We start from the raw sequence: 59723 nt of genomic DNA, 5'->3' as shown, positions 1-59723 counted from the left end.
AAAAGAAGAAGATGTAACTAATTGTTAACACTATGAAATTGTGTAAAATTCTGATAATTTTTCCATCCAAATTAAGCCCAATTCACATTAGGTTTTGTCTCTACCTCTCTCCTTAACAACCGTACTTCACCGGTTCACGCATTTCTTCCCTTTTCCACTTTTGATTTAAACAAAAATCACACTTCTTTCCAAGAAAAGTCATTTTAACATTCAAAAAACAATAGTAGCTGCTCAAAATCTTCCTTATTTCAAGATACTATTTTTTAAAAATCGAAAAATCCGACAAATCTGACATTTGCAACAAACTATATTCGATTAGGGAAGTTCAAAATCAAATTACTAAATAAAACACGTTTTCGTTCATTCCAAAAAAAGTGCTCAAATTATGTAATATTTTAAGCAAAATGTACAACTAGTTAAAGAAAAAAACTATGTTAATGGACTATTTTATCCCATAACAAATAGGCAGGCATGTTGACGTCTTGCCTGATTCACCTAGTAAACTTCCTTGTTATCAGAAAAATATAATCACTCTAAAATACCTGAAAATATATTATTATTATATATTTTATTTTTAAAAAAATCAAATAAATCGATAAAATAAAAAATACGAACAAGTTTAGAAATACTTTCGACTTAAGTCTATCCACTTGACCTGAGAAATTTGACAAGCTTATACAATTTTATCATTATGATAAGAGTTAAGTGTCAATAACACATCTAAATTATCATTTTTAGTTTCATACTTAAATCATTGGCAGTGTTAGAAATATACACCTACACTATCATTTATTAATTTGAGAAACACACATCAACGCTGATTGGATCAAATGTGTGTATACATATGCACACATACGCAGGCGCATCTTGCCCAATTTTCCCCCCATGTGCCCTTTTTTAATACCGATACCTTCTTTTTTTTTAATTATTGAGTTAAGTGTCAAAAACACATCATAGCTATCCAATTTTTTTTTTTTTGAGTTTCATTCCTAAACTATGAGAGTGTGAGAAACACATATATAAACTATCACTCTTTAGTTTGAGAAACACACCTCAATGCTGAAATTATTTTTCACGTGACAGTCCATGTGACAATTTTTTATTTATAAAAAAAGAGAGTATACACACCATCACACATTATGAAGTGTATTTCTCAAACTTATGAACATAATTTTAGGTGCATTTCTCACACTCCAAATAATTTACCTATGTAACTAAAATAAAAAGAAAATATTTTAAAAGTGTTTTTTATACTTCACTCTTATAATAACAGAAAATATATTACTCAAAAGTAGGGGTGACAATTGACCGTGTTGGATCAAATTTGGACGAGTCATAATGTGTTAAGACAACAATCGGATCAAGACCCAACCCAACCCAAATTTGCTTGGGTCAAAATGGGTTAGATAATGTGTTACATTACGGGTCAAGACCCAACCCAACTTTTACGAAGCTTAATTGTTTTATTTGTTCTTTTAAATTATTTTAGTACCTAATAAAAAAAAAATTCTTTATTATGGCTATACACACATATCAAATTGAAAAAAAGAATTTAAAATATTTTGACAAGATTTTTCATCAGCCAATTCGAGTTACATATCAACCTAATTTTTAATGAATTGAGCTAATGAATCAACAAGTTATTAGCCTGTCTAATCGTAAACGGATTGAAAAAGTTGAACCAGTTAAGTTTAATTTTGCCACCCCGCTCAAAAGTCAAAACGAAGAGCTACGTAAGCTAAAACAGATTAGGTAAGAAATACGACAAGGATTATAAGCATCATCTATGATGATCATTTTTTGTCCTAAAAATTGATGTATCACAACTTACCAATGAAATTACTTGCGTAGATCTTTGTTAATCTAGTCACTAATCTCTTGCTTGTCACAACCATAGCCAAGTGTTTATATTAAAAAACTTATAATAATGTACTCCCTGCTGTCAATTGAAATTGACAGTTTTCATCATTAGGAAGGGAAGGTGATTAACGAGTTTACGCTTAATGAAAGTCTTAATCTTAATTATTCAGATCTCAGTCATTAAGTATGTTTGTTTTCAATGTTTCAAATTTTAATTATTCAGATCTTAATCGTTAAATGTATTTGTTTTCTAATTTTGTAATCAAGTCTGAGTGATTAAGGTCTATAACCAAGCCTTTATCATAGGATCTGTACGCCCATATCACTCCTCCCTTAATTAGATTTTTTTGAATTAGAAAATTCATGTTAGAAGTTTCACTCCGTAAATAAATCAAGATCTCAATAAAAGTAATATTGAGAAAAAAATTATGCAAATTTGAAAATACAGCTGGATTGCATCTAACATTGGAATCTTTCATTCTTTCTGAATCAAATTATTGTGTACTAATGAACCTGTTATACAGCCTAAATTATTGTCTCTATTAAGGGGGATGCAATAAATAAATAATTAAGTTAGCTACATATGTTCTAAATTAATACAACAATTTGGTAAAATATGACATTAAAAATTAAAAAAGAGTAAAAACATGATGTCACTTTGAACTAGATTAAATTTGCCACAACTCTCTCATCTAATCATTCAAAATAAATAATAGGACCCAATTCATTAATCTATAATAAATTAGTGGTTATGGTTAATGCAATGTTAATACGAGTACTACTTCTAAAAATTACTGATATATAAAATATAGTCAAGTAGTTTTTAAAATTTAGTTTAGAGGAACTGTTTCTGAAAATGATTCAAAGATTAAAATCATGAATGTAAATTGTTTCAAACATTTATATCTTTACAAAATCAGAACATTATTCAAACACTTTTTTTTAACCTGTTTTTTTTTTTTTTTTAAATTATTAAAAAAAACTCTGTCAAGTAAGTAGGTATCACAATAAAAAAAAAGTATTGTCATATGGTGTTTGTACAAAATTAATGAGTGCAATACACATATCACTTGAGCAGAAGGACTCAGAAACTAGATAGAGTCGAGGGATTGATTCAAATCCATTCGAATCTCCTTTAGTCTCTCTGTTATTTATTTTTGTTATATTTTAAATACATTTAATGAAAATTCTGAATTCGACACTATTAAAATAAAATATATTTTACTTTTGATACATGATTCTTGAAATTATATGGTTTTGATTCCATGCAAATAATAGTAGATGTAAAATTAAGTTTTTATGTTACAAATACTTACAATAACTAAATGCTATAGACCACCTAAAAATATGGTTGCAAGGGATGAAGCTATTAGGTCTCAGATTTGAGCCCTAACTATGAGATTTTTTTTTAGGTATGGCTTCCTCGTATGAGCCATATGTGGTGTGACTCTGGAATAATCAAACTCCCATACAAATACAAGATAGCGAGTTGAAAACAAAATTAGATATTAATATAATTATTATTTTTATCAGAGATAAAAAATAAAAAATTGGAAAGCAGCCAGGTAGTTGTACTGGTACACAAAATATTTTTTTGGAAAAAAAATAAAAGATCCAACCAAATTTTATTTTTTGTTAACAATTGAATTTTGGAATTTACATATCATTTGCAGATAATAGCAGTTGTGAGAAGATCAGCAGCAGCAAAAAGGTTCAATCGTGAAGAAGAAGAAGAAGAAGAAGGGTGGATCTATTAACAACTTGTTAATGGACACACCCTGCTTCTCATCTTAAGCATAAATCAAAAGGTATTATCAATTTTCAATTAGTTTGGATAATGAATTTTTGCCACACAATTTTTTCTTTTTTCTTTAACGTCGTTGTCATGGAATTGTACGTATTTGAATAATATAATACCAATAATTGCATTGCAACGTTTCGACCATATATTAAGAAGACGAAAACCATTGATTGTTACCCTAATCAATTTCATCTGTGGACTGTGGTGGTGTGCTCTCTTCGTCTTTACTATTTTCCTAATTGAATACTGATTTTTTATTCATTTTTTTAAAGCTTCAGGCTCATATATTGAACAATTTCTGTTCTGGGTTTTTAATTTTTTGTTCGATTTCTAAGTTTTTTAGTTAATATTCATATAGTTTTTGGTAGGTTTTAAGTTTTGAGTAGTTAAAAGTGTGTAGATCAAGTTGATTCTGTTTTGGTTAATGCTTAGTTATGTCTAGTGCTAATTGCTTTATTGATTTCTCCATGAAAAATGAAAAAAATAAGCTGATCTGTATCAATATCATTGATGGTAATTGGTATGGGTGTCATGTTTGTTTGGGAATCGAACTCTTACTAACAAAGTGAAAATTCAGGTAGCCAACTGAGCTACTAAGATTCCCCATCAGAAGAAAAGAATTGTTTTTTGTTCCTTAGTATATTGTTTTATTTTGGGAAAATGAACTAGTTTGGTATTCTTGGAGCTTCTGTTTACTTCCTTGTGAAAGTAGTTTGAAGTATCTTATATCAGTATTGTTGTGAATTAGAATTTTATAATATTCACTGATAGTACTGTTTAAATTAACCAAGCTAGTTTGAGACTGAATATATTATTGCTGTCGACTATAATAATAATGGCTGATATTTGGTATTTGTCATGTGCAGATATTTTCTAAAGAAACCAATAAGTGAAAGCTTGTGTGTATCAAGTCGGTGAAGTTCTGAATCCTCGATCGCTGAGTTTCTGAATTCAAATATGACGATTGGAAGCCTAAAACAAGCAAAAGAGAAGAAATCACGAAAAAACAAACAAGCAGTGATTGATGAGCAATCACCATTGTTGCCTACTAAGCATAAGGAAGATGCTGGATTTGATGAGTTCGATGGGGCTTCCTTTAGTGGGGCTGTATTTAATTTATCAACCACAATTGTTGGTGCAGGAATCATGGCCTTGCCTGCGACTATGAAGTCGTTAGGTCTTATTCCTGGGATTGCTATGATCATCTTCATGGCTTTTCTGACAGAATCTTCAATTGAATTGTTGATTAGATTTAGCAGGACTTCTAAATCTGCTTCTTATGGAGGTCTTATGGGAGACACCTTTGGAAAGTATGGGAAGATGTTGCTCCAAATATGTATACTTGTAAACAACATAGGTGTTCTTGTTGTATACATGATTATAATTGGTAGGTGTAGATAAATAGCTGAACAGGACTTACATTTATTTATCAACTTTCATACTCTATTTAAGGCTGTTTCTTTCACCTTTTAATCCATAATAGTTATAGTAATCACTCTTCATATTGTCCACTTAAAGGTGATGTGCTCTCTGGAACAAAGTCAAGCGGAGTTCACCATGCTGGTGTCCTGGAAGGCTGGTTTGGGACTCACTGGTGGAATAGTCGGTTCTTTATTCTTCTTGTGACCACTCTTGGCATATTTGCACCATTGGCTTCCTTGAAGCGTATAGGTGAGTTCTTTCCAGATGTATCGTAGGTTCTCGAAAGTACATTTAAATTTCCAAATCCTTACCTTTAGTGCTATTTTTATTACTCGAATCTGAGAATTAATTAGTCAATTGGTTATGTATGCCTAGTTTCTGTTTGGTGAGTTCAATAGAATTCTATTTCTGGCTCCTTATAAACACAAGCCCAGATTAGCACTCACTCTTACATGTGGCTTGATTCCTGCTCTTTTTCAAGAAATATGAAGACAAAAATAAGGGTAGAATTCAGTTTTCAGTTCTTTAAATCAACTGAAGAAGTTTTTGCCAAGCATTAAGCTTCAAGGTGTGTAATGTGAGCTTGCAATGACATGCTTCAATAATCATCTCTTTGCAATAGAATACGACCACATGAGATATTTTTGACATTGACCTCTGAGTTGATGTGCAGGTTCCTATATTCTTTTATTTAGCAATCCATCAGTAGTCTTATTATCAATAGATTGTCTTCCTGAATTTAATGATGCAGTGTAGCAAGTCTAAGCTCCTTATTTTGCTTTGCAGATTCATTGAGATTTACGTCTGCATTATCAGTCGCCTTGGCTGTTGTATTCCTGGTTGTGACTGTGGGAATTACCATATTCAAGCTATTGAATGGAACCATTCTTATGCCCAGATTGTTTCCTGATGTGTATGATATAACATCATTCCTTAAGCTCTTTACAGTGGTTCCTGTACTCGTTACTGCATATATATGCCACTATAATGGTATGTAAACCAGTATCCCAACTATATTTTTATACATATGTTGCCATCGTATGCTTCTTTGAAAGAAAAGCTATAAAAAGTTTTCTGCCAAATTAGAAAAAAGTTAACATGAGGCATTTCTATCATAATATCTTCATTAGTTGCCTCTGGTAAATCTTAACTTCATGCTTTGCCATAGTCCTTGGAGTTTCTAACAGAAGTATTGCTCAAATGTAAGTGCAGATAGGATTTACTGTATTGAAAGTTCTATTATTGCTAGCTTCTGGTTATTTGGTGCATCATTTTATTCCTTGATGATCAAAGGCTCTCGTCAATGATGTTTAATCTTTCAAGTTTAATAAAATCCCTGCATTAATGTGATTTCCCTATTTGTTTTCTTTTAGTCTATCCTAATATTTGTATTTGTCAGTTAATCAAATTACATGCATTCTTGAAAAATTAGTATTAACTTAAACAATCCTACTGTGTGCTATTTTGGTCTTAATCTACATTCATTCAACCAACTAGTCCACTTTATATATTATCCACGCATCTCTGATTGACTTCAATGTAATATTTTGTCCCACTTCTCTTTCTTGATCGAAATGCTAGTCTGATTGGAAGATTTTATAGCTAAAGGAGAGTTAATTCTTCATCTTACAATTAGAAATGCAACATTAAGAATTGCTCGTTTTCTGAAAGTGAAAGTTTTGCAGTTCATTCCATAGAAAATGAACTCGAAGACAGCACACAGATCAGAGCAGTGGTGAAAAGCTCTCTTGCTCTTTGCTCAAGTGTGTATGTGTTGACGAGCCTGTTTGGTTTTCTCCTCTTTGGTGATGCAACCCTTGATGACGTGCTTGCCAACTTCGATACCAATCTTGGAATTCCATTAGGCTCCTTGCTCAATGATGTCGTTCGTGTCAGCTATGCTGCCCACCTAATGCTTGTCTTTCCCATCGTCTTTTATCCATTGAGGCTTAATTTGGATGGTCTTCTCTTTCCTTCTGCAAGGCCTTTGACTTGTGACAATTTGAGATTTGCTTCGATCAGCAGTGGGCTCATAGCCATCATCTTTCTGGGTGCAAATTTCATCCCAAGCATCTGGGATGCTTTTCAATTCACTGGGGCAACTGCTGCTGTTTGCATTGGGTTCATATTTCCTGCTTCTGTTACTCTCAGGTAAAAACATTTTTGTTAGATAGTTTATTCCAGGATGTTAGCTTGTTCTGATATTTTTCTTATCCAAAACCTCGGATCCAAATCTTGCATAGAGATCTTGCTAACTCCTCAGCCAGACTGAAAGATAAAATGGGAACATTAGGATGCTCCATCAGGAGCAAATCTAAGTTCCACATATTGGAGTTAGACATTTAATAGAGTTTGTGGAATGGAAATAGAAGAACAGCTTCATTGTTTCCTTGATGTCCTTGCAAATTTTTATTGTGACATATTTACAGTCATCCTCTGACAGTGTGACTGATAAAAATAGATTAATGTTGTTTACTAGTGCATTTGATGAACTTGTAATTTTAGGTTGTAACATGCTTATTTGTCATCCTGCGATGGAAGCCATTAAGTCTGGAGCTAGTTGTTCCTGCTTAAATGCACCTTTCTCTCCCTTTTGAAATGGTAAATTGAAACTAATAACATATGCATCCAACTTCTGTATTGGAGGGAGTTGGCCCGGAAACAACAGATATCTGCTAAGTTTAGTGTTTAGAAAGTTCCTGCTTACATATGTCTTCTTGAGGAGTAAAGAAGTCACGTCTGGAAAAATGTATGCTAGTAGAACAGTCTTTAGTCCTTCATTTTTTCAATCCATTGAGAGAACCAGAATTGGGCAACTTATGTACAGGTTTCTGTGAACATAGAAGCTAAAGAATATAACATGCAAAAAGTGTTTCTGTTTCCTATCCTTTTCTTTTCTCAATGTTGCCTGCCAAGCCCTTGAATTGTGTCTTAAACGAGGCTAAGGAGTTCTTGGTATTGTAATTTTGAGGTTTGCTTTGGTTGGTACTGCTGATGATCAAGTAAGTTCACTTATAATTCGATGTTCAAATATTTTAACTGTCAAAATTTCAAGATCTACTAGGATCATGTAAACTTGTCAATTTACTTTTGCCATAGATCTTCTCCTTCTCCTTCTCCTTCCCAGCATGCATAGTGTCAACCAGTTACTGATATAGTTGCTGTCTTTCATGTTCCAGAGATCGATATGGCATAGCAACAAAGAAGGACAAGATCTTGTGTATATTTATGATTGTCATTGCTGTGTTTTCAAACGTGGTGGCCATATATAGTGATGCCTATTCCTTGATTAAAAAGAATTCATCACCAAGTGAGTGATTTTCTCATTTCGCCTGCTAGCAATAAGTGAGATGGAACCATCAGATGCACTCCCGGGGAAGATAGACAGACTGAAGATGGGATCATTATGGTGTGCAGGAGATGGTGTTTTTCCTTAAATTTCCCGGTTCGCGATTTAATAAGTTTATATATATATATAAACTATATATTAAAACTTGAGTAGCTTTGCTCAAGATGTATCAAATCCTATCATTCATGTGCTATCAAGTTATCGTTTGTATTACAAAAATGATGTCTGTTTAACGGAATGAGAGAACAGACAGTACGATATGGCTGAGACCTGAGTTGTATAAAAGTATTTGTTGTTTCCTTTTCATGTATTGATATATGAAATGTTGATGGAGTGTTTAGTTATCTGTTAGAGGTATGTATGCTGGTCAGATAAAAATGGTAAATATAATACATTTTGATATGTTTACTAGTGAAAGCTTAAAATTATCCAACATTTTTGGAAAGTTGGAGTAATGAACTAAATTCAAACAAATTTAGATATAAAAACCACAAGTTTAAATTATTTTATGTGGTTAAGAAATTTAAAAGATATGTCAGATTTTATGTGGTTATATTATTATCTATATAATTGAAATTTGACTATTTGAAAATATATCGTTATTAAATCCTGCATAAGTGAATCATGTTTGGTAGTTAATTAGGAAGTAAATTGTTCACGAATAAAATTAATATTATTGTGTTTAATTTGTTATTTAGAAATCCGCATAATATATGTATAATGAGAGAATTTATGTACTAGTTTATACAAATAGAAGATGAAATAACTAATACAAGTATAACAAATATCTACATAAAATAATAAATAAGTTCCCTAGTAACTAATCTCTACATTATTAAATACATACATAACTCTTATCAGCTATCAAACGACTCCTTATATATAAAAATAAAAAAAACTTCTTATACATCCAATAAAATTAACCTACATTAATACATTTAATTTGATAATCTAAAGAATAACATGATATATTTCATGTTAAATTGGATTAATATTGGAAAAATGCTTCTCTTCTCACTTCTCCCTAGCCTGTTTGTATATACCTATGTGAGTTTTTGACCAAAATAATCCTTAAACTATACCTGAAACTTAAACTACATCCTTAAAATGTCATTCTTAGCTGAAAACATCCTTTTAATATTTAAAGTGAACAATTTTCATCATTCTACTTGAATTTATCATAAAACAAATTCCACAAAAATCAAGTCATCCCTTCATATTTATTATTCTGAGATACGCCAAAATATTATCGTGAACTTTTTCGATAATTGAATTTAACATTATGCAAAATCTTTTAATTTGACAGTTTTTTTTTCATTTATGTTTCATGTGATTTAATATTAAAAATATTATTAGGTGAAATATGTTCCTTCTCAATTGAATATGCTAGAAGCGGCATTTGTTGGAGACTTTCGCTTCTAATAATGTAGAATGAAACTCAAATGCGAGACATAATCAATATTTTGATCACTTTAGTATCAAATTGCCCATCTAAATACAGTTTGACTTTGAAAAAGGTAAAGATAATCTCCAGCTTCTTTCCGTTAGTAAATGAGAAAATAGTAGATCATGTATCCTTACACCTTCCAAACATTTTTGTTTCAGTAAGCAGCGTGTCTAAGATTTTTAATATTTTTTTTCAGGAGCTTCTTATAGCAGATAATGAAATTATGCTGGAAAACTTTTGTTGATAGTCACGTAAACTATTCATGTTTTTGTAGGATCCCTTAGTTTTTTGACGATACCTAACAAAAGGATGAAATTGTTAACTTTCAATTACTTAAAGGATGTTTCTTGCCATAAAAGATATATTAAGGATGTAATTTAAATTTGGGGTATAGTTTAAGAATATACTCATATCTAGGGGTGTTCACGGTTTGGATAAAAATCGATCCAAACCAAAAAATCGAACCAAACCGATAAAATAAAATCGATTTTATTTGGATTTGGTTTGGTTTGGTTTTAGATTTTTGAAAATCGATAGTATTTGGTTTGGTTATGGTTTTATTCTAAATAAATCAAAGAAATAACCGAATCGAACCGAACCGATGAATTATATACATATTTAATATATTATTTTTATAAACAATTTTATAGATCTTATACATATTTTCATTAAAATTTCTTTATAATTTACTTATTGAAAGCAAAAATGTCCAAGATGAAACATTTATCTTAGTAATTTCACGTATATGAGTGTCTATGACAATTCTTTGTGGGATTGAAAATGTTATTGTCTGTTCTGTCTAGGCCAATATAGTGAATTTTAAAGTTTTAATGATAGTAAATTTAGTGATCGAAAGTTCTGTAATTTAAATCATTCTAACTATTTTTCGTTTTGAATGGATTGTTGTCACTTTTTTCACATTTTGAATGAATTGTTTCTTTTATTTTTTTGTATGGTTAATAACCGAATAACCAAACCAAACCGAAATCGATAACCACCAAACCGATAAATGTATATTATATTTGGTTTGATTTGGTTTTGATAATTTTAAAACCGATTAATGGTTTGATTTTGGTTTTGATCAATAACCGATCCAAATCAACCCGTGAACACCCCTACTCATACCTATGTTAATAAGGGAAAAAAACTCAAATATATAATTAAATTATGAAAAATAGCTTATTTATGTCATTTGTTAGAAGTTTGGTCTATTTATATCATTTTAGTAAGAATCAAATTTTCGAGGGATGAGATAATCAAAGTTTGATGCATATTTGAGTATTTTTCCTATTAATAATAACTCGGCACTTGTCCGTTTGTTCACCGGCGATCATTGATTCTGCGGTGACTGGCTCATTCTCCCTATCTAGAAGGCGGCTCTCCATTTCGTATTTGTCTCTTTCCGGTCCTCGACAAGGTATCTATACTACTTTAAGCTTTCTATCGGTTCTCTCGATTTGTTAAGAGTTTAGTCTTTCAGCAAACGGGGAAGAGTTACCTCAAATTGAATCCATTGAAGATTATTTATCAGCCCTAGTTTTGTGAAATTATTAGAGTAGTTATTAGAATTAGGGATTGCAAATGATTGATAATATCCTTAGGAGTTTAATTATATGTAAATTTTGAGATATTTGGTGAAGATTAGAATTGGTTTTGGTCGGGATTTCATATGGTTGTGTTTGGTATAGAGGACAATATTTTCTGGAAAATGCTTACCTATTTTCTCTTGTTTGGTTGCCATAAAATTTTGGTGAAAATATTTTTTTAGAAAACTAAAATTGGTGGAAAATGACTTACTCCGGACTAAAAACAGTCTGGGTGTGTTTGGTATGGTGGAAAATGTGAGTGATACTAATTCATCAAGAAATGAAAATGGTAGTTAAGTAAAAGGAGATTTAGGAAGAAACATGTCAATAGATGGAGATGAGGAAACAAAAGAAACTAATGTAGATGATGTTGTGAAGTTGTTGCAGACTTATACCAGATGAACAATTGCTTAATAAAGCTAAATCAACTTCTCCGACGGAAGGGGAGGGAAAATCGAAGTCTCGTGCTTGAGGGGTGTTTATTGTTGCTTATATAGGGACTGTTAGCAATTTTCTCTAGTTGGTAAAATACACTTAAAATAGTCTGTTTTTTGTAATTCATGAAAACTAGATATGGGTTCAACAGTTGACCTGTAATCATGTACATAGATTACTGAAATTATCATTGTGAGTTGTGATGATTCGTTGCAGAATCTGATTTAAAGAATATATTACAAGTAATAATTGTATTGATTTTAAATAGGAAAATCCCCTGTATACAAGTGGTATAGCAAAAGTAGAAACTCTACTATTGTATCCTGTCATCTGTACTATCTGGGACCTCATGGTTTCACAAGAAATTATTCTCTCTACTAGTTGGATAAACTAATATTTGTGTTTGACTCTAGTCTCTATGGTGTCCATGCCTGACATAGTAGATTACCAAGCAAGAAAGAGCGAGTGTCAATCTTGTGCTGTAGTTTAAGTTCTTGGGTAAATTGAAAGAAGAGGTGTTAATAACATAGGTTCTTGCGCAGTTTCATGACACAGGTTATTGCGTTGTTATCACACCCTTTATGTCATGAAACAAAAGCCTTTTGTGTACTAAATTTATACATATAGTCTAATTAATCCGTGCTATCTCCTCCATTCTTAAACCCCAAGATTTACAAATGTGCCTCTGTGTGGGTTGCCTTCTTTAATCGCTCTTATTCTTGACATATTAGTTTTTTGTATATGTAATAAAAGGTGCAAAAGTTTCCTCCCCTACTTAATTACGTGGTGGAACTAATAAAAAATCCAATAAAAGAGCTATATCATTTTCAAATTCTAAATTGCACGGCCAATTTTCCAGTATTGACAACTCTTTCTCAATCTGACATCCCAGCTATTGTTTTGCTTGTATTGAGCAATGGTGGCTTCAGGATATGATGCAAAATTTGTACAATGGTAGCAATAATTGTTCTATACATACTAATCTTGATGCGTTAGTATGAACTTTCCCAGTCTACTCTACTTATGCTCTAAATTTTGACTTTTGCAGTAATTTTTCTCAATCTAGATATTTGAATATTTTTGGTCTTGTATCGTTAGCTCTCCAGCAATAATTGAAGGCAGTTAAATGTACCCTTCATAGGGTTGTCTGCAGTTGGCTATTATTATCTTTTCCTTGTTTACCCATTCGGACATAATTGTTTTAAGTCAATCTCCACATTAAAAATTTCATTCTTTCATTTTTCCTGGAATATGAAAAGCTATTTTGTTTCTTTTATTTGTTTACAGAACTCCAATACCAAAGTTCATATCTTCTGTTTTTGGTTGGTTATAATTATAATTTTATATCTACCATCATTAACCAAGTTTTGTCACCCCTCAGGCTCTTAAACGTGAACTGCTGTGAAAGATGGAGCAGGACCACTTGGCTGAGTCGCTCAATGACCTTTTAACAAATGTTTCCACGATGATTAGAGGCGAGCTCCAGGTATAAGAAAGTTTTTGTTTCTGTATTTTTTTTACCAACAGTGCTGCTTTGTATATCGTCAATTTCCTTTTCTTTTCTTTCATTAGGGATGTGAAGAGAGGGGGCTCTCATTTACATGAGTTGATGGACTTCTGTAGACGTTAGTTTTTCTTCGTTCTCGTTTGTTGTCCCAAACCTTCGTGTCTTGCTAAATATGCAACTAGTGTTGCACTTAAATGTAGCAGGATGGACTGAATTTTCAAAGGAAATTAATCATTCTTTACATGTTCCTCACACATGTTTCTCACAGTTATCCTACTGCAAAGTTGCCATCCCCATAACAACTGAATAGTTTACCTTAGTAGTCAGCTTAGAAATAATTTGCACAGAAGAAGTGGAAGATTGCTTTTTGATGAGCCTGACAAATGTGTAATTCAGAAATGATCAGTTAATGGTGTAATTCATAGTTGTCGTTCCTACCCTTGGTATATTAGAAACTATTATTGCATAACAAGCTTATGCTGCTTTGTTCATTGTATCCCAGGAAACTAACAATGTACTTGAACTTGTGGAGAAAATGAATACAAGAGTTGCTGAAGAATATAAAGGCTTTGGAGATGTGGCTTCAGGATTGACTATCTTTGTGGAGCAATTGAAGTGTAAGAGTGGCAGCTTTGACGAGTATGTTCAACAGATTGACACAATTGAACAGCAAGTTACAGAATTTGAAGCTGTAATTTCGATGCTTGATAAGTATGTTTCACTGCTGGAATCCAAAGTGCATTCTGCTTACCAAATTCCTCCACCATGAATCAACATTTTTTCGTCTTCTTTTTGTTTCAAATGCAATACCCTAAAAGTTGTTCCTGGATTGAATCAAACTTGGTTTTTGTATGTTATCAAGCAACATCATACATATAACAAGAAAATGAATTTACCAACCGTTCTATCTCAAACAGGATAATATTTGAATGAGTTGAAGTACACATATATATTTAATTAGCTTGTTTATCTTTTTGCTGTTTATATGAATCTTTTTATTGCCTTCAACTCTTTTTCTCTGATAATGTCTTTACTCTTCTTTTACATGTAGTGTTCTCACTTCTCGTCTGCTGCAATGCTTCGTGATGTTTTATTTTCTGGGTTGGGAGAAGTAAAAACGGAAACGAGTGGATTCCCATAAGCTTTCGCCCATGAAATGGCGTGTCCAAAGAAGTAAATGAAGGGAAGTGGAACCAAAGAACATATATACTGTTAAATGTTTTCTCAAATACTTTTTGTTAACTACAAAACAATTAATCACCACAGCACTCAAAAGATAAGAGGTAACTGGAGAACGAATTTTCATAAGTGAGGTAACTGGAAAATTCGACACTCTTAAAGCAGTTGAAATTGCATAATACGGCTTATCTCATAATATCAACAAGAAATTGCCACCAGTAGCATCCTTCATTTGTTAAAGCAGTGATCATGCTAATTAGTACAAGGAAACAAAAGATGCAAAACACTCTTAGCCAGCTAATATAATATAACAGATCAATGTTTGTTTCTTGCTTTCTTTGGTGGTTCTGGATCCATGTTCTTGCTAAACTTTTCATTCATGTCCATGCTAGCTCTCGTGATATATCTCTTCGATCTGTGTTTTGCTGGTATGCTTTTCACTCTCTTTTCTGTACTTGATCTAGATTTCTCTGTCTGGTATGTGCATCTGCTATCTTGACTTTTCAAGGTTTATCTATTTGGTCCATACTTTGCGCATTTCCATTGGGAGAAACCGTCGATTTCTCAATAGCTGATATGAACTTCTTCAGATGTTTTATGTACTCGGGATAGAGCTCTAGATCACAATGGTTACCTCCTTCAACCCACAACGGGTCATATTTTTGCTTACATAGATCAAACAGCTGCTTACCATGGGAACAATCCACAACATCATCTGCGGTGCCCTAGAAATGTCAAGAAAGTCATATGGGGATGTCAGCAGGCAATTGTAGAATCAAGCGACACCATTGTAGTTCTTGATTCTAAGGAGTCAATACATCCAAACTACAGGCCTTCAATCTCTACCATTCCCTCTGGTTTTGACTCATTTCCTGAGGATAGCTAGATGATATAGAATAATGTTTTCCTGCTGTTATAGCATTTCTCTAGCTGGGTAAACGATCAATTGAAAAACGAGGGCATAGCTTCATGATTAATTACTAAAAAGAAGACTTTTATCAATGAAATCATGCAAGGAAAAGAAAATAAGATGAAGAAAGTACATTCCCAGAAAAAAGTGGTTAAGAGTAGGAGCTGACAGGGGAAGACTAGAGGAGGAGAGGCATAAGGGAGTAAATTGAATTGTTACATCCCTCGTGAGATTTATCTGGCCTCTAATTAGTTCCCCACAAAACAATCAACCGCGAAACAGAAGTGACTCATCAGTCCCTAACCAAAACTGAGAGAGTAACAAGTGAATCAATTTTGCTAATTTATCGACAGTTACTAGTCCATGACAACAGAAAAAAACACATTTAAGGTAGTATCAAGTATGATATATTTATGATGAGAATATGGATACTCACATGAATAATGAGGACCGGACATTCAACCAATGGTATCTTGTCAATGTTCTGCATTGGGAAAAGAAAGAAAATAGCTAATCACAAGAAGAAAATAAAGAAAACTAAAATTTAGTCAAATAGAACTCCACATAACTACCACAAACAGAAGCCTAACCTTAAATATGTCAAACCAGTATGTCCGCTTAACTGGATGCAAGACACGAACTCCAGAGAGTATCGGGCTGTGCAGAACCAGTCCCCTCAATCTTGATAAGCGGGATCCCATATCTACTGTTGGTCCACTACCAACAGACTGTCCATATAATATTATATCCTCCTCTTTCACCCCATATGTCTCTTCAAGACACTGATATGCAGCTTCTATATCGGCGTAAGTGTTCTGCTCACTTGGCTACAGAAAAATAAGAATACAGAGTCAAATACTTTCATCTCAAACAACTGAATTTAATCATCTACAGAAATATTCCATACCTTGCCAGTGGACTGGCCATACCCTGAATAGTCATACCTGCCAGAAAGGAGAGAAAACTCAGAAACATGAAGGTGAGTTTAACTTCCAATATGTACAGCCTTTTTGGCGTCCCTATTTACTGTATTTTCAACTGTGACATTAGGGATCAGATTTGATGTCACAACTTTTATTGCTTCACAGAAAAGTTTGCAAACTTTCCTAAACCTCGCAGCTTCTCTTCCTCCAAATTTCATTAATATATAATCTGGTACTTCGTTTAAAGGAGAGAAGGAAGAAATCAAATGGGAAGGAAAAATGAGCATCTATTAGATTTTCAAGATGAGCTCGAAATAATTCGCGAGATGGCATATGTCAAAAGTTAAATATGTCACTTTGTATAAACCACACAACAAAGCTTATGTCTCAACAAAAGAAACATACTTTTTCAACATTAATGCATATCCACCAGGTCAGATTGGAAGAAAAATACCCAAACCATTTCAAAGTTAAACAGCAACATCAACTTTGCAGAGATGGACAAATATCAATCACGAAAGTTAGAACATCAGCTATCAACTAGCCTTCTCTTCACATGTAAAGATCACAAACAAAGCGATTAAGAACAGTCGATGTCAGATTCGCACCATGGTTGTTGACACATGGTTTTGTGATACAAAAAGGTTTCCTCCAGCAAGCACAAGCTTATCCCCGAGTCCCTAGATGCACCTCATTAGGCTTAAGGTTGCTTAATTCTATTCTAAATTGACAAGCACATACATAATAGAGTCACATATTATGTAACCCACTGTCAGTAATAGAGGCTAATCCAGATTCAGGATTGATTATGTAACATACAGTCACGAACACGGACTACAGATACACTATGTCCAATAGACCCTTCCCCTTCCCCTGATATCAAAGTGCAGCCATTGCTTTTGAATTCCAGAACCACCTCTACCAGACAGCAAAAATAAAGAACAGAATGTGTCCAATTAACCCTACTATCATAACAATTGAGTTCTAATCCAACACAACCTAAATTATCAAATATTATGAATCTCAATATTACAGAGAGAAGAATACCCCATCAAATTGACCCGGAGATGGAGACTGAGTTCTGTAAACAAATCGTACATCTGCCCTAAATCAGCAGCGTTTCCATGTGAGTAAAGCACGGTCAACTTCGCGGCCGGATTCCTCACGTACATAGCAATAATCTCCGTCCCCTTCTTCGTCTCTAGCTTCAAAATGTCAACGTCTTCCCCTTGAACCACCTCTGTCATCTTAAGTTTTCCGGTCGATTCTTCCACCACCACCCCATACGACGGCGGATTAGGCGGAAAAAATGCAAACTTTGCCGCCATAGACGACGTTACAGCTCCCATCGCTCCCCCCCAAATCTGTATATATATAATTCAATAAATTACCAGAATAGCTACATGAAAATCCTGCAAATTTCTTATGCAGATGGTTGTAAGGTTTTCCGGCGAGTGATGATCATGACGGGTTGAGACGAATGGGAGCTGTACGGAGAAACTCAGATTTTTTTCTTTTTTTTTTATTTGGAGAAAATAATTTTTTTTATTTTTTAATTTGGGTGGTGGTTTAGTCTGACACGTGGCAGCTCATAGTAGATTGTAAATTTCCAAGGTCCTTCCAGGGCTTTTTTTGTACAGCTACGTACGTAGAAATAAGATGACCATTTTTTTTTTGTTAAAAAAAAGCCTAATACATAAATTGGACCCTTAACTTGGCTTTAAATCATAGTAACTTTGATCTTTAACTTTGTTACTGTACAAGTAGACACTTTAACTATCAAAAATTTAAACAAAAAACACTTGAATCCTACCTGGCAAAATGTGTGAAATACACCCAAATTAGGAACGTCAGAGGTAAAATTCGATGACCCCAACAATTAAAAAAAAACATTGAAAACACTATTAAATCCTTAATCAATTCTTATATATATATATATTTTAAATTTTTTTAATTAAATTTCACTTTTATTCTCTTTCTAATTTTTCCAACATTTTCCCCTCTTTTTTTTTTTGCATTATTTGTTGTTCATTGCAAAATGCACAAATTGCAAGTGACATTTAATTATTTTTTGTTAATGTGAAAAAAAAGTTATAATGAAGTTTTTTTTATTTTTTCCTATATCTATTGTAAGCAAGATGTGGTGAGTATACACTTGTAAAAATTGAATGCAATCTAAGTCCGAAGACTCTCAATCAATCACTCCGATCCACACTTAAGGGACTCCTTATATTTGATTTGAATATAAGGACATGAATTTCAGAAATTTAGATTAGGGTTTTTTTTTTTTTTTTGAGAAGAAAGAGGAGAAGAGCGTGGTAAATTTTTTTACCAAAAATGAATTTGTTTTCACTTTCACCTTATTCTATATTATAATTTATTTTTATTATTTTTAAAAGGGAAAAGGGTCAAAAATACCCCTCAACTTTGGTTTATTGTTTGACTATGCCCTCGCCGTTAAAATGAAGTTATTTTTACCCCTCCCGTTACTAATTTCACCAAATTTACCCCTCAATTGGATGGAAAATCCAAATCAATTAAAATTACCCAATTTCAATTAAATAACCCAATTTTTTCTCTTTTTAATCCGAACTCGACCCATTTATACCAAATTAAAACCCCAAATCAAGCTCGGCAATCACCATTCATTTTCTCCGTTTTCCGGTGAAACACCACCAAAAGAACCTCCAAACGACCACCTGAAACCACCACTCAAAACCCCCAAAAACCAGAAACGACATCAAGCAGCTCTCAAACACCACCCTCTCCACGCCAAAATTTCCAGGTAAAACCACACTTCAGCCCACCAGAACCCAGACCTCCATCACCCAAGCTAAAACAACCAGCAAATGACCACCAGACCACTAGTTCTCCGACCTCCAAACAACCAACCAACAAAACCCCGACCAAAACCCCATCGGAAAACAATTGAAGCACCGCTAACAGATCAAACCAACAACACAATCAGGCGAAAATCAAGGCTGAGGTAGAGCATATCACTCCCCTCCCCTACTGCTGATTACACTCTTTTCCCCTTTTTCCCCCCACAAACTAATTCAATAAAATAATGGGAAAAGGTGTAGTACTGTGGTGAAACTTTATCCCCAGAAAACGATAGATAATGCAATTATGAAGGAGAGAGAGAACAAGTGTTTGCTACTTGTATTTTTCTGTCTATAAACACAACGGTGCGAATGTTGGAAGAATGGAAGCAAACCAAAGGCCAAGAATGGCGGCAAAAACAAAAAAACTATAAAAAAAATCTCAAAAATAATTCTCATCTTCCTCATACACTTAAAATTTGTAGAGTAATATTTAACCCCCATTTGTTTGCATCATAATAGTAACAAAAAAAGTTTTGAAATTAAAGATGGTGAGTTTGAGGGTAAAGTGAAGAGTTTCTTAAGAGGGTTTGGTCTTATATCTCTTTTTCTGTTTTGCCTTTTTGCTAGTCATTGACAAGGAAAGCCAGTGACTTTCAAAGGGTTTTTTCTTTTTCCATTTCTGGGGATTTTGGCGTGGAGAGGGTGGTGTTTGAGAGCTGCTTGATGTCGTTTCTGGTTTTTGGGGGTTTTGAGTGGTGGTTTCAGGTGGTCGTTTGGAGGTTCTTTTGGTGGTGTTTCGCCGGAAAACGGAGAAAATGAATGGGGATTGCCGGAGCTTGATTTGGGTTTTAATTTGGTATAAATGGGTCGGGTTCGGATTAAAAAGAGAAAAAATTGGGTTATTTAATTGAAATTGGGTAATTTTAATTGATTTGGGTTTTCCATCCAATTGAGGGGTAAATTTGGTGAAATTAGTAACGGGAGGGGTAAAAATAACTTCATTTTAACGGTGAGGGCATAGTCAAACAATAAACCAAAGTTGAGGGGTATTTTTGACCCTTTTCCCTTTTTAAAATCTAGGTGTATTTATAACTGAGTGGTTTACTTATCCACGTCAGAGTATTTGTATATCACGCGTTTTGTCTGAAATATTCAAGTGTTTTTTTAAAAAAAAAATTGGATAGTTAAAGTGTCTCTTCGTGCACTATTAAAGTTAAATGTCAAAGTTATAATTTGAAACCAAATTATGGATCATATTTATGTATTGTGCCAAAAAAAAACATATGAATTTATTTACTCTAATATCCTTTCAAAATCAAAATTTAAACTCCTCACCATTTTTCATCATTTGTCTTTCTTCATGCGATACACAATAACAACATCAACAATGTACTTAATAGAATACTATGAATGAGATAAATGAGAAAAGTATGGTGTACGCAAATCTTATCATTATTTAGGGGATGATTAAAATGATTTTTAATGTATAGGTAATATTTTATTTTGGTTCTTAATATATTTTATTTGATTGAAATGATTCTTAATGTATAATAAATGTGTTCATTTTTGTCGTTAATTTTTTTCACTTGATTGAAATAGTCCTTAATGTATAACAAAAGATGTTCATTTTAGTTCTTTGTTCTAAACCTAACGGATTTTATCAAAATAAATAAATAATTAAATTTAACTATGGACCCTTCTTCATGGCTAACAAAATCCATCATTATTATCTTCTTTGTTAGCTCCAAAGAAAAGCTATGTGAAATCTAACACCATTATCTTTATTTTTATCTTGATAATTTTTTAATATTTTCTCTTGTTTAAAAAAGAAATAGATTTTACATCAGTGGAATTTAGGAAGTAGAAAATAGTAAATTTTGTTGGAGAAAAGAAAAAATGGTGTTAGTTTTTTTTGGAGTTCATTCTTTAGAGCTAACAAAGAAGACAACAATGGTGAATTTTGTTAGCCACGTAGGATCTATAGTTGAATTCAACACTTTTTTTAAAAAAATAAATCTGTTAGATTAGAGTGAAAGACCAAAATGAACACATTTTGTTATATAATAAGGACTATTTCAATCAAGTGAAATATATTAAGGACCAAAATGAACACAATTGTTATACACTAAGGTCCATTTCAATCAAGTGAAATATATTAAGAACCACGATAAAGCATTACTCATATATATATATTAAGGATCATTTTGGTCATTTTCTGGTTCTTCATGTGATAATACTGTTAGATTTACAATTTATAATCATAATTCATTTACATTATCACTATATATGTATTAATTTGTCCAAACAAGCTATTTAATCATTTTTTCATGTTAACAAATCAAAATTACAATAAATTGTTATTTGTTGATTCTTTCTTTAATATTCTTGTTTAACTGAAATTTATTGATTCACTTTACTCTTGCATAGATACACTAAACCCCATTAAAACTTCATAACGATTCTAGCACTAACTAATTAAGTACTCAGCATATACAAACCTTATTATTTTTTTTCTTCGAAAAAAACAAATTATAAATTCTCTTATCAGTCTTCCACAAGTTCCCTAATATTTTTGGGAATACAAAGAGATGTTCCATTGAAACATTTAGTAGCAATAACACTATATATTGTTTCAGTAAGATGATAACCATCCCAGAAGTAGTGTTTATCAGCGTCGCGGCACGGCACAAGTTCTGGTATGCAAGCTGATGTCCCATTTCCCCAAGTGATGCAACATGGACTTGCTGGATCCATTAAACCTACAAACACAAAAATAATAATGTTTCAAATCTCATTGATAAGGTCTTTTGGATCACCTGATAATCGTCTAATCAAATAAATGTCATGATTTTATTGACTTTAGGACTAAAGTAGATGAAGAAATGTCCTTATTAGAGGAACAAGTCATTCAAACAAAGTTAAATTAGCAGAATCAACTTTTTGACCAACTCAGTTATAAGTTGTTACAGGCTAATTATCCTATATTTCACATGAAATGAAAATTATCCACCAAAGGTTTATTAGACTAAGTTGACGAATACGGTAAAATTAATCTAAAATTAGCACTACTACACATAGTGACCTTCAATTTCGATATCTCATTTCAAATTAATTAAATTGTTGAGATGTTTCATACCCTTTAAGAAAAGAAGATTAAGATATAAATTAGGTATAATTTTCTATTTTTACCCTTATTAATTATTGTAAAATTTATGATTAAAATAACTAAACATTAATTAATAACTAATCCAATACTAATTAATGAAGCGTAAAATTGGAAAAACATTTCTAAAAGTAGTCTAAAAAATAAACAATTAATCTAATTTGAAAAATGAAAAATGTCTCAACAATTTAATTAATTTGAAACGGAGAGAGTATTGGCTAATAAACTTTTTTTTATATTTCCCACCTACATTTTAGAATCCCTACTAAATTTAAATTGTGCTTTGCATGACCATTAAAGAATGACACTTCCAACAAAATTTTCTCCAAATCTAATAAACTTCAACTTTCATTTGAAAAATGGGAGAAACATGAATTAAATGGAGGTAAATTTTTTTAAAAAGAAGTGGAAAAATGATGCCACGTGGTATGATGTGGATATGGTTAAATGATTATCGGTGAAATTAATTAACATAATTCTGTCTTGAAGTATTCGAGAGTTAATTTGACTAAGCTTAATAAGACTAGATTAATTTAATATTTTTAAATTTTGATATAATATAAAATAGAATTTGTTTCATAACAATATGATCAAAAATACTCTTCAAACATTGATCAATATTTATATAATTTGACGTTTGAAAAAAAATGTGACAAGTAATTTTAAACGAGAAAAGGAATATTACCATAAGTAGATGGATTGATGATGGCGTCGTAGCCGAGCCAATGACCATGGCCAAGAATAAAAACGGAGCCTTGAAGAGTGGAAGTGAGATTTTTGAGCATTTCACTCAGCTGATTGTTGAAAATTACTGCGAGAGCGTTATATTCTTCGTTGCAACGTCCATTGTGTCGAAGTTTTTTTGTAAATGATGGAATACAACCAATTGGTCCTATCTCGAACATTATTATCTTTCTTGCTCCTAGTCGATATAATCTCTGCACAAAATAAAATCGAAGAATTCATAAAAATTACTTCATCTATCTTATATCAGCTCTAAATCATAAAAACGAGAAAAGCTTTGCCTGAAGTTGTTGAGAAAGTGCATTAACGAGAAGTTTGGCAAATGAGTCAGGAGTATAGTGCTTGCTCGTCCCATAAATATTTGGCTGTAAATAGTTGTTTACATAATCATTGCTGCCTGTAGACACCACAAAAATTGACCGAGACAAATAACTCGAAAATTCCTCAGGATCATCAAATTTTCTGGGCAATTCTCGCTCTACCGTTCTCTGGAATAAATCAACTTGCTCTGAAAAATGCAGGCACTTTCCCTACCAAAAAAGAAATTTTTGTTTGGAGAATTTCGTGCATCCATTTCTACGAACATCTAACAGTAATGGAAAAAAAAAGTACTCACGATGAAATTTCCTGTATAAGGTAAAATGCCGCAGGATCCAGAAGCATAATTTAAGCCGGTGAGTTTTAACGATCCTCGTAAACTCAAATAAGGCGGAGAAAATGGCAATCCGAGAAATTCAGCAATAAAATCAGCAACAGTTTTTCCATTTGTAAATCTTCCAGTAGCTCTGCCTCCATCAAAATTCGAACCATAAGGTTTGAAATCAGCCTTAGCTAAAGTTGGCAAAACATTATTATTTCCACTGTCAAATATTGAATCCCCAAATACATACAGTGCTGGTGCTAGAGGAATTTCTGATTTTACTGATTCAACATACATCAACAGGACTATAATCATTGCTACAAAATTGAATTTCTCCATAACTATATTGTTAATTGTATAATCAATTTTATTTTTTTTGAAAGTGAATTGAGGATATAATGGACTTTAAATAAGCAAGAAATGTGTGATAGTAATCTGGAGTCTGTTATTACTTTATTCTCTTTTTTTAATAAAGTTATACCGTCTCCACGTTTTTTCTACTCCATATCTATGTTTAATTTGTCTCGTTGGCGGGATTTTCACATTTGTGTTAAAATTTTGGATAAATTATGTCACAACTCGATTTGTGTGTGACTTTATTCGGGACGAGTAGTTTGATTATGTAGATTTGAACTAACTTTTTGTATTGTTTTAGCCCCAAAGACCATCCTTTAATATAGTGTTTGAGTCAAATTTGTTTTTGTTTGGACTCCAGATACATGCTCTAGTCGGTCCGTCGGGCGTCTTTAATTTAACGGTACATTTATATGAAATTTCTTAAACGAAAAGAAAGGCTTGAGTCGTGTTCTTGTGAATATTCTAGAGAAGTTATCCATGTTGATTGTGTGATTGATCATATTTTTCATGCACTCGATCAGTTCCATCTTTGTTGTCGTTATGCACACTTTTATGTTTATCAAGTCATTTTTAGCTTCTTTAACAATCTTCAAATTAAGTTGAGTAGTAGTTTCTCTCAAGTTAAAGAGAGCATTGTTGTATATTGCTCTTTTTGGTCTAATTTATGTGACACATTTTAGATTTCGAGATTTAAATAAATTTATTTTTTTATCGTAAATTTTTCATATATCTTTTAAATATTTTTAATTGTCAATTATTGTGACTTATAGTACTTTTTACGTAGTTTACAAATATATAAATTTCATTTCAAAAGACTTGAAGATTTCATACGCAAATTTTTTATTAAACTTAAATTGTTTGACTCTCAAAAAACGAAATGTGTCAAATAAATTGGGAAAAAGCGTGTACCTTTTAGTTATAAATACTTCCTCTCTTAAACTCTAGATGATTTAGCAAAATGACACTTTGAAAACTCAATTTACAAAATGACTGTTGACTTTCTACTTTTCTGGCCTGTTTCGGTAGTACTTTTTTTGTTTTTGTTTATCGGTTACACATAAAAGTTTATTGCTGAACTTGAAATTTTTGGCCTATTTTATATCGAAACGTGTGGTATTTCTACTTATTTTGTTTGTTTCGATCGTGTTTTTTTCTACTTTTGCAAATTTACCATGGTCTATTACTAGACTCGTTGTCGATTATTTATTATTTTTATATTTATTGGTCATGCTCTATTATTTTATCATTTATTAGGGCTATTTTAGATCATAAATTTTTAAAATATTTAATCAGTACCGCTTAAGAAAAAATATAATTTTAATATATATTAGGCCATTGCATAGCTTGTGCGCATCTTTTCACTAGTTATTTAGAAGTTATTATATACTAATTATATATTAGGCCAAATGCATGGCTATTAGCTTGTGCGCATCTTCTCACTAGTTGTATAGAAGTTAGGCCGAAATTTCAATTTATATTGGTGCATGAACCCCTATTAGGATTAGTTGGGGTTACAAAAAATCGAATCGAAAATTGAATCAAATTGTAAATCGAGTCAAATTAGAAAAAAAATTTGATTAGTGTTTTGGTATTGAAAAAAATACGTCGATTATACATGGTTTGGTTTTAACTAAAAAAATCAATCCAAGATCAAACTAACCCGACATTATATATATAATTTTAAAATTTTATTTTATACATAAAAATATTTACTTTGATATAATTTTTAAATATATCTTTTACTTTTTCATAATTTTATTTTTTAACATATTATTTCAAGTTTGAAATTTAAAATTTTGAATGGTCCGATAAAATTTATAGTTCATAGATGTTAGTAGCTCTAATAAAGCTCAAATTAATACTAATGTTTACGGGGAAAAAGATTCAATTCAACACTAAGAAGGACAATAATGTTGAATATGTGTTATTAGTTTTACATTGATCTAGACATTTAAAATATATAATCAATTTTAAAAATTTTCTTTTTAGTCATGCCATAATTAATACTTATTAGACTTAATTTAACATGTTACTACTTTAAAATTATGATCATTTTCATTATGACTTATTGATTTACAATATTTCTTTCATGTGATTTCAATTAATTCATTATTATTTTTTGTTGAATATTTAAGTAATCATATCATATTTTGTATTATTTTCTTAAAAAACACATTAGATAGTTATATTTTGTAGAAGCAAAAAAATATTTGAAGTGCAAGTTTATTATATGTTTGTATGAATACTTTATTGGGAAAACCCAAAAAAATCATGTACACCCCCGAGGATTATCATTAATCAACTCAAATTTCTCTTCCTTTTTTCTCTAGTTTTTTTAAAAAAACTAAACTCAATGAGAAAGTGTGAAACAACAATGCACCCAAATCATACCTCTAACAATTTGTTTGGATGGTTGTTACATATTGTTTTATAATGTATCGTATTGTATTGTATGAATAGTTTTGGATAGATTGTATCGTTTTTCGTCGTTACATAATGTCACACAACCATAATTTGAGTGATAAACCTATAAAAAAAGTAGAGTACATGGTAGAACTACATGTAAAGGTAGGATAACAAATTAAATATGATTATTAAGTAATAAATAAAGTCAAAATGAGAAGAAAATATTAAGACACGACACATTCACATCGAATCGGTTGTTACATAAACTGGATCTTTTCGTCGTTACATAACAATGAATTTAATCAATACGATACAATAGAATGTAAGTAACAATCAAAAACAAACATTGTATCTAAACAACAATACAATAGGGTAACAAACCATCCAAACAAGGTGTTAGTTTACTACCAATTTTCACCCAATGTTGACTTTCTTTTTGGTTTTTTTATTTCGTGTCTAGTTATGATACAGGCATTGAAGCTCGACTATATTCAAATTCGTGCCGCATAGGATCCCATTCGAGAAGAAGCGCTCTCTACCAAAGATTTTTTCATTTCCAGAGCTCAAACATTAAAGTCTGACTGAGAAAAAACAACTCTATCTAGTGTACCACATCCTTTGGACTTGGTAGATGTTAACTTTTTGTTGCTCTTTTTTGTTGTTGTTGTTGATAATTGTGCTGCTATAAGAGGCACAAATTGTTAACAACATTCAAGTTCAAACTGATTTTTTTTTAAATTTCAGATAAGAATTAATTAAATTTGGAGGTCAATAACATAGCAACAAATGGCTAGAAGATCACGGATCAATTCAATGTCTTCTTTAAAATTCTCATTTGGTCCTTTGGAGGAGCGATTATACTAAACAAAATAATTTCGTCAAATATAAAAATTAAACCTTTTGAAAATCACAATAGTAATTTTAGATAGCTTCCTTACATAATATTAGTACATGGTCCAAAGTTTTCATAGTAAACGTTTTGATGAACCAAAATTCTAACGGAGGACAAATTTAAACCATATCGCAAATTAAATCCTAATAAGGACTTGGCCGCTTGAGGTATTCTTTATTGACGCGTAGCAGTGCTTATGTTGGCGAAACAAGAAAAAAAATAAACAAATCCAAATCATCGAGTCTCCGATTTCAAGAATTATTGGGCTTCTGTCTTTTATCCAACAAAATCATCCATTCATTCCATCGCTTTGTCTCTCTCTGTTTGTATCTACGTAATTTTGAGGTTTTTTTTTTTTCTTTTTCCCATCTTTTACTTTGTTATCTAACCTGCAAATTGGGTGACCTCAAATGGGTATTGTTTGAATTTGGTTGATTAACAGATATATCTGCGTTGAAGTTTTGTCTTTTGACTCAACAATGGATTAATTCTGAAATTAAAATTACCAATTCTTGGTTATCTGTTTGCCTTATGATTGTGACAATTGAGCTTTTTAGCTGATCATTTATGGTTGGTTGCTTGCTTACTAAGATTGTGTGAATGAAACCCTTGATGCCCATTTAGAAAACAGGAGGAGAAAAAAGTAATCTTTTTTGTAATCCATGGAAATTTTTGATGTTTTACAATCGTATCTACTTTCTAATAGTGTTTGTTATTGTATAAGCTTTGATTGAATTCACGGCTAGTAGCTTTTGCTCAAACAGTGAATTGTGTTAAGAAATTCATTATTCAGAACCCATTTAGTAGTTGTTCTAAAATCCAAAACCCATAAAGTTGAAATTATGCTCCGGGTGCTATGCAGTGGCTTAATTCCCAAAGAAAGTAAATTTTTTCACTGAGTTTCATATATAATTGCATATAAAGATATCACATTTAACTACTGTATTGGGCACTCTGAATTTTGGAAGTAAAAGGGTCCAAGTGGAGTTGAATGAATATTGAGGATTCATATAGCCAACAAGAATTGTTTGGAGTTAAGCCTTTAAGGTGTGTATTTCTTCGAGAGCTGCAAGTTTTGAAGTATTGTGTGTCTTCTAAAGTAAACCATCCGGCTGTATATATCTTAGTTCTAATAGTTTAATTGTCTCTGCTGTTACAGGTGTCGAACATCATACTTTTCTTTCTTAAGGCCTTGATCAGAAAGGGCATTCACTCATTCGGGATTTCCTGAAGAGAGCGGGTGCCCAATTGGCTCGCTTCCTCATTTGCTTGCTGAAGGCCTTTTGTCAGTTCTATTAAGTTACCCCAAATTTCGATCACCACAACTTTTGCTTCCACAATCAGGAAATAGAGACAATTGGGGATTGTCAATGACACTTGAAAAGGTTTTTGAGGAACTATCATAGCTTGAAAGAGATATAATGGGTGCAGTTTGTTGCTGCTTGCGAGACGAATGTGAAGATTTTGCCAACCCAAACAGCTCAATGTATAGGAACTGTATATGCTTTCCAACTCTTGTTCAGAACTTCTTGCATGTGGTATGCTTTTCGACGACATGTTTGTATAATCACTTTATAGTTCCTTCTTTTTGAACACACTACTGCTTCTTACACAGTCATATATCAATGGATAGTACCTTTCTAGTCTCTTTCCTCTGAATCATTAACTAATATTCCCACCTGAAGTAATTAGCGAGTTTTAAATTGATCTTGTTACCGTTGCTTTGTCATGGGACAATGTTCAGTTGTAAGCGGCACTTATTTTGTGAACCGATAGCATCAGTAGTTTGGTGGTAGAAATTGATACTTGACTATCTTGAACAATGAGACCCAAACTCATTTACTTCTTTGATCTGTTTAACAGGAATGCTCATAGTTGCAATGAGTTGTTAGCTAACTCTGCCGTTGCTTAAACTCAGTGGGAGTAGTATTGGCTGTTTCTTTTGCTAAATTTTGCTTGAAAAATTGGGTTTTTTTCTTGCTTTGTACTGAATCACTTAGATATACTGTGTTTGCTAAAGAAATTGAAACGAGAGGAAGGACGGATTTCAGGCTCTGGAAGGCAGTCAATTGTTAGATTTCATATGCTAGCGGATCCTGTCCATGGGATTCCTCCTTTGCATTGCAATTAGGTTTTCTCTGCCTCTATCAGATGATGAAACAACTTTACTATTTCAGTAAGGCTCATCATCCACAGCTCTGACACATGGAAAGTAAGGAACTTAATATTACTCGTAAATCTTTTGAGAGTATTCGGTAGCTGAACTTATCTGCATAATCTGTTTAGGTATTTGTATCACAAAATATTATCTTTGGGTATGGTCTTGTATTTAGATCGTCATCAGCTTCACATCAAGACCTTTTTCATTCACTGAATAGGTGCTGATGATAATTACTTTCCTTTATGTGCCATAGAATTTACATATCTTCATTCTTATCTTGCAGTATGCATCACTTTTCCATAGAGGAGAAAGACATGTCATTCCTTCATCGGATCAAGGTGCAGCATCTTTGAGTTCTACAGCATCTCTTGATGACTCACTATCTGACATGTACCGTTCTCCTCCGAGACCACTGCCATATGATGCTGATCCAAGATATTTCCGCATGCAACAAGATGGACAAGTCTCAAGAAGGGAGAAAGGCTCGAGCCACTCATATGAGGAAACTGAGCCACTACAAAGAAGTTTTGATGACCCTGAATCGTTAAGTGATGTAAATAAATGGAGTCTGCCTACATTTGAAGAAGGATCAAAAGAATACAATAAGTCTTCTGTGGAATTCTCAACTGCTAAAATGACTTCTGGAGATGCTCATAGCTATTATTATTCAGAAGATGAAGATGTCTGCCCAACATGTCTTGAAGGTAAATTTTTTATAGCCTTGTGTTCTACTTCATTGGATGTAACAAAGTAGTCTAATGCATGCCGTTTACAGAGAGCCTTATAAAAAGTCTTCTTCTACTCCTCTTGTCCCACCCTCTGGTAGCATAATTTAGACATTAGTTTATCGATTGGACAGTGTAAATTTAAACTACCCTAGTCACTGTTATAGTTTTTCAGTTTTTCCATCTAAAATCAATGGTGTAATACTATTTGTTAAAGAATAAACACTCAACTGGTGAACAACAGTATTTGATAGCAAGGTTCAAGGTATCTTTTGAATATTAATTTTCATGATCCTGTAATCTTACCTTATCAAAACAAAAGATGACCCTGATGATCCTGTTTCTTTCAGAATATACAGAGGAAAACCCAAAAATAATAACAAAATGCTCTCACCATTTCCACCTGAGTTGTATATATGAGTGGATGGAAAGAAGTGACAGCTGTCCAGTTTGTGGCAAGGTAATTGTGATATCATTTAAATTTATGTGTCATCTCCTTCTCTTCTTTTTTTATGCTTGATTTGGTGTTATGGTTGAGCTTATCCTATATATGCTGCAATGCCACACACAGGTCCCAGGCTTTCCGAGGGAAATGTATGCATATTTTTATTCTTCTATATTGACCTCTCTGTTTTAGTGACGATCAAGTAGTTCTAACATATACCCATTACAGCCTAACAATATAGAATCAAATCCCTTCATGAAGCTGCAGAAATCCTCCCCACACTTTTTAGCTGGGCTAACTCTACCCCTCTAAATAACTTAGATCACTACCTGGATTTTGTCAGCTCCTTGGCTCTATAAGTTTTTTGTTCCGACTGAGCTGACAGATCCCCAAATCTTCAGATCTACTGGATGCCTTAATGAAATTTCACTTGCTTCATCAAAAAATCCTCCCCTCACTGCTTATTCTTTGGATCCATAATAATTAATAAGGAGGCAGTTCCAGGAATGTTCATGGTGTAAAGATTAAATTATATTCTGATAAAAAAAAAACATCTACATTTCTTGTCTTTTTGTTTCATTTTGGCGAGAAAGTGTGAACTAGGAAAGGCAAAACAAGGGGAGGGGTGTAAGGAACCGTATGTCTCCCTCGTTTTTATTAGTTTAAGATTCTTTTTCATGAATTACCCAGTTCTTATTCTCAGCCACACTCCTGTCTTTGTCAAGATTATCTTCTTGGTGCACTAAAAAGCATGAGCTGACATTCTTCAGATTTCTTTTTTGATTCTTCTGGAAAAATTAATGATACATGGGCCAACTTATTACAAATACTTGCATGGGATATAGCTAGCATCTATTTTATCATCATTATCTTGTTTGGCATGGAGGACTGGCTCATTGCTTATTTATTTAGTCACCTTTTTCTCAATTTGGCAATTATACCCAAATCAGCAAACTTAGTTTTTCCTGCATTAATGCTGCTTTATATGAAATACTGAGGTTTTCTATATCATAAAGGTAATTCATAGTTGTATGGAATGAACTCAGGAAAAGAGGTTATTGAAAAATCTCTAGGAGAGGTTTATTTTAATGAATGCCGATGATGAGAGTAAAAAAAAGCTGAACTGCAGTCAGGTACAGAAGGTTTGGTGTAAAATACCAATCGTAGTGTGAGGGCTTGAACCGTGAACTGAGCAGAGAAAGCATGTCAAGGATTTCATAACTTGTCGCATTTCTAGGTCGTCAGAAGCAAGTCAATAACATTAGATGAACAGAAAATAAATTTAGAGGAAGCGTGGAGAATCTAAACGAGGTTGTAGAATGATACACAACCTGAACATTAACAATTACATTGCATGTGCATATTTGATTCAAATATTGTCCTATTCTTAAGAGACTTCGTATAACCATGTTACTGGATTGGCTAACAACCTGCAGGGTCTCTTTAAGTGCTCTCAGTTATGGTGCTAAAGTCTGGTGGCTTGTTATGCAGTTAAACATGTGCAATAGTGGAATCCCACAATGTGTGACTATCTTGAGGAAGTTTGTAAATTTTGGGAATTGGTCTCTAAAAGAAGTTCATCAGACTGATAAAGACTGATGCCAATAGCCAGAGCAACAATAAATTAACGATTAACGAGGACAATATCTTGAGGTTTAGTAAATATTTGGATATGATACAATATTAGAGAGATTATTTAGGGGGAGATGTCACATGCAACCTTCTTTGGAGAAGTTGGTTGATTAAATGTTAAGTGAGAAACTAAAAGATCTATTCTTTTTGTTAAGAGAATTGTCATTGGTAAGCATCAAGAAAATACTTAGAAGTGCATCAAGGATTAAAAGTTGTATAGGTTCGTCAACGCGAGAGATATGAGGGCCCGTGACTTGGACTAAGTGAAGTGCATCAAGGATGTAAATGGAGAAATAGGGATTTGGGTATTGTAGGTGCATAAAGATTGTGGAGGTGAAGAAGGCAATTTAGAGGAAATTGGATCAGATGCCAGTTGTTAGAGAAGTGAAAATTCACTTTCCAGAGCCACTGACCCCAACCACTTGTCCATCCAAAATTTAATCTGTGCTTCATTCCTTACCTTGAGTTTTGAGTTAAGACTCATCCCACAATTTTGAAATATGTTTCCATGGACTGTGCCATAGGGTAATCTGCTCTGCTTTGTGTATTTTGCTTTGATCACTGCTTTCCACAACCCTAGAGTTTCTATGTTGATCTTCCAATGCCATTTCCTTAGCATACTTTTGCGATATAGTACCAGATCTGTCATACCCAGATCTCCATGCCCATCAGTGGGACGACTCTTGGCCATTTGATCAGATTAAATTTGTGATTCTCGCCCGTGTTATCAAAAGCAAAAAACACAAAAAAACTCTAACTTGGAGCTTTAAGAGCAAAGAAAGCGTGAGCTTTAATGAAAAAAGACGGAAATGGAGAAAAAAGATACAAATTTTATATATGTTTAGTCCAAGACTGATAATTATAAGGATAAATAACAAATATATGGACAATGAAATTGAATTTTTTTTTACAAGAAAGGGAAATATCAATTGTTTAGTGCAGTCTCTTTTAGAAAACGCTCATTGGCAAGGACAAATATGTCTTAGCTTGATGATGACACGGAACCGCACATTAAGTGAGGCGAAGCTCTCAACATGTTTTGAACCTCACTTCCAGGCTTAAAGCGTGCCTTTGAGAACACTGATTCCGGCCATTTCGTTCCCCAAGAAATTCACATCTTAGCTGATCTACTTCTTATGTGCTTCGACTGGTATTGGTAAAAGGAACATGAAGTATGTTGGAATGCTGCTCAACACACTATTACTGAGAGTTAATTTACCCCCAAAAGATAGGTAAGTTAATTTACCCCCAAAAGATAGGTACTGTGTATTTCAAGATGTCGATCTTTTCTCAAACTTCACAATAATCCTATTCCAGATTTTATATGACTTGCATCTTGCACCTGGTGGGAGGCCCATGTATGTTACTGGGAAGGAGCCCAGATTGCAGCACAGTATCTGAGATAGATCCTCCAGTTCAGGGACTACATTAACTGGGTATATGGTGCCTTTTAACATGTTCATAATTAGTCTTGATAAGGCTTCAAAGATTATAAGTGTGAGATTCAAGTACATTACATATATTCTCTCAGCTCTACACAATATGAGTGTTTCATCTGCATAGAGCAGATGAGAAACTGTGACAGAGTTCCCAGCATCATTTCCAACCTTAAAGCTTCCAACCAATGTAGTAGATTGGCTTTCTCAATCATTTTACTGAGTCCCTCCACAGCTAAAATAGATAGGAATAGGGAGAGGGGATCTCCTTTCTTGTCTTCCAGAAGCATCTTCTTCTGTCTCTCCTGTGAGCATTACATAAAGGGCTAATGTGATTGCATCAATTAGCTCAAATGTATTTATTCCTTCGGTAACCCAATGAGTGTTTTTAATTACAGCATTGGCTATACCTTCTCAGATAGTTCTAACTGTTCTTGTTCAGAGTTTTCTGTTTCAAGTACCAGTATTCTTTCTTTTCTTTGCAGAATTTCTTTTAATTCTGGTCTGGATTTCATTTCTTCTTTTAACTGTGTTTCTTCCACTGTTAAAAGTTTGATGACTTCTTCCATTGGGGAAGTTGTCTTTCCATCTAAAATTATATCTTCCTTTTCGATATTATTCCAAAAGTATTCTTCTAATAACTCCTGGTAGTCCATGACTATCCTTTGTAGTTATCAAAATCTTCTGGCCATCTCATGGCTTTAGGATTTCCTGATGATCCTAATTCTGCGTTCCCATCATTGTAGTTAGGCCATTTGTATCTCCATCCTTGAACTGGTTTTTTGGTTTCTGGTTCTTTTGGAGTTTTTTGGATTTGGTCATCCTTTGGTAATCTCCTGCTGATTTACTCCTGTTGATTCCTGCTTTGTTTTTCAACAACTCAGTTATCTCTTTGCTGCATTCACATTTATCTGTCTTGTTAGATATGTCTCTGATTATTTTTGCAGCAATTTGTTCCATTTTCTCAATTTCTTGAGATTGTGGTTTGTTTCTGAGGAGGTCTAAGATCTGGTCGATCTTTTTGTCCATTGCCTCAATTTTTGTACTGATGGTTGTTAACTTGTTATGCTTGCCATCAATTTCCTAGAATCTGTTTGAGATTTGTGTTAATCTCCTTTAACTGATTCTCAAGACTGTTGATCTTTTCCTTATGATCTTGGTCTTTTATCCTGTCTAGGATTTTATCTGAGAAGAGAAAAAAAGCCTACACATCCACCATTTATTAGGACAGTATTTAACAGTGGTAACACTGATGTTGATCCACTTAAGCCATCCTTCTCCAAATCCATTTTCCTCAGAATAGAGAATAGATATAACCAGTTCAGCTGGTCAAAGCTTTCAATTTCCTCAAAAAAAGACCAGGCTGTTCAGATTTCAACTCCCAACCCAAGACCTCATTAGCTAACAAGGCCGTGTCAGAAATCTACCTTGATTTAATAATGCATGCTGATGCCCTGAAACCAGTTTCATTTTCACTCTAAAAAATTTTCAAGGCAGTTTTATACACTACTAATTAAATTAATTGGCCTTTAATCACTCAACTCCATAACCCCTTCCTTCTGAGGAATTAGAGTTATGAATGATGCATTGCTGACCATGTTTCTTGATTGATGAAAGTGCTGAAGAGCACCCATAACATCATGTTTGACATTACCTATGCCTTTTTGGTAGAATTTCGTGGTGTATCCATCAGGTCCGGAGCTTTATTTCGAGCACTTTCTGTTGTAGAGGCAAGTACTTCAGATTCCTCGGTCTTTCCAGCCACAATTTCTCATCCTCTGGGTTTGATGCCACCTCCTCCAGATTTGTTGTTCAATTCTCATTTTATTACCCTAATAAGTACTCCCTCTGTCCCAATTTATGTGTCGTACTTCTCTGTTTAGTGTTTTCAAAACGAACGTCACACTCATATAGAGATAAATTAACTTTAAACTTCTCATTTGAATGAGATGATTTATAGCCACAGAAATATCTATGACTTGTTTTAGACCATAAGTTTCAAAAGTCTTGTCTTTCTTTCTTAAATTTCGTGCCCAATGAAACACTGCCACATAAATTGAGGGGGGAGTATACTTTCTCTGAAATGAAGGTGTTGAGGTCTAAAGCTGATAAGGTAGTTGAGAAGATGAGAAACTCCCATTGTTTTGATGTAATTCCATTGAGGTTTGACAGTCCCTTGGATATCAGTGGTGAAGTTGACTGAATGGATTCAGGTATCCAATCAAACTACTTGTGAACAATGAAAAATGACAACTATTCTGGTTGTTTGCCTAACCTGATTTGATGCAATCACTTGGACTTATGCTTGAGCTTACCAAATTAGTCTATGGGTTGGATTGGGTCTAAAAAATTGCATGTTCAAGATAACGACTTAAGAGTTTTTCAGGGCCTTTAAGGCAGTCTAAACAGACACTTTATTTCCTACTTATCTTTCTAGTCAAACTGCACCAGAATGTTGTACCCTGACCTGATGTTGGCTTTAGCCAACCAGTCCACCCTTTTTAAGGTACATTTATTCTAGGCCTGCTTCATGCTTATCCACAAATCTCTTTAGGGCTATTATTGACAATCCACATGGAAACGTTCCTTGGGAAATTTTGTGACCAGATAGAGCCTGAAAGTGATTGGGAGTTTCGAACTGTGTTGATTTTAATAGAGTCGTCGAAAAGGCTATGATGAGATTCATGAAAAGGTTTGGTAAATCTAGCTAATTGCCATCTCTTAGCTTATATCAGGGTTAGCGCGATGGATAAGTGGTATTTGATACCTCTAATATAGAGAAAAGATTAAAAAAGTCTTGCTATGAAAAATTGAAGAGGACCATGTGAAGGGCCCCTAATATGTTTTCTGTTGTCCACCAAGGCTTGACATCATACAATCTCAAAGATATGTCTTGGGACACTTTCAGTTCTGTTAACCCCCAAAAAAATAAAAAATCAACGAGAGGGAGTTGCTCGGATGGTAAGCACCCCTCACTTCCAACCCGAAGGTTGCGAGTTCGAGTCACCAAGGGAGCAAAAAGGGTGGGAGCTCCTAGGGAGGGTAAAATAATAATAAAAAAAAAAAAAAAAAAAAAGACTGAACACTTCAATTGATGCTAATGTTGCTATAAAAACCACCTATGTGACGAGTATACTCTGGCTGCTTCTCCTCCCTACTCCCTCCTTTACTTTTTTTAATCTGTGCCATGTTCTTCAGGGGGTTTGTTGCCCTTTCCTTGCTATAGTTTCTCCTTGTCTCACGAATAGAAGAAGGTTCTTTTTTTCTAAGGTGCACCACATATGCATGTTAGAACTCGATAAATCATATTATATCCTTGGCAGTAGAAGCTAGAGTTATCAATCTCAGTTTCAAGTGGGCTGTGCTGCAATTTCGCGCTCAAGAATCACAGATCTGCTTAAGTTCTTTCAGTGCTTCACCGTGTGTGACAAACTTACAAAACATGTCCCTCTGTTAAATAGTAAAGTTGTCGATTTTGAATTAAAACAAGAATAGATAGCAACAGAGCACCAGAAAACACCGGGAATGAGAAACAAAAAAAAGAAAAGGGAGTCAACTAGGAAATTATGTTGATTCCGATACACTTAGTGTGTCATACAGTTATTATTTTTGCAACACATTTAATGATTTTGATGGGAATAATGTCTTTCTTGAGCTTCACGTTCGCTTTACTTTTCATAGACAATGTAAGATGTAGATGAGGTTGTAGAAGGAGCATTCCATTCCAATATTTCTGTTTCTCTCTTTGACCATATAACACACACTAACTCGAGTTCTCTCCAAAAATCCTTCAGTTTTATCGTACTTATTTCAGTAAGAGTTTATGTGTTAATAGATAAATACTCGTATACAGCAGACATTGTTTCGAAAAACACTTTTCTAAAATTTCAAGTTTGGCCTTCTTTTTTTGATTTGTAGGTGATGGCATTTGACGAGACAACCTAATCTTTGCTCAAGAAGTTGCAGTTCCAGAGGGGTGAAACCAGCAGTAGTAAGGGATTATAAAACCAGAACAGATAAATTTAAAGTCTGTGTGAATACCATTTTGCCAAATACATATATGTTATCATGTACAGTAAAATATAAAATAAGTACTAATTGTTAAACATATCCCTCATTAATGCTTGAGTTTCCATATTGTTATATGGTTTTCACTTTATTGTTGCACCCCCAGTTTGGTGGATTTTCCATATACAGTTTTCGCTGTTGTTTACAAGTACATAGTTCAGAGATTCTTCTCCTGTTATAACATCTGTTTGGTAAAAGGTTTGTTCATCGATAACCAACAATTCTTTTTGAAATGAAAAAAAAAAAATCTACTAGAGCAAAGTATAGAAATATTGTTTTCTAGTACAGTCTCTCTACCTTAACCGAGGTATGGATAAGGTCTGTATGCACCCTATTCTCACGCATACCAGACTTGCTTATTGGATCATATTGGATATGTTGTTATTAAGGATTAATTATTTATCAGAAAACAACAGGAAGAAGGTATGGATAAGGTCTGTCTGCACCCCATTCTCACGCATACCAGACTTGCTTATTGGATCATATTGGATATGTTGTTGTTATTAAGGATTAATTATTTATCGGAAAACAACAACAACAACAAATGAATATTAATCCATATTTCAAAGATTCACTTGTTTCACTACTCAGACAATATAATCATATTGCTATGAAACATAATCTACACCTAACAATTCATAGTCTAAAGTTTACATATATTATTCCATGGAACTTCTAGTTTCTTTGATTCCATAACAAACCTAATATTGCAAAATCACAAGTTCTATAGAAGACGAATCTGAAGGGATGTCTCTCAAATTATCCTTAATACATATATACCTTTCGAAAAACATTTTTCACTAACCATCTATCAAACATTAAAAACATAATCTAGAAAAAAATATTTTCAGTCGTATCAAACACAAACGAAGGTGACATTTCTGATAGTTCATAATAACTATTAAGACTATTTGTTAGCTCATCATCTGCTTCATATTAAGCAAAACAAGTAGACAAGAATTAATTACAGATTGATTACAACTAATTAGTACAACAAAGCCATACAATTGTGATTTTATATGTATATAAATTAATTAACTTTTCATCCTTTGTTGTGGACATGGTGGAACATCCATGGAGGCATCAAGGTATTGTAACCATCGCGATTTTGACTTTCATCCGTTGCTTGAGAAGGACCTCTGAGAGTTTATTAACTCAAAATAATAAGTGAAATACAAGGTAAAACTATATACAATATTAAATCAATCGTCAATGCACCATGCTATCCCATATATGTGTGTCATGTGTAAATACGGTCTTTTAAACAAAATCTAAAGATATGCACATATATTTTCAAGGGTACGGTACACATGACCCCAATATTGTTTATATATTGAGATCAAAGATATAAAATGAAGGCTCGAAGCTTGAAAACATGTTAAATCAAGAAGTTTATATTTCACATTCGAATATTAATTTATTTGAAAAATTAATAAATATAAATTTAATTAAAATACTCAAAAATAGAAAAAGAGTAGTACCCAATTGCTAGGTTAGTGACTGAGGGAGATTGTAGCAAGAAAGTCATGGTAGACCTTTGGCCTGGATTTGTTTGCACAATTTGCTTCTTCTCATTTTCTTTAAGCTGTTTAATTCATATTTCGCGCTTCAATATAAATATTGAATATCAAACGAAGAAAAAGAACTCATAATATAATATATATTACCTTCTTAGAAATTAAGTTGTTTCGCTCTTGCAGTTCTTTTTCCTGCAGTTGAAGTGACTAAATTAACTATTATGATTTATGCCATAACATTAATTAGAATAAAAGATTTTTACAAAAATATACATGATAAAATAATTACATCACATAGCTCATATCTTCGCTCAGCATAACCATTTTTTTTTTCACCTGTGCTCATACAATATTGTACATTTACCATACACAATGTATAAATTAAGACAAACGTGAATAAGTGGTGTTTATACACATTTTAGTCATTTGTATGCGGTGTTCTAAAAGGCGGGGGTGTGAGGCGAGGCGTTTTATACAATGTGGGGCGAGGCGTAAGTCCAATGGATCTATGGGGCATAGTCTCATCTATATTCAATTTTATAATTTTATTACTATAGTAAAATAAGCAAAAGTAAATCTTTCAATGATCTTACAAATAAAGTTTTATAAATAACCTATATAATATATAGAAATTATATTATGATTTTTATTTGAGATAAGTATTAATAATCAATAATGAAGAAAAAAAGTATTACAATTACGATTTGAGAAATATCATTATACCAATAATAAAAAATATGATTTAAAGCAAAAAAGGTTCAAAAAAAATAATTAAAAACGCCCGGGACTACGTTTTTACGTCCAACACTTACGTTTTTATGCTCGAGTAGAACTTATGCCTTATGGGTCTACTTACGTCTTTAATTTACATCCCGGATCGTTTTTGGTACGCCCTACCTCAAAACTCGCCCCAAAAACATTTTTGAAAACACTGTTTGTATGCTTTGAATTATATTTTGGTTTCCCACTGCGCCTGAAAGTCCCACAGTGAGGGTAAAACACTTTCTAACTAAGGCGACTTCGTAAACAGGAGGACTCAAATCCGAAATCTCTGATTAAGAATGAATGAATACTTACCACTCAACCACAATCCTTGTCGATTGCTTTGAAAAATTCACTCATAGTTCACATAGTTAATTATGACAAGAAAGAAATATTAAATAAAGTGCAGTTACTTTAATAAAGTAAAAAGTATTTTTAGACTTTACACAATTAATTAGAGGTGAATATTAGTGAGGTCGTTTTTACAAGTTGAAGAAAGATTTTTTACCTTTTTCTGCAGCTGGGAAATGGACTCATGCATCAGTTGATTCTGCAAATTCCAGTGACAGGTCTTGTTGAGCAATTTTTATTTTTTAGGTTAAAACAACATTATATTAAATAATAATAAAAATAATTAACTACTAGTATTAGTTAGTCGAACCTACTTTATCGAAAAATTATACCTTACATAGAGATCAAAAATTAATTTCTATACTTGTATATTAAACCTTGAATATCCCAACGAATTTCTAGCTTCTCCAATGAATTATTTAGTTAATAATTTATTGGAAGAAAAAAAAATTTATGGAATAATATTTATTCGATAAATTGAAAAGTACCATTGATATTTACTTATTTTCTTATATGTTATTATATGTCTCACATATTATTAATCGTTGAGAATAATACTGACCTTCCTAGATCGCACTCGTTTCAGAGCTGTATCGAGTTGTTGCTCTAAACCCTGAAATTCACGCAGATTAAAGGCATCCAGATCTTCTCCCATAAAATGCCTGCAGTCATATTTCAATTTCAATTCCAAATATAAATCAAAGAAATATACAAGGTTAGGGATCTGACTCCTCTCCGTTTCCCTTTCCTCCATTTTCCCTAAGTTCTTGCTTCGATGTGAGACACATGGCATAGATAAAAATCAATGGCTAAGATTAAATTGATTAAAATAAGATTTTAATTATGATTTAGATAATTAATATTTCATAAGAAAAATAATAATATCATAATCATAAGTCATAACAATATAATATCTTGTCTATAAATATATGGAAAAATAACTAGAATACACAACCTTAGTTAATGTATTCACAATAACTCCCTACTATTTTAAAAAATTTCCAAAATCCCTATTTTCCCAAAAATTAAACTACAGTACATACATTATTATTATAATTTTCAAACCATTAGTTACCACCCCTAAATTTACTCTCCTCTAATTTCTCCCACTTTACTGTTCACGAACACCTCCCTTCCAAAAAATTCTCATCCATCTTCTCAACAGATTCATATTCCAAGTTTGAATTTCAAACTATTTCGCACTCCATTCAACCAATTTCAGAATTTGAAATAGGTAGTCTCTTCATCTTCAACTTTTTTTTTCGTTTTTTTTTATTTTCTAATAATTCATGGATCATCCGTCTTTCAGTTTGGCGATTACCCAAATAGTCAAAAACTAAAAAGGAGGCACATGCAAAAACGCCCAAGAAAAGGGGTAGAAAGGTCGCCCCTGCCATATCCAGATATGCACTACCAACGGTATGTATTTTAATTTTTTTTTCTTTTTTCTTATAATTTTCTGTATTAACATGTAATGAGTTTTGTGTAATAGTAGATACATTATTGTTAATTAAAAATTATTATGTATATTGATTAAATTCTTCATTTGTTACACAAAACCTTAATTTTTGATATATTTGTTTATTTATTACGACTAATATATCAAAAAGTTAAAATTCAAATAATGAGATAGAACTGTTGATAGTTATTATTAATTTATCAAATGGTTGTTTTGTGTGTCATTATTCATTTTACCAGAAATGGCATTATTGGTCATTTTTTTGTTCTCAAAAGTGTATGAAATTTTAAAGTTCAAATTAGAGGATTACATGTATGTTGCAGAACAACATAATGTTTTATAATTTGGCTTATTGTTTCTATTAAGTATCAAGTTGACTAATTCATAATCTGTAGTTAGTATTATGTATCAAGTACATTTTTACATTTTTATGTATCATCTGAAAGCTTTTAAGTATCAAGTTGACTAATTCATAATATGTAGTTAGTATTATGTATAAGTACAATTTTACATTCTTATGTATCATCTGAAAGCTTATTGTTTCTATTAAGTATCAAGTTGACTAATTCATAATCTGTAGTTAGTATTATGTATCAAGTACAATTTTACATTTTTATGTATCATCTGAAAGCTTATTGTTTCTATTAAGTATCAAGTTGACTAATTCATAATTTGTAGTTAGTATTATGTATCAAGTACAATTTTACATTCTTATGAATCATTTGAAAGCTTATTGTTTCTATTAAGTATCAAGTTGACTAATTCATAATTTGTAGTTAGTATTATGTATCAAGTACAATTTTACATTCTTATGTATCATCTAAAAGCGTATTGTTTCTATTAAGTATCAACATCATATTTATAATCTGTAGTTAAAATTATGTTTCAAGTACAATTTTACCTTCCTATGTATCATCTGAAAGTTTATTGTTTCTATTAAGTATCAACATCATATTTATAATCTGTAGTTAGAATTACGTATCAAGTACACTTTTACATTCTTATATATCATCTACAAGGCCGACTCAACAACATGGGGGGCCTAAAGCGAAACTTAAGAGAGGGCCCCTAATATTTTTTTTTCATCATATATACTTTTATTTAAAATCTACTTTTCTAACTATTTTAGATGTGAAGTTATTAAGTACTATTTTATTATCAATTTGTTTTAATAGTTCCTTTTCAAATGATAATATAGCTAATTCATTCAATCTCTCTGACATTGTTGATCTTAAAGAAGATTCAATCAATTTTAATTTCGAAAAAACTTTTTCGGCTAAGGCAATGGTTACATGAACTGTTAACATTATTCTATAAGCAATATGTGTATTTGGAAAAGAATCAAGTTTTTTTATTTGATTGAATATTTTCATTAGACTTCTACTTGTATTATTTCTCTTAACACTTTCAATTCAAAAAGTAAATCCAAACCATCAATATTATCATAATAACTATTATGCGTTAAAAAATGTTCAAGGTTAAGACAATATTTTTTTAAAATTCTCATCATCTAGTGATCTCAATATTTTACCACTAAATAAGAAATCAAAAATATTTGTATATGCTTCAATTGGTTCAAATCTATTTTGAAGTGAAAAAATAGGTTGATCTAAAGTAATCAACTCTAAAAGATTCTTGAAGGAACTTTGTGATTTCTTTATCCATATTTTCATCAATTTGTTTCCTACGAAATTCAGGTTTATATTCATCTCACATGCAATTTCCTTGGTAGAAATCATAACACTCATAGTGCATATAATTTTCTTTAAAAATATATATATATAAGTAATTATTTTTTTAAAATAGGGGCCCCGAGCGATGGCTTTAGTAGCCTAGGGGTTAAGACGGCCTTGATCATCTATAGGCTTATTGTTTCTATTAAGTATCAACATCATTGTGTTAATCTTATTTTTTTTAGTGATTGCGGAATGTTCGTAGCTGCATTTGCTGAATTCTTGAGTGACGAAATCAACATGTCATATGATGGCTTTCGAAGTGATTATCTTTGCAAAAAATATGCAACACTGTTATGGAAATATGGTCTCGACAAGGCCAATCCTGGATATGTTAGCGACAATGATGACCCTCCAAGGCTGAAGAGTACTGTCTTAAACCCAGTAGCAGAAAATGAACTTGTTAATGTAGGCTAGTTAGTTTTCTATGTTATTGTTCACAAACATATGCAATGCTTTTTATTTTTTAAGATATATTAATTAGTGTTTTGGAGTATTTATTGCCCTTATAATAATATAGTTTTGATTTTGGAAGAGTTTTGAGGTTTAAAATGTTTATTTTCGCTTTTAATTTTATGTTTAGTTCAGTTAGGACTTCAGAAATTATGTATCTGATACGTGTGATAATAATGACATTTTTGTATCTGATAAGTATGATAATAATTACATTAATGAAATTTTGTGACTGAAAAATTATGCACCACGTTTCTGAAGCTTTTTTTGGACGAACAGAGATAAACAATTCAAAATTTGTATTTTCTAATTATTTTAGTGTTTCATATAGATTGAAACTGAATGTTTGAAACAAATAAATTTAGCCATATTTTGAGGGACTTAATAATGGTAGCGTATTTGGGGGGATGTAATTAAACTTTCAGTTTCTAATCCCTTACCTCACGCAACAAACTGATAATCATACATCAAATATAATGTATCACACGGTGTAATGATGTATCCGATACTTATTAAAAAGATGGGATTTTTGTAATTTGTGAAAGAGTATGGATAGGAGGTAATTTCTGTTTTACACTATGTGGTTTGCATAATTTTTACTAAATATATTATAAAAACTTTTCTCTTTTCTAATTTTTTTCCCTACAAGTATTTATCTTCCGTTTTTTTTTTTTTTTTTTAAATTGAGCAGGTCTTAGATAGCAATTTTGAACTTTCTCTTTGAAATTAGTTTACATATAATTAATAGAAAAAATACTCACATGGAAAAAAATAATTAGAAAAAGAGAAATTATTTTATAATATATTTATGGACAAAAACAGAAGATAATACTAGTAAGAAAAAGATTAGAAAAAGAATATTTTTTAATAATATATTTATGTACAAGATAATATATTGTTATGATTGTGATATTGTCATTTTTCGTATGAAATATTTATCTAAATCATAATTAAAATCTTATTTTTATTCAATTAAATCTTAACCATTAGTGTTTACCTATACCATGTGTCTCACATCCAAACAAGAATTTGGGGAAAATAAAGGGAAGGAAAATGGAGAGGAGCCGAATCCCAAGGAGGTTAATATGAATAATTTTTATATCTTGGCGTTTTTTTACCTGTTATAGCAAGTATTATATCTGATTTTTAAGATTTCATTTCCATATTCTAGGAAGGTGAAGTTATTTTTAGTACAAAAAATCCAACTATAAACACCTCTCCGTTTTAAATTACTCCCTCCATCTCAATTTATGTGGCATTTTTTGGATTTTGAGATTCAAATAAGTTGATCTTTGATAGTAAATTTTTCATATATCTTTTAATTATTATGAATTATCAATTATTATGACTTGTAGTGCTTTTTACCTAGTTTATAAACATATAAATTTTATTTCAAAAAAATTGAAGATTTCATGCGTAAATTCTCAGTCAAACTTAATCTATTTGACTCTAGTAAAACGAAAAGTGTCACATAATTTGAGATAGAGGGAATAATTATTTGACCTTCAATATAGAGTTAATATGCTGCAACATCTCTAAAACTTGTTTTCTTAAACATAAGATAACATATGTATTTGTGGCGATAAAATCTTTTCATTGAAAAAATATAAAAATGTGTCCTTTTTTTTTAACAAACTTATAAGAAAATAGTGTCAAATTAAACAAAGTGATTATTCACTAGATGAAGTGGAGTAGGTACCTTATATTTCTTTGCAGAAGTTCAACTCTTGCCATGAGCTTTGGGTACTCGAGAGTCCAGTTTTCCTACAATAATCCATGAAATCATGCAACAAGACTTCAAATATACTATATATATTATTTCGACTCTATCAAAAACGTTATTAATTTTTTTTAAAAAGTAATGCATTTTTAAAGAACCTGACACAGGATTCGAGTCTTGCCACCACTTAGTAACAGTGGAGGTGGGAGATCAAGTTAACGAAAAGGCTAGGTTGAAGCTATTCAAGCATCTCAAAGTTTATCTATAACGAGGCAGTCAATGTTATTAGAGAGTGCAAATAATACAAAATTATTATGTATGTTCACTTTTATCCTAAATCGTGCTTAAACATCTCACATAATTGAGACATTAAAATTTTAACAAATCTCTCTATCAATTGATTAAGCTCTTTGGAAATTAAAGAAATAAAAAGCAAATTTTAGCAAAGGAGAAAAAAGGAATTGTAAAAAAACATTGTAGCCAAGATATGAGAAGAGAAAAACTTAAAAAAAAAAAAAAAGAATCTCAAATAAAAATTAAAAGAGATCTAAATGAAGGATATAATTAAATAGTACCTTATAAGTTGTATTCAAATTCCTCTCCGCATATGAGTAACTTTCATATCTTTCCAATATATTTTCCATGCTATATATAAAAATAGAAAAAAATTAATTAAACTAATTAATAAACTTCGTTTAATAAATTAAAATAGTAAAAATAATTATTATGAACCTGGATTGAGTGGAGTACTCAAAGAGCTTGCCATTTGAAGAGAAGACAATTAATGCCACCTCAGCATCACATAGCACAGAGATCTCGTTGGTCTTCTTCAACAAACCGGATCGTCTCTTTGAGAAAGTAACTTGTCTGCTTATTTTGTTTTCGATCCGCTTCATCTCCACCCTACCCCTCCCCATCTCTCAAACAGACGGATTTAGAGCGAGTTCTAATTTAACAAAAAAAATATATTCAAAAACACCATACTTAAAATTAATTATTTTTTTTTGAAACGCAGGGGTATGTGAAAATAAAGCATAAATTAAAACCCACAGCGTCTAAATTCCGAATTTACATATGCTATGCAGGAGAGCAACAAAAGAAGAAACCCTAATTCCTAAAGGGAAAAAGTGCAAGGAAAAATCAAGTTTCTATATGTCGTAAGTCAATTATTCATGGTGTCAAACTGTCAAGTGTATATATATATATATATTTTTTTTTAATCATTTTAACTATTAGTTATTTGGCTACGAGTATTATTTTTTTAGTGAATATTTGATTTGTTACATTAAAAATAACATAATTTTAAAGAATAAATTGTTTATTTACCAAGATATCTTTCGTAAGAGTAAAAAATGTGAAAGTGATAGTATAAAAAGAGATTAAGAGGATATTTTTATCATTCTAACTATTTTTTGCTGAGATGAATTATATCATCATTTATTCATTATTATTTCCACAAGAGACAATAATAACTTAACTCAATACAAACAGTTAGTATTGAAATAAGGAACTAAGAAGTATTAAAAAAAATTATTGTAGGATTATTTTTCTTTATTCATCACCCGGTCAAACGTCACTATAACATAAATAATTTTTAGCGACAATAAATAGACACATTAATAAAGAGTATTAAAGTCTATACCGACATTAGTTGAGTGTCACTAGATCTACTATAGCTAAAGGCTTTATGGACATATATATAAAGAGTGTCAATTGCCACTAAAAATATATATTTAACGATAATTGAGCTATTATTATTAATTAATTGCCGCTAAAGATCATTTTTTATATAGTGCGTGTGTGGTAAGAACTTTAATTTGGAGTTGGTGGGCTAGCTGTTGTTATTGGGAAACCTGCGTGCATATTGAAAAAGTAAAAAGACAAGAGTGTTGTTTGTAGGTACATTTGGTGTCGAATAGTAATTGGAGAGTACTTCTGTGAACTTACTGTAGTTGTCAAGTGTTTGTTCACTATGAACCACACGATTGACAAACGTAGTACAATCGAAGACAAAAAGATTCAATGTTGTTGCAAACTCAACTAGGAAAACCACAAACACTACTATTATAGTACCTAGCTAGTTAATTAGCATCGGTAGTAGGACTATTTCACTCTTAATTAGAAATTTTGAGTTCGAATTTTTGATATGAAAAAAATTATGTTGGAAGCATCACCTTCGAATGGACCCGGCAATACACGGTCCAGATTTAGTCAGGGTTCCAATGTGAGCTTCGGACATCGGATTAAAAACGAAAAAAAATAAAATAGTTTATAGCTATGATCAATCTACTCTCCAGTACTGTTACAGCTTTTTACCCTGCTGTGTTGTAAATTGTATTCTTGCATGAATCTCAGGGACAAAATATTTGACTATCGTTTGATCATAGATTTTGAAAATTTTAAATTTTAAAATTATATCGGAAGACATAGCTTATTTGTGAATTTGGAGATTCGTAAGTGGAAGTCCTAAAAACTATTTTGAGTCAATTTTTGAGAACTTGAAAATATTTAAAGACAAAAAATTTACAATTTGATCAATATAACTAAATTGATAATTCAAGATTAATTATCAAAATTTAATCCAAAATTGATGGGCAAGCACTAGATTGGTCATTGATTTACTGACAAAGTTATCTTGAAATTATAATTTTTAATTATTGGGAGTAGTTAAACCTTCAACTAAACAAAATTCTCCTTCTATCTCAATTTATGAGATGTAATTAGTTTGATCTAATACAAAAAATTTAAAATATAGAAAGACATATCCAAAACTATTTTTAAAAAGAACAGTCTGTAAATTTTGCTACATAAGTGAAACCTAACGAAAGTATCATATAAATTAAACTAAAATAAATATAAATTTAATCTTGAGATATGTCACATTATTTCATTAACCAAACGACCCACCATAATTAATCTCTCATCAATAACATACTACAATCGAACATTCATGTAAAATTTAAGTTTGTATGACCTATTTATTAATCCGAGGGACAAATTAAATATTGTGAACAACCAGCTGCCATAAGCTGTGCATAAATATTCTAGCTATAACAACGTTTAAATATGGTTGTCCCAATTTAATTTTTTTTTTTCATTTTTCACCCGATATTAAATTTTCTAACATAGTTTTTTCTATGTTTAAGAATTTGAGTTCGAACTCAAATTCGTTAACTAAGAGTGGAGGGATTTCAACCACTCATCATAACATAATATAAAATGTACTACTCTATATTTTTTTTTACTTATAATTTCTTATACAAAAAATAGTTTTATTTTAAATTGTCTATTTTAACAAATTAAGAAAAAGTTATTATATTCTTCTAATATTACCATATCATTAAATAAATTAATAAAATACTCCTTCTATTCACTTTTACTTTTGTGATGGACTTTGCACTCAAGCTTATCAAATACTGATAAATGTAGCACATATTTTACCATAATTGAAAATATCTATAATTATTCGCATTTCAAGAATTCTTCAAAATGTAAGAGGTAAATTATGAAAATAATAACAATCTTGATATGCTAAATTAGACCACTAACAATGGAGCGAGTAATAATATTCAAATTTAGATTTCTAAAAGTATAATTAATGAGGGTAATTTAAAAACACAAACCCTAATAAATATATTTCATCGGTCTCAATTAATGTTGTACTTTTTAAATTTTAAGAGTCAAATAATTTTTTATTTAATCGAGATATTTTTCCATTCCTTTTAAATTATTAATTATTACTACTAATTTACTAGTTTCCAAATACGTAAATCATATTTCAAAAACTTAAAAAGATTCTAGCTAGGAGCTAAAAGTAATAATAATCCCATAAAAGTGGTCCATGTTGAGTACAAGAAACAAGTTGTCTCCCCATCTTTTTACTATAAAAACGAAATATATTTAGCATCATATATATAGGCTGGGACCATGACATGCAAGAGGCACGTTATACTAAAATACACAAATAGTACATTAATATATGGTTTAAAATTCCTTGAAATATTCCACCTACCAGGCTATAAATAATTGGGGACCATGTAACTCACATAATTTAAAGTAAGTTAAAGTGATGGTAAAATAATAATCTGAGTTATAAGAAAAAGAACAACACGTACACTACTAACTATTTTAATATGTTCATTTTGTTTTATTAATGCTCACATTTCTTTTCTTTTTTCTCTTATTAATAAGCGGCTATATTGACCTAGGGTTAACATGCCTGCTTCAGCTGCTTAAAATAGACAACTCTTTGTTGATATGTCTGTTTTTATTCGAAAGTAGTTTTGAATTTTTTTAAAAGAATATATTACGTAACTTAAAATATGTATTTTTTGAAATCTGTTATAAAATGTACTACAAGTCATAATAATTAATAACTTAAATTTTTTAAAAACATATAAATTTTTTAGATGGTTCTCAAAATTCTATCAATCATATAAATCGGGGCAAAGAAAGTAACGCATATTATTTAAAATTTACGTAAAAGGTACTATAAATCACAATAATTAATAATTACTTGATTGACTCTCAAAAAATATTAACAGACATATAAAAAATTTGATTGACTCTCAATTTTTTATAGGTGTCACATAGATTGGAACAAATGAAGTAACATATATTATTTAAAAATGACGTAAAAATATGATAAATCACAGTAATTAATAATTTTTAAAAAAAATTAAAAGACATAGAAAAACCTAGAGTGCCAAATAAATTGAGAAAGAGAGAGTAACATATATTATTGGATATTACATAAACACATTAAATTACATCAATTAACAACTTTAAATATCTAAAAAATATATTAAAAGTTAGTTAATTCTCCAAAAATTATTTACACCACATAAGTTGAAACAAAAAAATAACATATGTTGGCCCTGTGCAGGGGACTCTTGTGACTAGTACTTAATAAGAAGAGACATTATTCCGTAAATATGAAAATTGAATCTTTTTTGCCAATTTTAACATTGAGTTCGTTGTTTTGTGTAAATACATATATATTATCAAAATTTTCAAGGTGGGTAGAACTCTAAGAATGAAAAATAGTTTGTACATAGGATGATTGATGATAAATATTTAACTTGTAATTAATTGATTTGGTTTAATAGTAATTAGTAAGTATATTTTAATCTCTCTTAGTTTATTTAATTTCTCATGAAAATATCATCATAAATTTCAACAAATGTCAAGTATGAGAAACGTAATAGCAATTAAATATGAAAACAAACATTGATATATCACTAGAATTTCAACATAATTACTCTCCCATTTCTTTTATTTGTCACAATTATTTTCGAGCGTCAAATTATATTGACTCTTCAAAAACGAAATATGACAAGTAAAAATAAACGACGGAGAGTTATAACAATTTTATTTTGACTTTAACAAAGTTGATAAACATTCTCATTGGAAGTTTATAAAGTATCTCTACTCTTCCTCAAGCATTTGTTTCGCATAGTTGATGGAACTTAGAAGCTTCTCGCTCTGAAAAAAGAAAAGAAATGAATAAAGCACGTCAATAATATCTATAGGATTTACATTATATACACTGATAATGTAAATAATAGTTTTCTATATTATCAACAAATTTTAACATGCGATAAGATGTTGCTTACCCTTTTTATCAAATTATCTATTAATGTTTATGAATAAATTTATTATAATACCTATCAAAGTGTAGAATTAATTAAACTTTAATTAATATGTATAATGAAATAAAAACTAACCTCTATTTTTAGTTGCTCAATTTGCTTAGTTGTTTGGTCTTCAGCAAAAGTTAAGCAAGTTGGGTAACTTGTCCTTGCAATCAACTTCATGTGTTGAAAGCAAAGCAATGTGTATTGATCCATAAGTGCCATGATTTCTAGTTTCTTGATTCTTCTAAAAATTATTAGAAACATAAGAAAAATTTATGAAGAATGTTACATAAATAAAATGTTTGATACATCTAGAAAGAGTTTAATTAACAATTTATAAAAAGTGTGATTTATAATCGTGAAAATAAGATAAATTATACTACAACATGCATGTAAATTGACTTGCTAGCTATGAAAAATATATGTATTCAATCAATGGAGAAATTAAAAGAAACTCACTCGATCAGTGCGTCGTTTTCTTCCTTGAATTCTCTAAATAGGCCAAACAACATTAAAAAAATCATGAAGAAAATGTTACATAAATAAATGTTTGATACATCTAGAAAGAGTTTAATTAACCATTCATAAAAGTTTGATACATCTAGAAAGAGTTTGATTAACCATTCATAAAAGTTTGATTTATAATCGTGAAAATAAGATAAATTATATATTACAATGTGCATGTAAATTGACTTGCTAGTACATAAAAAAATCACGAAGAACATAAAATAAATGACATTTTAATTTATATTCCCTAATTAACAATATAATGAAAAAAGATGCAATTTATATTCTTGAAAATAAGACAAAAATAAAATAAAATAAAATAAAAAATCACTCACTCGTCAGAGTCTTGTTTTGAACTAGAACCCTTGCTTGGAGAAGCCATTTGAAACTAGAGAGAAAATTAAGAATAAAGAAGTTTTTATTTTTATGTTTAGCTATATGATTCAATTATCACAAGAGGAGAGAACCCCTTTAAATAGTTTGATTTCATAATGACCTTACCAAAATGAATTTCCAAATCAGATTAGTGTAATATATAGAAAATTAATAAATTTTAATTTTTTTGGATATCTTATGAAAATGGTAAAAAAATTAATTTTGTTGCTCAATGACATGAGATTATAAATAGAAAATAATTAAAGAATCATTAATCAAGAATCTATGTTTTCAAATTAAAACTTGATAATTAATTTTTCAAATGGGGGTAACCAAATATTGGGAGTGTCAAATAAGAGTTGTTTGTAGGGAGATCATAGCATTTTTGAATATATATATTTTTAAGAAGATATTAGAGATTTGATTATTATTAATAAAATTAAATTATCTTATTCTACTAAGTCATTTTAAAAAGAAATTATTACTCCCTCTATTTTATATTAACTGAATTTTTGGGGTTTTTTTCATTTTTCAAAATTATTATTATGTTCAAAGTTTAAGATGGATGTTTGAAATTTTTTCATATTTATTTTTTCCTTTAATGAAGTTTGATATTTTCTAGGAAATAAATTGAACTCTTTGCAAAGTTATATTTATGATTTCGCAAAGGACAATAATGAAAAATATGATTTAAATTATGTCTTTAAATATTTTCCTTATTAAGTGTGCATTGCCACAAATTTAATTAATATGTAATTGATGAAGTATTAACTTGTAAACTCAATTAGTATTTCTCATCTTTTTCATCTTAAAAATAATGTTTAGTTTTAATAGGTAAACTTGTTATATAGATACTTTTAGAAAAAAGTATCATAATCTTAAAGAAGTAAAAAAGAATAAAGGTTAATGATTTAAAGATAAAAGGATATTTTCTTTTTAAAAATTCAATTGACATATGTTTTTATGGCTATTCTAATTTTAGTAACCAAATTATGTTTCCTTCTGGCCTCTGGCTAGTGGCATCACCCTGTTAGTAAGAGAGAGAAACATAGCTATCAATTATTTTCTAAACATGTTTTTTTTAAGTAATTTTAAAGCATTGCTTGGTAAAGGGATGAAATAGACGATATATATATATATATGGAAACGTCTTTAGATTCTCTCAACTATTTGTCACATTTATTATAGTAGCTCTAGCTTATATTCTTAAGAAAAGAACAACATCTATATATACACCTATCCATATTATGAGCAACTTTAAGAATTATATGGAGTATATTAAAAAGGGAAGACTAATCCAGGTTAATCATGAAACTCTTGTACATATTGGGTGATTAAAATGTATGCCAAATTGAATTGATTATCACAAAAATTTACTCACACTCGATATTTATGATAAATCAATAAATAATGAATCACTCTTGTCTTTTAAATTTATAATTTTATATGATAAATCAATAAATGATGAATTACGCTTGTCTGTTAAATATATATAATTTTAGCATGTAATCAATAGTTAAATAATATTTTAATCTCATATCAATTCAATGAAGCAGTCAAAACTTTCATACGAGGTCATCTCAAGCAAGTCCGTATCATTATTTAAGACATTCAGGAAAAATAATCGGGTCATTTCACTATTGTATGAGGAATGTACGACCTTTTTAGGGAAATTAAAACTGTTGATGCGCTGGTATAAATATTGTTGTTCAACAATTTAAAATTTTAAACGGTATTCAATTGGTATTTTAAGCATATTGGGAGTTCTAAAGCGCGCTCGAAACTCTTAGAAGTCTAGTTTTCAACTTATGACACTTTATTTTGGATGAAATAATTTAGCACATAAGGGCATCTCCAACCCTAACACTCTATTTTACTCTCCAAATATAGAGTTCTCTATTTTTTCAGACAACCAACTCCAACTCAATTCTCTATTTTACTCTCTAAAAAAGAATCTTCTTCTCTCTCCTCAATATTATATTATTATTTCCATTTCATTTTTATTTTCTTATTTCATAATATAGATCGATCTTTTCTTTCTTTTTTTCTAAATAATCATCCTATATAATTTTCATGTAATATAAAGTTTAATTTTTTGATTTTTTTTATTAATATTAAATTATATTTTATTCTAAATTTCTAAAGAACAACTACGAATAATTGAAAAAAGAAATCAACAAGCACAATCGCAATCACAACCACAACTTCTCTAAATCATACGCAAATTCCTTTTTCGAATATTGTTAAATCTAGAAACGACCTACCGGATTACTAAATTATTGTTGTAATTTTTAAAATTATTATGTTATGTATTGTATTGTATTGTATTGTATTATTATCTTGTATTTAAATTATTATGTTATGTATTTTTAAATTAAAATTTTATTTTATCATTTAAATGTTGTGCATTCTTCATAGTGAAAATTAATAATAACATCAAATTGTATCACAAGTGACGAAAATTTTAAAAAAAGTATTATTAATTCGAGATGAAAGTAATATATATATAAAATAAAATATTTTAAAAAAATGTTATATTACATTTAAAAAGAATTGTGAATACTAGAGATTTAATTAATAACCTTATATGACAAATAATATGCTAATTACAAAATAATAGAAATAATAATATAATATTCAAAAAGTGAAATAGAGAGTATGAATAGTAGTTCTCCAAATTTGAGTTCGGAATCTAAATAAAGCCACAAAAAGATAAAGGTGACCAAAATAAGCCACTATTCTAGTAAGTAACTAAAATAAGCTTAGTGGAAGAAAATTTTCGTTTTATGCAATATTCCAAACGTTTTCCGTTAGTTTCATAACGTGTATATTTTAATATATAATGGAACTATTTTTTACACTTTGTAAAACAGAACTATTTCTTACACTTTGTAAAGTGTAAGTTTTTCTTACACTTTATAAAGTGGAAGAAAATCTTGCATTTCAAGAAAAGTTACTTTCGCAAAATTCAGAATGATGGGTCTCTTTTTAATATATATATATAAATAAATTTATGCATCAAATTTTATATTTCAAAAGTTGAATTTCCGGATCATGCTTTTTGGAGAATTTGAAATTAAATTTCAAATCATAATTCCAAATTGCATATTCAATCATTAATTATAAATCATGACTTCATATCGTATGTCCGAACACAAGCTAGACACCATCAAATCTATGTTTGTACTGATGAAATAGCGTGGTGTAGATTGTTCCTCGCGAGCTAGTGGAACCCAAATGATGTTGTTTGACAGAATATTATTTTTATAATTAGTTTAAATTTACCTTAAGGAAAAATATAAATCTTTCATATTGACTAATTAATCCTTTGATTCTTGGAGTAAAAGATTTTGGACTCTTATAGATTGAGATTCGACATTTCTAATTCTCACTTTACGTTATATACAATGTACAGGTAAAGTAACTTTTCTTAAAGTGTAAGATTTTCTTTCATTTTATAAAGTGTAAGAAAAACTTACACTTTACAAAGTGTAAGAAAAACTTACACTTTATAAAGTGTAAGAAATAGTTTCGTTTTACAAGGTGTAAAAAATAGTTCCGTTATATATTAAAATATACACGTTATGAGACTAATGGAAAACGTTTGGAATATGGCATAAAATGGAATTTTTTTTCTTCCACTAAGCCTATTTTAGTTACTTACTAAAATGGTGGCTTATTTTGGTCACTTTTATCTTTTGGTGGCTTATTTAGGTTCCGAACCCTCCAAATTTGGAGAACTACTATTCAAATCTCTATAATTGAAGAGTAGAGGATAAAATAGAAAGTGGTTGTAGAGGGCATTCTCTATTTTACTCTCCAAATATAGAGAATGGAGAGTAAAATAGAGTAGGGTTGGAGATGGTCTAAGTTTGGTAAAAATTGGGGTTGATTCCATAAATGGTCATTTATCTTCTTTCTTTTTTTGTTGCAACTAAAGTCATTAAACTATTTTTTTTGCGAATATCACTTAACTTTAATTAAGTATTACAAAAATTACTAAAATATTTTTTTTAATGAAAGAGTTACTCAACTTTGTATAAGTATCACTAAAGTTTGTGATCTTGACTATAATTATCACCATATATTATAAAACAGAATAATCTTGACCTCAAAGACACATGGGAAATGCACCATTAGCAAATATAAGTGCAAAACAAGAGTAGAAAACTTACATTATGACTCATTGCATTTTACAAGAACATAATAAAACAGGATTACATCCACTGATATTATCAACATATCAAGTCGAAATATCTCTAAACCTAGACCACAACAATTATAAAACATGACAAAGGATACATATGACAAATCAAATAAGTATTAAACTCAAAAGAAATCTCTTAAATACTACAAAGTACATGGCCAGAAAGGCTTATACCATTATGCTCACGAGAAGACAATTCAAACTGTAGTTGATGTCTATTATTTAATTATAACACGTGATCTAGTTACTAGTTGCTTTTAATAATAAAATTGATAATTTCATTTTGAAGAGGCATTAGCAGAATCTTTATTTGGGGGGTTGAGCATATCCCAAGCTTCAATCCATGTAACCATCGCATCTGCAAGCTTCAGAAAATAAGGGTCAACTTTTCCGAGTTTTTCTTTGACCTGCTTCGACAGTTCCACGTAGCATTTTTGCACAGTTGTACAGTCTTTGGAGAAATTATGTGATTGGAAGAAAGGAATAATTTCTTCTTGCCAGAAAATGCCAAGGTACTCTTTCTTCAAATTCACAAATGGATTGCTAGCCTTGCTGTGATATATGTAGGGTAATCCAGTCTTGATTCCCAATCCCAAGTGATCACAAATTACCTAAAAGTTGTTTAATAAAATCACTAAGAATTTAGCTTTTGCGTTATCATGTCACCTAGTTAAATAACAATTATATAAAACGCTTCATAAAAAAAGTGAAATTAGTAACCTAGAAAACAATCTAGGTTACCTCCTTAGTCCTTACAGCATATCAAAATATATTATTATGTAAATTTGTATATACTAGTAATGTATGTAAATGAAACTTAAATTACTGTACCTTCTAAATAAAAGAATTGAAAAACTAAAATACATTTTCACCACAATATAGCACCCCAACAAAGCCCACAATGGAAAATAATCTTGGATCTTTACATTTTACAAATTTTAACCAGTGTAATATGTGTACAATCAATATGTATATATTATACATGATTATACCCTCAATATATACATATATATATATATATATATATATATATATATATATATATACCAATGATAGCTACATTAACAGTGGCGGAGCTAGGAATTTCACAAAGGGTGTCTAGAAAAGTGGAAACTTTTTATGCACACGCGAGCACTACCTCATTCCAAGGGTCTGAAACCACTAGGCTATAACGACTTGTTGTGTTAAGGGTGTCTAAAATATGTTATTTAATCATTTCGTGTATCATCTTACTTGGATATACAATATTTTTTTTCCGACGAAGAATGTCCAATTGAACACCCTAACAATCATATAGCTACGCCACTGGCTACATACTGTTATGACTAGGCGAGTGATTTAACCGTCGGACTAAATATGTTTAAGATCACAAAAGTAAATAACGAACCTTGCAGCACCAACCAGCCCACATATCATCGTAACGTCCAATGGGCTGTCCATCTCCCATGAGTCCAAAGTACATTGCTGGGCCTATAAGCTCACGGTCAAATGCCAGATTCATACCACACATTGGGAATAGGGTACCCTTTGGGATTGTCAACACCATATCAACGTACCTATTACAATTTTACACAATTAGATTACTTATAAAATAATTACTAATAAATTCATATAATAAACATTAATCGATAATCTAAGAAAAATAGTAGTACAGTCAAATCTCTCTATATTTTTGCGATATAAGTTGAATTGCACTAATAATGTAAAAGAAAAGGACCTGGTATTTCTCTCGAGAGGCTTGACGAGTTGTGTAGGTGCATCATAATCAGGGATGTTGAGCCAGAGACCATGGGAGACCGCGGTTGGGACGCCCTCTCGGAGGCTGAAAGGGTATCCACGCACATAATCAGCACCTTCCCTAAAGGGATCGTAAAGAGTGTTGAAGAAATTGGGAGTAGATGGACACAAAAGGTTCTTTATGTGTTGCTCCAATGCATTGATGTCTTTCCCACTTGGGTCCTTTGCAACCTAAAACAAATTATTTCCAATTTTCCAAAACACAAGCAAGTTGGATTAATATATCTATCTAATCATCATATGAATAGTAGTATTAGTGTTGATTCAAAATAAGTGTATGTATACAATTTTTCTTTTTCATTTGTTAGAATATTTTGAGCTAAAAGTAATAAGTTTAATTGAACTTTCACATAACTCGCGCGGTAAGTGATGTGGAGACAAAGGAAAAGTAATAAGTTTAATTACATAATGCCTTTTATAAGTGACGGAGACATCCTTCTCCAAATGGTGTAATCCGACACTGCTTCGCTCAAAGTATATATCATATAAATGAAACTTATACATTTATATAATTGACATGTAAAATAATGTAAATTAATCATCAATTTGAGCCATGAAGTAAAAACTTAGTAACATCTTCAATTTTTTTCCTAATAAAACTTAATAGACAACTTGTTAGAGTGGGTAAAAGTTTCACATTAGTTGGGGAATGGATTGGTGGTCTCCTTATATGGACTATTGGCAATCCTTCACGCATGAGCTAGCTTTCATGGTTGAGTTAAGCCTAGGTGTCATATCTTTACATGGTATCAGAGCCCAGTTCATCCTCGTTTGAGCTCTCGGTTCACGCTCCAGTCGGGTCTGGGCGTGAAGGAGTGTTAGAGTGGGTAAAAGTTCCACATTTGTTGGGTAATGGACTAGTGGTCTCCTTATATGGACTTGGGCAACCCTTCCCCTCATGAGCTAACTTTTGGGATTGAGTTAGGCCCAAGTGTCATATCTTTACACAACTCGAGTTACGATATACAGGTCGACACAATATGCACAAATCTTATATACATTCTCAAACAAATGGAACTTTGATCTAATTTACAAATACACACTCATATAGTATCATAATCTTTTCTCTAGGTTATAACTAATAATCTCAAATTTCCTCAACAGTTATCTATAATTATCTTTTAGGTGATCTGATAGTGTAAATATAAATTAAACTCACAAAAGATTTACTTCAAAGAGGTGGATAATTACTTACAAAGCAATCATCATCAATGGTGTAAATATACTTCTTCTTGGAAACCATGTAACCAAAGCAACGACAAGCCGAGTCCTTAAAGGAAATACAAGAGGATC

General features: G+C 31.2%; 6 protein-coding genes and 1 pseudogene across 7 annotated transcripts in view; 3 read left to right on the top strand and 4 right to left on the bottom strand.

Annotated features, from left to right (window-relative positions):
• The first annotated feature begins 4254 nt into the window (after nucleotides 1-4254).
• Nucleotides 4255-8776, top strand: LOC125836611 (amino acid transporter AVT6A-like). Its single transcript, XM_049515803.1, has 5 exons — nucleotides 4255-5048; nucleotides 5180-5332; nucleotides 5870-6073; nucleotides 6769-7234; nucleotides 8263-8776. Exons 1-5 carry the CDS (start codon nucleotides 4619-4621, stop codon nucleotides 8399-8401), a joined length of 1392 nt encoding a protein of 463 aa, XP_049371760.1. The 5' UTR covers nucleotides 4255-4618; the 3' UTR covers nucleotides 8402-8776.
• A 2344-nt stretch (nucleotides 8777-11120) lies between these two features.
• On the top strand, nucleotides 11121-14306 carry LOC125836261 (biogenesis of lysosome-related organelles complex 1 subunit 2). The gene is made up of 3 exons (XM_049515433.1): nucleotides 11121-11296; nucleotides 13282-13386; nucleotides 13910-14306. The coding sequence occupies exons 2-3, from the start codon at nucleotides 13309-13311 to the stop codon at nucleotides 14174-14176; spliced, it is 345 nt and encodes a 114-aa protein (XP_049371390.1). The 5' UTR covers nucleotides 11121-11296; nucleotides 13282-13308; the 3' UTR covers nucleotides 14177-14306.
• Nucleotides 14307-14686: 380 nt separating this feature from the next.
• On the bottom strand, nucleotides 14687-17932 carry LOC125836260 (uncharacterized; annotated as a pseudogene). Its single transcript, XR_007443452.1, has 5 exons — nucleotides 17467-17932; nucleotides 16404-16440; nucleotides 16087-16323; nucleotides 15933-15980; nucleotides 14687-15311 (listed from the first exon to the last, which is right to left on the bottom strand). The product of XR_007443452.1 is annotated as an uncharacterized LOC125836260 (transcript).
• Nucleotides 17933-21788: 3856 nt separating this feature from the next.
• On the bottom strand, nucleotides 21789-24136 carry LOC125836365 (GDSL esterase/lipase 7-like). The gene is made up of 4 exons (XM_049515542.1): nucleotides 23768-24136; nucleotides 23433-23681; nucleotides 23093-23345; nucleotides 21789-22003 (listed from the first exon to the last, which is right to left on the bottom strand). Exons 1-4 carry the CDS (start codon nucleotides 24128-24130, stop codon nucleotides 21789-21791), a joined length of 1080 nt encoding a protein of 359 aa, XP_049371499.1. The 5' UTR covers nucleotides 24131-24136.
• A 4473-nt stretch (nucleotides 24137-28609) lies between these two features.
• On the top strand, nucleotides 28610-38004 carry LOC125836286 (E3 ubiquitin-protein ligase At3g02290-like). The gene is made up of 4 exons (XM_049515459.1): nucleotides 28610-28984; nucleotides 29891-30311; nucleotides 30683-30792; nucleotides 37764-38004. Exons 1-4 carry the CDS (start codon nucleotides 28868-28870, stop codon nucleotides 37788-37790), a joined length of 675 nt encoding a protein of 224 aa, XP_049371416.1. The 5' UTR covers nucleotides 28610-28867; the 3' UTR covers nucleotides 37791-38004.
• A 744-nt stretch (nucleotides 38005-38748) lies between these two features.
• LOC125836285 (truncated transcription factor CAULIFLOWER A-like) lies at nucleotides 38749-46825 on the bottom strand. Its single transcript, XM_049515458.1, has 8 exons — nucleotides 46641-46825; nucleotides 46484-46553; nucleotides 45888-45952; nucleotides 41106-41205; nucleotides 40701-40742; nucleotides 39581-39622; nucleotides 39395-39498; nucleotides 38749-39052 (listed from the first exon to the last, which is right to left on the bottom strand). The coding sequence occupies exons 1-8, from the start codon at nucleotides 46823-46825 to the stop codon at nucleotides 38956-38958; spliced, it is 705 nt and encodes a 234-aa protein (XP_049371415.1). The 3' UTR covers nucleotides 38749-38955.
• Nucleotides 46826-56584: 9759 nt separating this feature from the next.
• The window catches only part of LOC125836240 (probable UDP-arabinopyranose mutase 1), a 3373-nt gene continuing 234 nt past the window's right edge, over nucleotides 56585-59723 (bottom strand). The window contains exons 1-4 of the mRNA XM_049515400.1: nucleotides 59626-59723; nucleotides 58351-58601; nucleotides 58021-58189; nucleotides 56585-57244 (exon numbers count right to left, since the gene is read on the bottom strand). The exon at nucleotides 59626-59723 is cut by the window's right edge and continues 234 nt beyond it. Coding sequence (XP_049371357.1) covers nucleotides 56912-57244; nucleotides 58021-58189; nucleotides 58351-58601; nucleotides 59626-59723 — 851 coding nt within the window. The 3' untranslated portion in view covers nucleotides 56585-56911. The remainder of the gene's footprint in view (nucleotides 57245-58020; nucleotides 58190-58350; nucleotides 58602-59625) is intronic.

The sequence above is a fragment of the Solanum verrucosum genome, unplaced genomic scaffold (genome assembly GCF_900185275.1).
Source record: "Solanum verrucosum unplaced genomic scaffold, falcon-dt-bn FXZP01000278.1, whole genome shotgun sequence".
Lineage (NCBI taxonomy): Eukaryota > Viridiplantae > Streptophyta > Magnoliopsida > Solanales > Solanaceae > Solanum > Solanum verrucosum.
Note: the sequence above shows the minus strand (reverse complement) of the source record. Positions and strands in the feature narration are given on the sequence as shown.

Bases quoted from the DNA above. Each gene is read 5' to 3' on its own strand.
- LOC125836365 (XM_049515542.1), bottom strand. From the start codon at position 24,130: ATGGAGAAATTCAATTTTGTAGCAATGATTATAGTCCTGTTGATGTAT. The intron at 23,682-23,767 runs GTGAGTACTTTT...CTTTTTTGGTAG, and splicing joins CTTATACAGGAAATTTCATC to GGAAAGTGCCTGCATTTTTC. The intron at 23,346-23,432 runs GCAAAGCTTTTC...TATTTTGTGCAG, and splicing joins CACTTTCTCAACAACTTCAG to AGATTATATCGACTAGGAGC.
- LOC125836611 (XM_049515803.1), top strand. From the start codon at position 4,619: ATGACGATTGGAAGCCTAAAACAAGCAAAAGAGAAGAAATCACGAAAA. The intron at 5,049-5,179 runs GTAGGTGTAGAT...GTCCACTTAAAG, and splicing joins TGTATACATGATTATAATTG to GTGATGTGCTCTCTGGAACA. The intron at 6,074-6,768 runs GTATGTAAACCA...AAAGTTTTGCAG, and splicing joins ATATATATGCCACTATAATG to TTCATTCCATAGAAAATGAA.
- LOC125836261 (XM_049515433.1), top strand. From the start codon at position 13,309: ATGGAGCAGGACCACTTGGCTGAGTCGCTCAATGACCTTTTAACAAAT. The intron at 13,387-13,909 runs GTATAAGAAAGT...ATTGTATCCCAG, and splicing joins TGATTAGAGGCGAGCTCCAG to GAAACTAACAATGTACTTGA.
- LOC125836285 (XM_049515458.1), bottom strand. From the start codon at position 46,825: ATGGGGAGGGGTAGGGTGGAGATGAAGCGGATCGAAAACAAAATAAGC. The intron at 46,554-46,640 runs GTTCATAATAAT...TTTTATATATAG, and splicing joins GAGTACTCCACTCAATCCAG to CATGGAAAATATATTGGAAA. The intron at 39,053-39,394 runs GTACTACTCTTT...ATAAACTCTCAG, and splicing joins GTCACTAACCTAGCAATTGG to AGGTCCTTCTCAAGCAACGG.
- LOC125836286 (XM_049515459.1), top strand. From the start codon at position 28,868: ATGGGTGCAGTTTGTTGCTGCTTGCGAGACGAATGTGAAGATTTTGCC. The intron at 30,312-30,682 runs GTAAATTTTTTA...TGTTTCTTTCAG, and splicing joins CTGCCCAACATGTCTTGAAG to AATATACAGAGGAAAACCCA. The intron at 30,793-37,763 runs GTAATTGTGATA...TTTGATTTGTAG, and splicing joins GCTGTCCAGTTTGTGGCAAG to GTGATGGCATTTGACGAGAC.